Here is a 56,081-nt window from a genome sequence, read left to right as displayed (position 1 = left end):
GATTCTATACATTTACGTTATTATACATTTTTGTTGAAAAAGTATATTATATTATAGATCACCAATTATGCAAGGCAGTACAGAACAAATGCAATTGACGCTCATTTCGCAGCTTTGCGGCTCTATAACACCTGAAGTATGGCCTGGTGTTGAATCATTAGAAATGTTCAATAAGGTGGAGTTGGTTAAACATCAAAAAAGAAAAGTACGTTTTGTATGACAATTTGTCATTATAACTTATATGTTAAAAAAGTCATTATACATGTAATAAAGAATGTATGAGTAAATTATACAGTACATTATTAAAGAAATTAGACCGTAGAATGTAGCGTTGAGCGTGTGATAGGAGAAATGCCAACGTTACGTTCTATTATAATAACCATGTGATTTAAGGCATAATCTCGAGTATAACAATGAATTATAATTAATAAATAGAAACAATATATTTTGTGTTCATATTAATATAGGTAATCGAGCGACTGAAACCGTACATAAAGGATCCGTATGCGTGCGATCTGCTGGACAAATTACTGACTCTCGACCCTAGCAAGCGCATCGACTCCGACGCCGCCTTGAACCATGACTTTTTTTGGACCGATCCGATGCCTTGCGATCTAACCAAAATGCTTGCCCAACACAATCAGAGCATGTTTGAATTTCTGACGCCGCATCGGCGCTCCGGTCACGTTATGCGGCACTTCCAGCAGCAGCAGCAGCAGCAGCAACAGCAACAGCAACAGCAACAGCAGCAGCATCATCAGCAACAGCAGCCGCTACCCAGCCAGTCGGCGCACCAGGTGCCAAGACCAAGCGTCAGTAAACTTGTCGACAGCGAGTTCCACGAGCGAACTTACTAGATGCAGCAATGTCACGTGTCGGCCCAATTTACTGCCCCTTAGAGAATAGAATTGTGCATTTAGGTTTCGAAGTCCCAACACGCATTGAATAAAGTTTAGCTGGATTCAAGTGAATGTATCTTAAACGTACTGATATAGTTATACAATGAATTGTAGTATAGCTGTAAGATGAGTATAGAAAGTATTTTTTTTTTTCTATTTCTTCGCTGTACTATCACTATGACTGCTAAATTAAAATGACGTTAACTTAATTCTGCCATAAGAGATATTTACTTGATCTTACTAAATTATTTATTCCAGGGTGCCTTACTTAGTAGGTACGCGTGTAGTAAGTTGACTGTCGGTACTTTCTCATGGCTAGGTAATTTATACTTAATTACGATCGATCATTATAATTTGCGTAGCGAATAAATTTAGAACTGTACAAAGTTATTTATAAAATAGCTGATGATCTATTCGGATATGATTTGAGAAAGTAAAAGATTTTGGATAGTTTTTATTGAATTGCTTACAAAGTGCCGAATAAATAATAAATTTAAACTTTGTATATTATTAGATTAATCTTGTACCCATGATACGTAATTTTGGATTTTTCAAAAATAAAACCAATTTATTATTGAATAATTCACGATTTTATTAGTTTAAAAGTACTTATGAAAAATCAAGCTTAGAATCTCCTTTTCTGATCAAAATACGATGTATTTATTTTGTTCTATTTAAAGTGTTTTTATTAAATAAATCTAGTGGTAATTAATTAAGTTTTTCGATGTTGCACAAATTTATGAGTACAAAAAATCAAAATATTTTACTTTGATGTTCTTACTCTAGATTTACGTTGATAGTATTAATTTTATTGATTCTAGTATTTTTGTTAACTAGAATGTAATATTATCTATAAAATTTTAGCTTCTTGGAATATAATTCGTAAGAAAGATGATGAAAAATTATTTATTTTACAAGAATCTCTTTTTTTTTTTTTTTTTTATATATATATATATTTCTTGCTTTCTGACATCGTAATAATAATAATTATATAATGTTTAAAGAAAAATTTCTATTAATATTTTAAAGTAATATAATAACGACATTCTCCTAACTATATATCAATTAAAGTTATTAATAATTTAATTCGTTAAATTGAGCTGAATAGCAATTTTTGCATTAATTATGAATATGTATTGATAGTAATAACATTTTGATTCGATGGTTTTTACCTCTATTTTTCCTTTTTTTTTTTTTTTTTTTTTTTTTTTTTTTTTTTTTTTATCATATTACATATATCTTTTAATATGTTTGTGTAAATATCAATAATTAATGTCATATAATATTTACTATCCAACATCATATCCAGTAGACAATATAAATTTATTTAATATTATTATTCCCAACACTTTGTAATTAATTTAATTATTTCTCTAAATTTTTAAAAGCACTTTTCATTTTATTTCTACAATATATAAAAATAGTATTGTCTTATTCAAGGTAATAAAATACATTTACTCGCATAAAATGAAAAAAATAGTCAATGGTCCATGAATAAATATTTATTATTTAAAACAATCAATAATTAATAATTAACTATTATATTATTGTTATTACTTTTTTTTTTGTCGAATTATGAAATATTAATAACTATTAATATTTATATATTTAGTGTTTACAACAATAAATAAAAAAAACAATATCTTTTAAATCGATGTATTCATGCTAATTTACACATAACAGCGGACTTCTTTTAATAATTGCAAAACCAGTTGTATATTATCATATTATGTATATGCGACGAAAATTTGCATTTGTATATTTTATTATTAAAATAAAATTGAAGTTAATAATATGGAATTGTATCGTTATTATTCATGAATTTATTAAATCACATTAATCTAAAAAAGAAAAAAAAAAAAAAAAAATTAGAAAATTCATCCTTAAATATAAGTTAAAATTTTTTTGAATAATCGAATTATCTATAGAGTACATTTATCAAATGAATACAACTATATTCAACTTACCATTTCCACAATTTTAAATTAATTTCTACTCGCAAATTAATATAATTTAGTAAAAATATATTCTACACAATATGCTATATGTCATTCACAGTATAAAAAATTTATATAAAATATTATTGCAAATTTTGAATTACTTTCTAAAGGATGTGATTATTATCGAACGATCCTTAACAGTAAATGGCACAATTCCTGTCGCTATTGCTTACCCCCTTAATATTATAATTGCTATGTACTAGAATGAGATACGTAAATTGCATAAGTTTTGAAAAAACTATGGTTAAGCAATAATGAAATACATTTCATAATAAAACTCATTTTTATTGCAATGATTTGATAACTAATCAAGTGGCAAACTACTTCAAAAATATTGCTCACCTTATCATATACTGAGAAAAGAAACTTTTTATGTTTTGCATATTTTCAATGTTTTGTCGCGTGTAATAAACCAAAAAAAAAAAAAAAAAAAAAAACAAAGTTTCCATTAATTCAGGATAGGGTATATAAAAAAATTTGTTGAACTCTTACATCGAACGACTGTTAATTGTTATATCCGTTGTCCTTCGCGTAAGTATAAGTTATTTTATACTACGCAACTCCATCTAATGCAAGAAAATTTTTCGGACCAATCAAAGAATTACGGTATTTGCGTATCAGATCTTAGCGAAGAGTGGATGCACAAGTGATATAGTTGAGTGTTGTTTATTTGTTTGTAAAGGCATAAACGGCGACTGTACATTATATTTGATTAATATACACCAATTTTAGAACACAAATTAAGGAAGATGAAATTTTCGCATCTATTTTCATCAAAAGTTACTCTGTTGGTCATTTTATTTTATAATTTTCTGAAATGTTTGAACGGTATGTAATCAATCAGTGAAATAAAAATATTCAATAATTACTGTACGCATAGTGTATAAAAATTTATGTCATCATTATTTAATATTCATTAAATAAGAATGGATAAATGAATTAACTATTAATTTTATTCGAATTTTTGTGTTCAAAATATTATGTGTTATAATTAATTACTAAGAATTAAACATATTTACAAATATATTTTATTATGTTTCTATATTATTTGAATTTTAAATAGTAAATAGTAATTAAGAGGAGGATTTAAAAAAACTTTCACCGTGTTAAATTATATTTATTATTTATGGTACAATTATAATTGTCATTGTCGTTATGAATGTCAAATTTACAATTGATACCAAATAAAGGCACGAGAAAATTATTCATTAAATAATTTATTATCATAATTATTGTAAAGCATATTGATAGAGGGTGAGAAGATATATTACATTGATTAATCAATTAGCATTAATTAACTAATATCTTAATGTCTTAATATGAAATAATTTTGATGAGAAATTGTAAATGTAGCACGTTAAGCGTGTCATATTAATTATTAGCATTAACTATTGAAAATATTTTAACAATTATTTCCTTGCTTGTGATTGATTAAACGAATAAAAATTAAATATTGATTAGTAGACTGGATTAATAATTGCAATAGCTAAGAAATTATATATGATCTATCGTTTAGTCAAGTAAATGATTAATAAAGATATTCTTTACTTCAATTATTAGGCAAAAAGTAATGAAAGTAGCGGTAGTTTCCAACAGTTAATCTATATATAAAACAAACAAAAAACAAAAACAAATATATATATATATATATATATATATATATACATAGACATAGCATGGATGAGTAAACTTAATAATACTTTAATTCGTTAATGTAATAATAATGATAATAAAATATTTACAATTGAAGGTAAGTAGGTATACGTGAAATTCGAGCTTCACATAATAAATTGCTATAACGTATATGATTTTCACAATTAGGTCAAACAAATGAAGATAAGGAATCGGTAAACCGAATTGTCGGGGGCAGAGCAGCCCACGCAGGTGAATTTCCCCATCAAGTGTCCTTGCAAATTCGATCAAGGCACATTTGCGGTGGAGCTATTATTGGAAGGAAGTGGATTTTAACAGCTGCTCATTGCGCAATCGATAATAATATTGTGGTAAAAGCAGGAAAGTACAACATCAAGGAATCCGAAGTTACCGAGCAAACACGACGTGTAGAAAATATGTTTGTGCATGAATTTTATTCGGGGTAAAAGTTTCTCATGTCGTATATCTGTAATTTATAATTAATTAATGTTAATCGTGGCAAACCATATTGCTAATTTAAATACATTTTTTTTTTTTTTTTTTTTTGCAAAAGTTCTCGAGCTATTCGATAGATACAAAGCGCCATTATGGCATTTTTAAAGTTTCAACTACCATCAAACGATTAGGATAAGTTGAAATTAAAAAAAGGTAACAAGGATCGGTATCAATGGTACTTAGTTTTCAATAGTGTACCCTGTAAATATGATAGATCAGGGATTGTAGTTTCGAGCCAATATTAAGTAAGTAAAACTTTGGATAAATGCAATTTTGATTATTAAATTATATTGGAGTGCCGTATTATGGGAATAGGTTTTTCATTCTGAAATTCGAGCCACTTAAATGCAAATGTAAAATTAAATAGACCGACGAATTTTCAATTAACTCGAATTAACGATAGATCGATATTGACAAGATGTCGGGACGAAGAGATTATAAAGAAAATCCTCCATGACGCGTGTTTAGCAATGTACGCTTTCAAACTCATATCGCGAGCGCTTCGTATTCGTGAAATGCCAACCCCTTCTTACACATAGTCCAGTCAAACAATAAATAACTACGTGTCCCAGCCAACCCCCGTTTTCATAAAACATTTGACACAAAAGGCCCGAGAAGCTCGGCAAACTCCGAGGATAAAAGCGCATAATCGGCAAATTGCCAACAGGCCCGTGAAACCGTACGACATAGCCTTGCTGGAGCTCGCGAGTCCTTTGAGGTTCAACGAGTATGTACGTGAAATCGAGTTGCCATCCGAAGGCAGCGAGCCATCAGAAAGCGCCGTTCTGTCCGGCTGGGGCTCAATTTCCAGAACGAAGAAGCGGATCCTACCCAGTTACTTGCAGACCGCCCGGATGCCCCTGATCGACCTCCAGCAGTGTAGGAGGATGCTCACGGTCGTCGATCCGAACTCGCCGTTCGAGCTCAGCGCTGACAACATCTGCACGGGACCGGGACGCGGACTCCTGTCCTCCTGTAACGTAAGTCCCTCGCGTCGAATTGCGTCGCCGAGGGATTTAAGATTGGCACAATGGGATCGCGCGCTGATAATTGGGGCTTTTGGAGTCCGGGTACTGGTCTAGGCGTTGCACGTGACATGGAAATCCAAAGGGCTTTAGAAATTAATTACCATTGAGTAGAATCAACCGGATAAGTTCCAATGCTAACGGAAAATAGGACGTGGAGGAGGTACGCGTCGCAGCTGGCCTTAAGACTGTTGCGATTACCTTTCCGTTTGTGTATGCTTGGCATTTCAAAAGATTGCCTTTTTGTTGTTTTTTTTTATTTTTTTGTTTGTTACTTAGAGATAACTAGAGCGCTTAAACTTTTTCACGTATTTAATTATTGCTTGAAAGTATTGGATATTTTTTCATAGTGATATAGCTCTCTCTCTCTCTCTCACTCTCTCTCTCTCTCTCTCTCTCTCTCTCTTGATGCTGATCTCTTGAGCAATATATATATATATGTTAATTTATTTTAATTGAATTAATTTCAATTAAATGAGCTATTCAAAATTTATTTTTTGATAGGATACAGTTTTTATAAATTTTCATCTCGGATACATTGTGCTGTAGGGTAAATTATCATTTTCTATTACAATCTATCTTGTTATGAAATTTTACGAGCATCATTATTTCTTTGTAATTAACAATGTTGAAAGTTTTATTTTATTTTTGTACATATATGTATAAATGTATACAAAAAATATTTCTACCGAACTGTTAAAAATCTGTCTAATTTTACGAATTTTAAAAGACACGCGTACACACACATACAGCTAGCACATCCATTCATTTTGCATGTATACGGGCACGTGCGTAAAACATTAAAGATAGATATTGATTTTGATGCAATTACTGGCATAATATAAATTATTTGTTTGAAATAATTAGTTCTGAAACATTATTTTTCAGGGTGATTCCGGCGGACCATTAATAGCCAATAATCAAGTTATTGGAATAACTTCTTGGGGTACCGTTCCATGTTCCGGTTGTACTCCCTCGGTGTACACCAAAGTATCATCTTATATAAACTGGATAAAAGACATTATCAATAATAATTGAACATATGTTCTTACAAATAAATTTACAACCCTATCTATATAAGCTTTCCATATGCATTATTATACATTGAAATATGTAGAAAGAGACATAACATGGCGTATCACGATAGCCGGTGATTTTAATAAAACATTTCAAATTGTCGACATTTATCTTTAAACCTATGTACCTATTTTCATTGTAAATCTTGACGTAAAAAATGTAAATCTACCGGAAAATAAACTCACATTCATCGCACATTCAAGATTATATAATCGATAGTATAAGTAATAAATTTGATATAATCAGCAAATGTAGATTTCATATTTGAAAATCTTCTAGTATCTTTGAGAACATCAGTCTGAGATTTTCAAGTATATTCATAAAATGACAGGCCAGTCGAAATTTTCTTGTCAGTGGGCAATTTGCTTTAATTATATCGCGAAGAAAAGTAAAGAAAATACCTCATTGCGACGCATCATTATACGAGTAAATCCATAAATAATTGACTAATATGTATAAAAATATGTAGGCAACTAACATATGCCATAAATTAAATTTCTATTGATTAAATTCATCAATGTCCTGAAACTTTATTGACATTTGGTAAATCATCGAAAAATATTGGCTATAAATACAAAGATATGATGTATGTTTCAATTAAAATTGATTTCAAAAAAAAAAAAAAAAAAAAAAAAAAAAAAAAAAAAAAAAAAATACTTTATAAAATTGATTATAATTGAATTTGTTAAAATATGCTTCAATACATAATTAGTAACTTAGAATGTGTTTGGCATACTCCTTCCGGATTTCCGAAAACAAGATTTACAAATATTTTTCTTTTTAAAAATCAAACGCTAGATTCATTCGACTGCTTATGGTATTTTCTTGGCAATTGGTAATTCATGGAATTTCATTGTATTTCGAGAAATAGGTACCGGTATTGAAAAGATTAGGTCTTTAGGTCAAAAGAAAGGTCTTTTTGTATTAAAATAAAATTGGAATGAAAATTATATAGATTATCATAATATAAAAATATAAATAATTTAACCATTGCTTTGCTCTAATTAATACTTGTAAGTAATATTTTCTATTTTGACTTATTGAGTTTACTATTTAATCAATAACACATTAAATAACAAATTTCCCAAGCTTTCTTTACTTAACGAACAAATGACAATAACGCTTAACACAAAAGGATTTTATATTTTTATTTCTTATGAAAATTCCTCATCTCATCATATATAATTGACGTCTCATTAACAAACAAAAGATATAAAGAAAGATAGATAGATAGATAGATAGATAGATAGATAGATAGATAGATAGAGAGAGAGAGAGAGAGAGAGAGAATTTTTATGATGGTAACTCGGCAGGAATATGGAATAAGATCCATAATAATTTAATTGTTCGGAGAAATTTTTTCAAGGGACCTTAGAAATCATAGTACTATTTAAGTGGGAAAACTTAAAAAAGAAAAAAACAATATCATTATTATATTGTAAAGTGATTCATTGATTCCACAAAAAAAAAAAAAAAATTTTATACAACCATAAATTATTGAATATATTTAAAAACTTAAATGCTTAAACAGCCAATTAATATGTTCATTCGCAATTAGCAATTTAAAATATGATAATCATAAAATTCATTTATTTTATAAAATAACATTTACTATTACGGAAAATTTTTTCGATTCTCAAATCAATCATACATCAGCAATACGAGTAATCCGTTGAACTTTATCGATTCCGTATTATTACAATAACTAAAACTGTACTGAAAAAACAATCTTAGGTAAAGGCAAAAATTATAAACAATTTGAAGCTTACAATAAGGATTTTAACTTGATGCGCTACCTCACATTCGTAAATAACATGTACATGATTAACTCAATAATTAAAAGTTAAAACAAAAATCTTTGAAAGCGAGAAAATGTTTAAGCCATTAATATTCAGATGAGAGTAAAAGTTCATTCCCAATGTCAAAAACTTTATACTTGAACGTTTATAAAGGGGCAAAAAGTAACTATTTTCTCGAATAAAATTACAAAATACAAATGGCCGAATTAAACGACAAATAATAGAATAATATAAGACAAAAGTAAATTGTTTATTTATTGTACGTAACAATAAGGTAATAAATATCGTAGCTTTTCTTCTTTCTACAAGATATCTACAAGTTATTAGAAATGAAGTTCCAAGTTTTTTCCTACAATTGTTGTTAATCCTGTAAAAACATATAGAATGGATATAATATACATTAATGTTTTTAGTAATAATTCTTACTTCTATTTATAATGATTAAATAATGTTTAATATAAACGTTATATACGAATATATTGTCCATTTGTAATTAAGGCTTTTAGTGATTAATAAACTGTTATTAACTCATTAGGAATATACATTATTAAATGTTGAAGCTAATGATTTCTATAAGAATTTCTATGAAATATAGTGAAGAATTCAGTTTAATTTTATATTTACGATTTGATCGTTAATGTGCAGATTTTCTAATTACTACAATAATTTATATAGTCCAATGATTAAAAAAAATTTTATTATTTCACTTTATTTGTAGAAAGTAAATGAGACACTTGCGATTATATCGTAATGATATTGAAAAGAATATTTCAAAAACTATATTAATATATAATTATTAATATCTAATTAAATGAAGCAATCATTGTTTTTTCTACTTTTTTCACAATATCGTCATTATTGCAATTATGAGAAAAGATTTCGTAAAATTTAGCCTTCAATTATCTCGAAAATAGTACTATCAATTAAATTTAAAATAAAAAAAAAACTGAGTACTAACCGAGTTTCATTATTTCTTTATTCTTCTCTGATAATAAATAATCTTCGATTGTACTGAAATTTTATAAATAAATGAATAATTTATGTATAAGAAGCCCATAGACATATATTAATTTTGCCTTTCATTAAACTCAATATCATATTGTCAATTTTTTTTTTTTTTTTCTTGAATCACAACTTTATAATTTATTTAACCAAAGAATATTACTTATTCATACAAAATCTAATCACAAAAGACTTATTCTCGTTTCAATTGTTTCCAAATATTGTTCCCCATCGAATAAATGAAATTTATGATTAATAAATAATTTTTAAACTATGCAACTGTTTTTTATAAAATTATAATAGAATTATTATGAACGTGTTAGATTAAGAAAATAAATTATAACAATTAAATGTTTCGAATTTCTAATACAATGTTTATACATAATTAAAAATTGAAATACCCACGTATGCATGTGCATATATGAACATAATGAAATTAACTTTTATATTAATTCTACAGAATAAAAATGCATTATGAATATTAATTATCAGTTCCTTTGAAAGATCAATAGCATATACATAATGAATTACAGCAGCGAAGTTTAATAATATAAATTAGATATATAAGGGGATATCAACATTATTTTTGTCTAACTTTATTTAGAAAAATAGTGTGATATAATAAATCGTTTTACAAATATTTTTCTATAATCCTCATTATATAATCTTTATAATCCCTTTTAAATGGCCTAATTTCAATAGGCTTATCTAGTGCTCGAAAAAATGTCTGGTTTTAGATAAATAAAATTGTTTTATATAGAATTTTATTATCAACAATTTATTGTATAAAAATGTATTGTTCATACTATACACATAATTTAACTTAAATATTTTGACTATTGTAGTCTTTGTATAATGCACTGAATAGTTGTCCAGTAGACATAAAATAATTATTCATTGGAAAACTTATAAAATGGTAAACATTTTAATTACAAAAGTATATTTTATAAATAAAAAAATCGATTCACTTTATCGCACAGATAAATTAATTGAGTTTTAATCTTATTCGATTATTGTAGACACTCTTGAACGTAGTATGAGTTCGTTGGCTATTACAATGATTGTGCTAGAAAACTCGATCTTGATAACTAGTATCTGCCATACTAGAACTTGGCTTTGCTTGTCCACCAGGTACTTGATGATGAGGATGTCGCATGTGCCCTGGCCTTCTTGGTGGGGCTAAGTATTCAAACATACTTTGCGAATGTTGGGCTAACATTTTACTGAGATCACAGGGCATTGGATCGGTCCAAAAGAAATCATGATTCAATGCAGAGTCTGAATCAAACCTTTTGCTCGGATCAAGAATCAGTAACTTGTCTAACAAGTCACAAGCATATTGATCCTTAACATAAGGCCTAAGTCTGTCTTTCACCTAGAACACGTAGAAACGATTGCTATCGGATGTCGATGACAAAATGGCGGAGCAAAAATTGATATTGTCCCATACCTTTCGTTTTTGTCCTTGGATTAGTTCCATTTTATTAAATAGTTCTAGGGATTCTACGCCTGGCCAAACATCAGGGGTAAGAGAACCACACAGCTGCGATATTAATGTGAGTTGTTGCTGTTCCGTATTCCCTTGCATAATTGGGGACCTAGGCATTGCCATATTTTGTAATCACTGTTTGTTATAAAAGAAATTAATGTAAAGATGAAAATTACTTAATTTTACATACCTTGTCCACATTTCAGCCATAATACAGCCAGCACCCCATAAATCAACCGGCGGTCCATAATTTCTATCACCTAATAGTAACTCTGGCGGCCTGTACCATAGAGTTACTACTCGATTTGTGTAACGATTAGCTTGGCCATTTTTATTTGCACTAAATGCTCTTGCAAGACCAAAATCCGCAAGCTTTAATATACCATTTTTCGTTATCAGTACATTTGCTGCTTTCATATCCCTATGCAAAATCTAAAACATATACTAGACTATTAATCAGACAATTCATATTTAAACATAATATCATTAGTATACTGACCTTATTACTGTGAATATAATACAGTCCATTCAATAGTTGTTGCATTACTTTTTTGATTTCTCCTAAACTAAATTTTACATTCACATTTGACAATAGACCGGCAAGATCGTGCTCGCAAAAGTCAAATACCAAATAGAACGTCGAACGATACCTATTATATTGATTCGCTGTAAATAGAAAGGCAGAACGTTATCAATGACAATTTCCAGATATTAGACTAGATTAGCTATATCTAAACTCATGAAATACCCTTTGTTCTGCAGATCTCTATTAAATTAACAATATTTTCATTTTGTAAAAGTTGTAATATTCTAATTTCACGCAACGCTGTTATTGGAAACTGTAAAAATACAAACGCCATTAATTTATATTGAAATTAGCATTAGAACCGCTTTATAAATAAACACTTACACCTTCTTTCTCATTGTCCATGAGAACTTTTTTCATAGCTACGAACCTTTTGTTATTAGTTCTATCTCTGGCCTTGAATACTTCCCTAGATTAACCAATAATAAAATGCACTCACATGAATAAAAATAGAAACACTTTACACTGTGCCATAATAGAACTTTTAAAATATTTATATAAAGCTTACCCGAAGGTACCCTGTCCAATTTTTGCAACCTTTTCATACTTCGAAGACTCATCGCAATATGGAAAATCAAATTCTTCTATATATTTCTCCTTTTCCTTGATATTCATTCTATAACGTAGGAAATGTTGGTAACAAAGGTACCCCTTTCGGAGCACAATATTCAACGTACGTCAAACCCATAAACGTCAAACACACGCATAAAATAGTTATGCAACTACCTCAGCACCAAGCGTTAATGCAGGCCAATGGGACTAAGGCCGCGCTAAGGTTAACCCGACGAATTTTTTCAATTCTACACAGTAGAGTACAACGGTACTCTGCGCGTTCCTCTTACTTAATCCGTAAACACAGTGAAATCTGGTGACATAACCAAGTATATCAATCTATCACTAAACTAGAGCGTGATATTTTTTGTTTACAAATTAATCCTATATATCAACAAACACTATAATATACTACACGCATTTGTTATAATTTCCTTCAAATCTCATAAGATTCTATCAAAGAATACTACAATTTCCTAAACTCCAAACACCGTCTTGGAATTGCCTGGTTTAACAAAAGCTTCGTGCACTCAGGAACTAATTACTTTATATACTGTCATGGAGAATTTTCAAAATTAACTCGAACGTCATTCGTGCAATTTATCCGTATTAATCGATACTTTGCGATATCAACGGCAGATGGCTCCAAGCCGAATAACATTGCGGCCACGTAAATTACACGATGATTTCTAGCCTCAGTTTTCGCAGGTTATAATGGCCATCTGGTGGCAGCAATCGTACTAAGTTAACAATCCTTGAATCGAAGATGCCGTAAATTTGTGATTCCGAATGACTCATTCGTCCGGTTAATTAAGAGTAAAATTAATAAATTGCCGCTTATGGCCCGTCTATAATTTCATTATTAGCTTTGTTCATTTAATATTGACAATACTTTAAAATTGCAAAATAACAAATACTTATTTTGTAGTATTTACAATTTCTTAATTTCTTCTTATTATTACTACTACTACTAATAATTAGCGATTTTTAATTTTGATTGAAACTCTATATCTAAGTCGATAGGATAATGCCTAAAGATATTCTCCAACTTATGGTCTAACGAAACAACATTTAAGTAATTTCAATAGCAAAATAAAATTTTAGTAGAAGAGAAAAAATCAACAAAAAATATCTGCGAACCTGATGCATGGTGAAAAATAAAAAATTGTTAGGCTTGGTAGGATGCCGATAAAGGGTAATTTATGGAATATTATTAGAATGTCTTCGACATCCACCAGCCAATCATGTGTCACATCTCCTTATTACGATATTTCAATACTTAAATGTATTTTATCAGTATTGAAGAAAATAATATCATTAGGATGTAGCCTGAGCTTTATTTAGATTTTATAACGACGGAAGTTTCCATAAAGTTTATGCTATAAAAATAGATAACATACAATCTACTTGGTATTGATAGTAGCAATCTTTCATGTACTCAATTCGCTTTTACTTTTATGTACATTTAGTTTATTACTGGTGGCTCTACAGACATTCAAATACTTTATAATATCTATTTTATATCTACTCAAAGACTTCGGAATTTTTAAACAATTCGACGAGATTTAAAATTTTCGTCTACTTTTATATAATATTTCAGCTACCGAGGAATTATCTTCGCATACCTACCAAAGCTCAATATCCATGACATAACAAACACGAAAAGTTTTTTTGTTTTGAAATACCATTGATGGCTGCTTAAACTTTTTCCGCTTCTTAAATAGACACGCGTCCTTGTCTTTAATTCATATTACATCGCTTGATGTAGACAATAACATATGACGAGCTTATTATAGTCTATAACAAAATTTCTTAATACAGTCTGTAATATATTTTTATCGTACTACTGACTTTTCTATAAACTTCCATTTCATGTAAAGGCACAATCCCTCGACTATGTCCATATCATTGCATTTCAATTTCAATCTCTAATGATTTTTTAGCATTGCGATGTTGACGCGAACATATGGTCGTAAGTATGTGTTGGGATGAATAATCTCAGCCAAGTTAGATAAAAAGCAGAGTTATTAACGCTACGATTTAATATACGAGAGTAACTATAGGGTTTTTAAAAAATTGAAATTTATTAGATAATAGTTGCTTTCAATGTATATAAATGTTATAAGAATTTATATTAAAAAATTGTACTAAAGGCCCGGAAGTCCGTAGACTCGAGATATCGATTAAAATTGATTTGGTATTTATTAGAATAAAATAGATGCTTGATGAATGCCACTCTTTGAATTCAAAATCCAGCAGTACATATTTAAAAGGAATTTTGTTTAAGTATTATGTTAAACTATTTGATATTTAAGTTGCTATTCATAATTATATGTATAAATATGATTGACTTGTAAGGAATTAAAAATAATTACTACGACTATCTAAATCAAATGAATCGTAAAATTTATTGATTCTATTGAAAAATGCTCAACTACTAAACTATACGAACTTGTTATTATTAAAAAAAAAAAAAAAAAAAAATTCCCTTCAGGCGATAATTAATTTAAAATAAAAAAATTTTAAAATAAAACAGTATTGTGTACTATTTGAATGTTACATTACATAATTGAGTTGAAAATTCTAATCAGAAGAGTTACTCAATTCATGTACACTTCATGGAATAAACAAATTACGATTGTATGTGAAAAAAGTGTGAAAGTAAAGGGAATTATGAATTGTTAATGTAGGAACCTGAATAGAAAGCCCTTTTAATCGTATGCTCAGCACATTTAACGCTGATTTGTTTCAACATTACGTGCAATTTATAAAAATAATCGTCTAATATTCTATTAATGGAAAACTGAATTTCAAAATGTTAATGAAAAGAAAGGTTCGATAAATCGAAGATTGTTGATCTAATCAGACTTAATAGGGAGTGTGAGATACAATTATCTAAATTCAAAGTACTTTCGGTAAAATAGCCACTGTGCCACAAAAATTAAGGGGCGGATTCGAATCGATCGCACACGAGCAGTGATGAGAATTTTGTTTGCGGCAGTGCTGCAGTGTTTACCAGCTCATTCGCACGCCACTTTAATAGATGAGGATCGAAGCGGCGCGTTTCGCCGATTATAACGAAGAGATAAATCAGGACTCGCTCCTGCGCCGTCAACGCCTCATGCCTCGCCAACTCACTTCATTTCCGTATCGCGTTTCACACTTGAGAACAATAAAGCACAATTCTCACGTCCGTGTGCCGCGCTTACACGTCGCCAGGAACACGGGAAGTGGCGGACGGCCTCCTCGAGGCCTCGCCCACATACGTATGCACAAACGCGTGAGCGCGTGGGACGAAAGTCGCGTGGCCCTTAAAAATCAAGTGATACGGCGCGGCGTGGCGCGGAGAGGAGAGGAGAGGAGAGAATAAGGAGCGCTGAAGCATCAGCGAGACGAAGAGAAAGAAGGGAGGAGAATGAGGAGGGTAGGTGCCTTCAGTCTTTACTTCTTTAAACGCCGGTGATAGAGTGGTTGAAAGCTGAGGGCCACTCGAGCTGCCACCGGAAGACGGGAAGAATGAGACAGATGGAAAGGGGATAGAAAGTGGAAAAATGAAAAGATGAAGAATGTCGGAGTGAGTGGGAGAGAGAGAGAGGGGGGGGGATGTGCGTGCGCGCGCGCGCTCACTCGCATATACAAAAGACAGAGAGAGAGAGAGAGAGAGAGAGAGAGAGAGAGAGAGAGGGAGAGGGAGAAATGCTCTTTGTTTTGTTTATACCCGGAGAAATAATGAAGCCGCGCCTCTGCAGAGTCGCATCTTTATTTTCGCGTGTTTTACATTTTAAATAATTTCTCGCTCCTCGGTGACCTAAAGCGTATGCATGGCTAGGCTACAAAACCTAGGAATCTTTGACCTGGCTTGTTAATGTACTCTTCATCACTTTGCCGCTTCACCTGTCATAGCCAAATTACATTACAATTACACGGGCAAGACAATTTCCTTTGTGGAAACATCTTGCGGTCTGTGATTAGTGTTTAGCTCTTGAAAATTTTCAATGTTCTATATACTATCCATATTACGTCCGCAGCCTCACCGTAATTAGAGATTAAAATTTACGATAACGAAGATTTATACTTTACATATCGAGGGTCAAAAGTCTGTGACAAAAGGATTATAATAATAATGATTTTATGCTCAACCTAACCAGTTAACCCTATTTATTTCTCTGAATTTTATGAGAATTTTTAAAAGAATAGGAGTTTTCTTTGCGTTCGGTCAAACACCTAATGATCAACTTAAAAATGCCTTACAATGATTTTTAAACAAATTTAATGGCCTAACAGATTTAAAAAAAAAAAAAAATAACGATATAGTGTATCAAATTTATATTGATGATATGAAAATAGAATAACAAAAATATTGAAAACCTAATGTATATTTGAATAAACATAAACGCGGCTATAATGTAACTGGGAATGTATAAGATTATGTATCGAGTTTCTTAAACTTGGAATAAATTTTATATTTAAGTAAATGTTTTCTCGTGCTTCATCTTTGTAATATTGATATATTGCGCCGTATTTGTCGAAATTCATATTATTAAGAGAATTTAACATATTTACAATTGTATAATAATTTTAAGTTAATTAAATTTTAAAAATAATGTAACTATCCTAATGAAATACCATTAATACTTGTGAAGACTATTAATCTCTTAAAGTCTTATAGTAGAATCAGTAAAAAGTATTAATATATCTAATTTTTGCATACCTTAATATACTTTTTTATCATTAAATGCTTATAACAATTAAAGTTTTACTGCGTAGTTGTACTATAAATGTCAAGGGTGAGAAAGTTTTCCAGTGCAATTATCTCATGGAAAATTAGATACGTACACGTTACACATTAAATGTATACAAACTTTTTTACAAAACACACAGATTTACTGAGAAATAATAATACTAAAGATGCCGCAATAAAACAATAAATCAAGATAAACTGATATACATATTAATTTTGAAGGGCAAGTTACATTTTATATAATGTTTAAGACAATTTTTTCAAATTAAAATTCAAAATCAAAATTTAAGTCAATCAATGAAAAAGTTTATAAATAGTCGATACACACATACATGTATTACAATAATCTGTCATACCAATGTATAAATAGAAAATTATTTGAAAAACATTAATTATATGAAAATGATTAATTATTATTATTTTTACTTTCATGAAATATGAAACACTTGACAGGATTTCAAAGTTGAATATGTTCATGAAACACTTAAATATTAATGCAGAAATTTAAATGTAAAATTGACGATACAATAATATAGACACGGTAGGTTATTTGAAGCTAATTTGTTTCTCGTCGGGACAGGTAAATTATCTGAGCAAAAAGAAAGACGAAGAAAGTGAAAAAGGAAAATGGTACATGGCTAAGGAAAGCCTGGTGTGGGAGAAATGAGAAAAGAAGTGCTCGTGCTTTATATGGTGCAGCTGGCTGAGCGAACTATGAGGGCTTCCACTTAAAATCCATGCAAAGATGTGTACGTGAAGACTGTGTAAGAGCAGAAGTACCGAGAGAGAGAGAGAGAGAGAGAGAGAGAGAGAGAGAGAGAGAGAGAGAGAGCGGCGCCGAAGGTTGAGGCGGAGGAAAAGGTTCCGTGACTATCACCGAATCTTCCACTGTAATTATTTTTAAACACGTCGTGGAGATATGAATCTTGTGCCCGCATTTGCACCCCCAGCCATCATTTCGTCAACATCATCAGCCCGTAAACGCGTTCACAAACTCCTTTCTTGCACTTTCCTCTCCTATATCTGCACTTCTAAATACAACTTAATGCCGTTTCTTCAGGTTTCATATCAATAAGTCATAATACGCATTCAATGCATTGCAACAAAAAATACTTTACTTATAATGATATTTAATATTTTAATACTACTGTTGAATAAATAGCAACAATTTGAATCTATAGTACTGATCATTTCGACAAAGATATAATGAAAGTTCATAAATGTCAAAATCATATTACAATCCTAATGAAAAACGTTGCAAGGCATACGAATGTTATAGCAATAAGCCTAATTCATATAAATAAAATATCCTGCCAACATATAGCAAATCTCAAATGCCTTCATTATGTTTAATATCAAACAATCATTGGATATTTTATTTTAATTTCAATTTCATTAATTATCTAACTACCATTAATATAAAATAATGTTATTTCTTTTATAAGATAATTTATTGGTAATATTGATGACGAAAGTGAAATTACGGTACCATATAATCATTTAAACATCTGGAAATACTCTAATAAAGTTTTAATATCTATTTTATATATAGAATGCTGGAATTCTGTATAATAGTTTATTAGTTTATAAATTATTCAGCCATTAATAAAACTAACAATCTATTTATGATTATGTAAGAACGATTTATGCATTTGTACATCGACAATACTGCGCCGCCCAATCAACTTTATTAGTAATGCAATATCCATATGCATTTACTATTCCCAATTGTTCAAAGAGTACAGATTTTCCTTACTTTTACCATAATATAACTTAAGGTTTAAAAGATATCTAATGGAAGAGGTTTTGAAAAAAACAAATGGCAAATTATTTCACATCAAACTTGTATTGCATAAAATGCCACATTAATATAAATCAGCATTTATTAATTCAATGCAAATCGCATGGTTATTTTTCAAATCTTATTTGCTAATTTCGACTTCGCAAATGAATCCAACGGCTGAGTTGCAATTCAAATTATTGAATCCATTCGTGCGCATTGAACCACAACGTTCTGCATTGGGTAAGTCTGGATTACCTGGGCTCCAGCTGTAAAACGGTACCGGTTTGTCCAGCACTGTGACCCAATCACCAATAGTGAACAAATCGTGAAACCCGACCCATGTATCCACTGCTGTTCCAATCAATTTTTCGAGAATTTTCATTTCTTCCTCAGAATCAGCGATTGCCAAATGAGCTGAAATAGAAAATTCGTTCGATTATATGAGCAATCAAATTCAGTTTATTCGACAAATTTAGTGTAAATCAAGCGTTTGAACAACCTCCTTCATGTTCGCAGAATTTTCTAGCATCGTTCCACACCTTCAGGTCACTATAGTATTTATGGGCCCCCACATTGGGTGTGAGGTTGTAACCTTCGGGCAGCTTCGTAGTTTTCACTTTGGTGTCCTTGTTTTGCTCGCAGCACTGAGCACCGTAGAAGTTATTGATCACCTCCACCTTCAAGTTATCACCATTTCCTTTGGATTCTGTAAGAAGCAAACTGATATTAGCAACTTCCATCGCATAACTTCTAATTAATTGCAAACAATCTTATAGCGTAACGAAAGAAATTATTTGCCAGGTAATTTCAATAAGGAGAAACTTATTCATACCAATTTGCTCATGATGCTTCGTGTCCTTGGATTTTCCATCATTTTTGGCAGTTGTAACTACGTCTAAGAAGAAAATTTATTCACTAGCTTTGATTTATATTGTAGATTTATCTTTATTTAGCAACTAGTATTCGACATTTTTATGGCATACAAAAAAATTTCAAAAAATTCAAAAATATAGGTTTAACCGTATATATATATATATTTTTTGCGGATAATTAATTAATTAAACTAATTAATTGGAAACAGTCTTATAGTACACGGAAAGAAATTATTTGCCACGAAATTTTAATAGAGAGAAACTTATTCATACCAATTTGCTCATGATGCTTCGTGTCCTTGGATTTTCCATCATTTTTGGCAGTTGTAACTACGTCTAAGAAGAAAATTTATTCACTAGCTTTGATTTATATTGTAGATTTATCTTTATTTAGCAACTAGTATTCGACATTTTTATGGCATACAAAAAAATTTCAAAAAATTCAAAAATATAGGTTTAACCGTATATATATATATATTTTGCGGATAATTAATTAATTAAACTAATTAATTGGAAACAGTCTTATAGTACACGGAAAGAAATTATTTGCCACGAAATTTTAATAGAGAGAAACTTATTCATACCAATTTGCTCATGATGCTTCGTGTCCTTGGATTTTCCATCATTTTTGGCAGTTGTAACTACGTCTAAGAAGAAAATTTATTCACTAGCTTTGATTTATATTGTAGATTTATCTTTATTTAGCAACTAGTATTCGACATTTTTATGGCATACAAAAAAATTTCAAAAAATTCAAAAATATAGGTTTAACCGTATATATATATATATTTTGCGGATAATTAATTAATTAAACTAATTAATTGGAAACAGTCTTATAGTACACGGAAAGAAATTATTTGCCACGAAATTTTAATAGAGAGAAACTTATTCATACCAATTTGCTCATGATGCTTCGTGTCCTTGGATTTTCCATCATTTTTGGCAGTTGTAACTACGTCTAAGAAGAAAATTTATTCACTAGCTTTGATTTATATTGTAGATTTATCTTTATTTAGCAACTAGTATTCGACATTTTTATGGCATACAAAAAAATTTCAAAAAATTCAAAAATATAGGTTTAACCGTATATATATATATATTTTGCGGATAATTAATTAATTAAACTAATTAATTGGAAACAGTCTTATAGTACACGGAAAGAAATTATTTGCCACGAAATTTTAATAGAGAGAAACTTATTCATACCAATTTGCTCATGATGCTTCGTGTCCTTGGATTTTCCATCATTTTTGGCAGTTGTAACTACGTCTAAGAAGAAAATTTATTCACTAGCTTTGATTTATATTGTAGATTTATCTTTATTTAGCAACTAGTATTCGACATTTTTATGGCATACAAAAAAATTTCAAAAAATTCAAAAATATAGGTTTAACCGTATATATATATATATTTTGCGGATAATTAATTAATTAAACTAATTAATTGGAAACAGTCTTATAGTACACGGAAAGAAATTATTTGCCACGAAATTTTAATAGAGAGAAACTTATTCATACCAATTTGCTCATGATGCTTCGTGTCCTTGGATTTTCCATCATTTTTGGCAGTTGTAACTACGTCTAAGAAGAAAATTTATTCACTAGCTTTGATTTATATTGTAGATTTATCTTTATTTAGCAACTAGTATTCGACATTTTTATGGCATACAAAAAAATTTCAAAAAATTCAAAAATATAGGTTTAACCGTATATATATATATATTTTGCGGATAATTAATTAATTAAACTAATTAATTGGAAACAGTCTTATAGTACACGGAAAGAAATTATTTGCCACGAAATTTTAATAGAGAGAAACTTATTCATACCAATTTGCTCATGATGCTTCGTGTCCTTGGATTTTCCATCATTTTTGGCAGTTGTAACTACGTCTAAGAAGAAAATTTTTTTTTTTTTTTTTTTTTTTTTTTATTCATTCGATACTGCGACACTAATGCCTCACGCAGCTTAATAATGCTAATTTTAGCTCGTCATTGTCATGCTCCATGGTACTTAGTCTAAGTTTGGTGCAAATAATTGGCAATGATGATTGTTAGAGCTGCTGAACACCTCGAAGAAATCTAATGTCGCCGACTTCATAAATTTGAACAAGAGCGTGTTACATCATTTGTTATGTTACATCATCGCTACTTACAACAATCCTTTAAACTGATGACTCTTAGCCAATTTAAACACTTTCGCCAATATAAAAACTATTTGATTAAAGTGTTTTTTATTCTTGATCTGCATAGATTATTCAGGAGGATAATGTTGGAAGTAACGCAGAACTTATGATCTATAAATTGCCACGTAATTGATGACTCCGTTTTATTGACCCTTTCGTATAACTTAGTGAGAATGTTAATTACAAGCGCGATTCTGCTTTGTTTGTGTGTGCTGTTGGAAGAGTCTTGGCCATTGTTTTCTCAGCCCTTTTAAGTTTCCTTTATTTATCGGCGCTACGGCTGCCCCTTGTACTGCGTGCTATGTATATGTTGATATAATATCTGTAATCCGTCCAGTATTTTACGCAGCATCAGCATATTATAGAATTTATATTGAATACTCGATCGCTTTGAAAAATCTATGCCCTTTATTAAATTATTATTTTCCGAAAAGATCCATTTATTCCTTAAAAGCATTTACCGTCTTATTGTGATTTGGGTGATTGAATGAAATGACTATGAATCGAGATTAAAGGAGTAATTGTGTTATTGACCCGTAACGTATAATTTTGTTTGCTCAAAATAATTAAGTGCGTAAAAGCAGCGTAAGCGATCGTTATAGTACATCCTATAATTCCATTATTCTAGAACGAAGTCTGTCGATGCCACTGAATAATTAACAAAATAATACAAAATAAAAATGTAGATCGTCGAAACACGTATGTGATGATTGATCACCATCGATCGACTAATGTTATTCTCGCTCTTTAATCTGCCCCGCGATGAGAAGTGGATTCGGAAAGCGATCGGGCGAGTCTGTGTGTGCTTGCGCGCGTGTGTGAGCGAGATAGAATGATCCATCCATCGTACGGCTGCACATTTTCAACTAATTGTCCTTCCGAATGGAAACAATAACGAAATAAGATAAACAGAAGGGGCATTAGGCGTCGCTTTATACGTGGCTTGGGCTTGGGGGTGGTCGCGCGTGCCGAGAGCAATGGTTACAGCTCCGAGGGTCAGATAGGGAAAGGGACAAGGAGCGAACTCTGTGAAGTTAAATAGTTGGCAAAAGAGGCGCCACGCGAATCCGCCCGCCGCCCGTTAGAGCCTAACAAGCTGTCAAGACGTCGACGCGTGTCACGCAGCGTCTCAACTCCCCCAACCACCCAACAATCCAACCCCCCTTCCTCCGTCCTTTCCTCATACCACTCTTAATACGTAAATACCACGCGGTAAAGCCGTGTTGTTGCCTTTTTCCCGGGGGGTGTGGGGGGTGGGGGGGGTGGGGGGGGGGGGTCGTGTTCGCAGATTCGGCGACGTGGTAACTAATGAGTCGACGAGTGACTCGTGCGCTCGAGCTTTATGTAGTGCGGAGATGCGTTAATTGAAGATCGGCGGGTATTAATCGGCTAGATTTAAGACAGGGGTTGGCGAATTTTTGACGATTTGACGACGCAGCGAGAGGTTGTGGTTTACGGTCTCGGGTTACGGCTGCGATGATTAGCGATTTGATTTATCCGCTCTCTAGCTATTTTGGCTCCTCCTCATCCTCGACCGGCCCCGTCTGCTCGTAGCTTTTCACATTGCGTTTTGATTTTGACAATTATCGAGATAGATATTTGATAATCAATGGGGGATTCGGCCAAATTGAATATAATAGGTATTTTTCAAGAGTTTTCAAGAGTTTCAACGAATACGCAATGGCAAGGCGAATTTCTGTTTTTATTTCAAGCGATGCACAAGCCCAATGAATAAAAAGTCATAGTTTTGGAGGGATACTCGAAGATGGATCTTTTTTAAAATGGATCTTTTGCACGATCGATACAGCGTATGAAAATCGAATACTTATAGAGCTTAATGTCATTTTATTTATTTATTATTTTTTTTTTTTTTTTTTTTTTTTTTTTTTTTTTTTAAATGCTTGCATAAATCATTAAGATGGATAATTGATTGATCTAAAGTTGACATTCTTAACCAAATTAGACGAGCTAACCGTCGATATTTAATAATCGGTTGTTTAGTTTGACTTAAGGACATGAAAATTACTCGATCAATTTTCAATTAGATCGATAAAAGTTTTGTTCGTCACTTTCTTTCTGTAATATTATATATAAGGACATTATAGATGACAACAATGTCACATGCAGTCGTCTTATTTTCCTTGGCAATTTCATTAAATACACGCGGAGTTCTAATAAACGTAGCGGAGGTCGTTGATTTGAATGTGAAAGCCCATAGACTAGAGCAATGGGGCAACGGGAAGAACCGACGTCGCTAATAAAATCCCCCGCATTTAGGAGCGTGCGAACCGTCCATGGTAAATAATGCTCGACATTGAAATATTATCGTAAAAAGGAACTTCGTTACGCGGTCAATCAGAGATCGTCAAAGGAAGAATGCCTTATTCGGGATTACCGATACAAGCGGCCGACTGATTCGCGCGAGGTCCTCCTCCGTATAAGCTGTATTAACGAGGTAGGGTTCCTCGCAACCGGGCACCACATTCGCGAAACAAAGTTCCTTCATAATACATCCTAGGCGACGAATCGAATAAAGCAATTAGAGTCCGAGCGCGTAGATGGTATCGGGTGCTGAGAATTGGGAGCCGATTAATCTCGCGACGAGGCTGGGACACGGCCACGTGCCATTTAACTTGATCACCGAGCAATTTGGCCTCGTTTCAACTTTGGCCGCGCTTGCGTCGACGCTCCGACTAACAAATAACATTGTCGGCTGCGTTGTACGTGTGGCCGGAGCCCTGACTGATTAGATTTGTGACTGGAGCTTCGCCAACTCGGGTCGCTAAAAAATCTAAAGGTATCGAGGACGCCCGGAGACGCTGATGAGGCATCTTTTTACGATGATCGCAAGTGTTCGTACTCCGCGATCATCGCTTACCTTATCATCGAATTTCCATCCTGTTATCATCGACATGCCGTACGTATACGTTGGATGAAGGCGGCGGGGTCGTCGAGGGGAGGCTGATCTCGTCGTGGCGAGCCTCTTCTTCTTCTTTATGCTAATGCAGCGAATGCAGAAAATAAGTACGTCGAGCGTCGCGTGTGCAAAAATATTGGACTATATTAGTGGGGAACAAACATGTTTGATTGCCCGCACTGTAATACGTACGCGTACACCAATACTGCGAGCCAACAACATTACCGTGCGAATTTTGGTCGGATAGTCGACCACTTTCTCCTAGATTACAAGTTCTCACATTCTTACAATGCCTTTATTACGCATCATTATAAGCTCACAAATTCCTAAGACGCTTTGTTTTGTTATGTCGAAGCTCACTTTTAGTTGAATAAGATTAAGAATGAACGTCGTAAGTTTAGAATTATTATCAACGACAAGACTTGGACTTCAATTTTGCATTCTTGCATTAATTTACATTTACTCAAACGGTGTATTTATATTTCGTTTTCAAATACATAAAAGTTTAGTTTTTATTGACGCGTGCGAAAAATTAGCGATTGCTTTTAAAAGACTTTGTATGTCGTGAAAGTTTAATTATTTGTTTCTAAAATTCCATGATACTTCATTTTAACGTTTATTCGGTAGTAAAAGACTTTATAGAACAAAAAAAGTTCTTAAAAATTAATCCTTTACCGGACAGAACTTTCATTACCCCTTATAATAATAATAATAATCATAATCACAATCATTATAATAATAATTATTATTATAACAATACGAATAATAATAAGAATGACAATAATAGCAACGACAATAATAAAAATAATAAAAACAAAAACAAAAATAATAATAATAATAATAATAATAATAATAATAATAATGATGATGATGATAAGTAGTATGACATTAACTAATGAATATACACAAAAATTAAATTACATTAGATGTCTTAAATTAAAGTCATTGATCTTCATCCCAGAAATTGAGTAATTATAAATTGAAATACGCTTAGAAATAATTTTATATACTTTTCAATGCATCAATTCTAATTCACAATTTATTAAAAAAAAAATCAAAGCACTGTTACACGTACGTAATTTCAAAATTTCACATTAAATTAATGTAGAAGATAAATTGTAATGCAAAAAAAACCTGTAAAACGTAAATATTCCATTAAAACACTTTTTCATTAAACTCGGTGAAAAGCCAAAAAACTTGACAAAATTTGAAGATAAAATTTAAATTGAAAATTTTGAAATGATCTATTAAAAATATGAATGATATAATAAAATTGAAAATTTTATGAATATATTAATAATAATGAGCGAACGTTATAATTTTCAATATAATAACGAAAGAGTCGGCAGGAAATATTTTTTTGCTTAAATCATCAGTTATATTTAATGATTAGTCTCTTTATAAATTAATGCATTTTGTCATTTGATTTTATTCAATTTTATTATCCAATTAATAAACAACAGAATTATATAAATTATTATAACAAAAAAAAAAGAGAGAAATATTTTGTGAAAGCAAGTGTGTGCGTAGAGTTGGGAACAAAATCATTTGAGATTATAGAAAAAGATTTTCGATTGAATTCCCGATTGAAAATTTTTAATTTTTTACAACGTGAGCATTACCCCGTTCACTCTAAACTCGTTTGGTTTTTTCTAATTTTTTTATACGAACGTTATTGAATTCAAGTAGTAATCTCAGCAATGAAGAACGCTTTGGCTTACAAATCCTCGATGCATAAGGGATAAATAGCCGAAAACGAGATGCAAAAGAACACAACTACGCGGGCGCGTAGATTGAGAGATTGAGAGAGAGAGAGAGAGAGAGAGAGAGAGAGAGAGAGAGAGAGAGAGATTATGACATCGCCCCGTAACTACAGCCCTTTTCGCGTAAATCCGAAAATAAAGCCCTTTTAACCCTGTGAAACGTCGAGATTACGGTGTAGGGGTGAAAGGCGTGGAAGCAGGTTCTGCCAGCGGGGGAGGAACGACAACAAGCTCGGCACGTCGCATACTTATTGTCCTTAACTCTATTCGGAATGCCCTTAATACGTTTACGGAGGCTGCAAGGTCCTATTCTATCCATCCGCGTATATCCTAGCCGTTTAAATACAACACTTCGCTCCTGATAAGTGGGAATGGAAATCCCGCTCTTCTTTTTTGCTGAAAAATTGCTGCAATTAAATCGATTCAGCTGTAACTGAGGGGAGTACAATGCAATTACGTGATCGTAATGCATTATGCAGCCTGGAATACTGCTTTATGTACATGGAACAATGTTACAGTGAAGGGACACCTTCGCTTAAACTACTTATTTCACAAGCTCCAAGTTCTTTGATCGTGCAAATAATCTTTTGTTCTTAAACACCGCTCTAAAGTACCCAAGATAAGTCTAATTTTGGCAACTTTTTAATGGAAAATTAAGAGAAAAATTATATGTCTCCAAACTAACCCTTACTTCATATAAATTTGGATAAAGTAATTTTTTTTAATAGATTTCATCGGAACACTGTAGCTGCAATTACATTTAATCAGTAAGATTTCTCATACTATTTTTTACCTATGAGTTTTAAAAGCACTTGGAATAATTTTAGAGATCACAATCTTTTAAGAAATAATATCATTGAAAATATTGGTAGTTTTTATAAACGAGCTTGTATTTATAACAAACATAAATTATTAATATAATACGATCATTCATGGTATTTTTATATATACTTTTTATGTTTGCAGCAGATTGGAAAGGAATGGTGAAATTAATAAGTTGAAAAAGAAAAAAACAATTTTATCCACTCATAATTGATATTTAAGCACATTTTACAGCCACTTACCTATCTAGAAATTCTGTTTACCTAGAACAAAACAGCTATCTTTTATTGTCATATACAGTCATATCATACATTGTCATATCATATACAGAACAGATTTGAATTTGCAAATAGAGAAATTTATTGTAGTAATGATATTTGTTTTATTATCGAATATAATAAAAATTATAAGATTTTCATAATTAAAATTAAAGCATCCCCACATAACAATTTTTCTTTAACTCTATAATTATTTATTGAATTAAGATACGCGTTCATTGATATTTCAAGCATTTATGTTTTTATCTTTTTCGAATTACAATAATAATTTCTACATACATACACGCGCGCGCGCACACACACACACACACACACACACACACACACACGCACACACATATTTATTAATATATAATATTTACAAAACAGTATTTTACAAAACCATCTCGATATGTGTCGTATATATTTTGTGCATAATAAATATACGAATACTTTTTTCAATACAAAAATATCTTTTAGCTCAACAAGTTATCGTAATTTTTGTCAGCCTCTTAATAGGCAATGAAAATTGGCTTTAAATAGCCGTTAAAGTAACTAGTTTTAAAGTATGAGATCATTTTGGCTAGTGAAATTTAAAGAATAAACGCAACATTGAGGAAGAAAAAGGCGATCGTGTCCTTGAAAGTATTTAAAAACTTTGGTAAACGAGGCCGTATAAAGCGTAATAGAACCTCGTACGTACGCGTGCCTAACAAATTATTGTGAAAACTTGCGGACGAAAATCGAAGGCGTTGTAGCATTTAATTAATTTCAAGCTCATTTTTTCCATCAAGATGAGCATTTGTAGAAATAAAAAGTAGTTTAATAAACTGTGGAATATTGAGATTGAGAGATGAAAAGATTGGAGCGTATCATCGGTCGCGCGACCTGAACTAACCGTGGGGTTAGCGAGGTCGGAGGGTTCGGCGGGGCTCGGCTTATACAAGGCGCAACGATACACGAACCCGAGAGCGATAGACGTTTTATCAGAGAGAGAGAGAGAGAGAGAGAGAGAGAGAGATAGAGAGAGAGAGAGAGAGTGAGAGAGAGAAGGGATGAGAGAAGGGTTGGTCGGGTAGAGGAGGATGAAGTGGAGGCAGTGGGGCGGTGGCGCTGGTAGCGGCGCGACGCGCGATGGGGTCCAGAGCGCGGTGTGGGGGGTGGCAGGGCGCGATAGACGGGCGGCGGGGGAGGGGGCGGCCGGCTCGGAAACAGATCTGCCGACTGGGTTGTACTACGTCGAGGCGGAATGCGGCGAAAATAATGAAATAAGGGACAATGAAAGTGGTAGGTATGGAGCTGGTGCGATCCACGCGCACATACGTACGTAGGTACAATGGGGCCGATATAGAAGGGCCGCGCCGGCTAAATGCAGTGGGCGTGTTCCATTACTTTCATTACTTTCCACGCGCTGCCTAGGGGACCTCGCGCACCCTGACCCATGCCACGCCGGCGACTTGTAATCAATGATTACCAAGTGCGTGCACTTGCGGAAGGGAATAAGTGCGCGCGCGGCTTTCTTTACTAGGCATCGCGATTACTCTCAAGCGGTTATTGCACCTTCGCCCGCAATGGACTTGCGGCCAATGGGAAGCTGATTCGTTTCTTCGACGGATCTTCTTATTGGGGAGCGGAATCCCTGCGAGCTCTTAAGAAAAAGCTCAAGCTCGAGTTTATTCTACAATGGGAATTTTTGCGATTGCCACTTTAAGCATTAGTTTACCTTGAAAATTTAAATACCTTGACATTTTTATCTCGAGCGAGACCGTATTAAGCGTAATATGCGTGGAAAAATTTGTTTCAAAGACTTTTAACACATCATAGGCCGCTTACCGATTTTCCCTTTTGTTTTTAATTAAATTTTTTAATTACATTTCGACTGGGTGATTTTTCCTTTATATCTTTCCTAGTTCTTTTAATTTGCTTACATCGACGGGTCGTGGCAATGTGATAACAACAGGTGAAATAATAAAAGTCCCGAGCTCTTAATTAATCCTTCTCGTCCTTTCATCTGCTCTCTTTTATTCCTGCCGTCTACAGATATCTTAATAAAATCTAATAAACGTTATAAGCGACCATGCTGTCTTAATAGGCATGACCTTCTGTACTGTTTAGTGTTTTTTTTTTTTTCGTCGCCTTGCATTTTATTCATCTTCTTCACTGACTTTTTTCATAACGTTTGCTCAATGCCGGCGAATAATGAATAAATGGAAAAATGTATGCATGTGTTGTGTTAAAGCAACGTGTACACTATGCCTGCGATCGTTTATCTACATGAATCAATTACATTTATTTTTATTTCAATATAAAAGAATATTATTTTGATTTCGTGGATTGTAATTAGCTGCAAATTTGCTGCCAGTAACATTCAAGTTTTTTGATGATTTTTCATATGTTATTCATAACGTTCACGTTTCATACGCTACTCAAACACACGCACACACGCACACACACGCGCGCGCAACAAAAAGCTTTTCATAATAATAAGTATGTATTATTTTCTAATTTCCTTGGTAAAGATAAATTATAAAAATTTGTTTCAAATGATATTCTTACAAGCTGACGCATTACATTATCATTTATCAAATGGAATTATTACTTTACACTGATCTGCTTAAACTTCATAATTCTAATCAAATCCATTAATGTTAACAAATTATATTGTTTTCTAATCTATTCTATTCTATCTTCGCAGTCATTAAATTACTCTACTAGTTTAATTAGTCTACTTTTCATTCTCAATTATCAATATTCAAATAATTTGTTGAAAAATACTCGTGATATACATTATCTTCGACCTTTACATATTAAATTTTATTAAACCAATTTGCTAATATTTGCTCAATTATAGTAAGAAAGTAATATTAAACGAGATCTTCATAATATCTGCATGATTCATATATAAATGTTTATACATATATTATAAATTATTTAAAATTCTTTCGATTTTTATTTTAGATCTTCATTATAGTCTAATAATTCCGTTCATCATTCCATTACAAGAAATTCATTTTGCATACAATATTCTCGCGTAATAAAGAGGAATAATAATAACAATAATTATAATAATTTAGAAGACAGTATTTTGCATCAAGCTTAATTTGACGTAGGAAAATTTACTCAAAGTTTCTTTAAAAAAACTGCCTGTCCTTTTATAAGTCTCTCGTTAGCTCCGATACATAAAGAATATCGTATTACAAAAACATTGAAGCCTGAATAAATGCGCGAGATTGATGCGGGCAATCGATAATCATGGACAATCAAATCAGCAAAGCAAACAAGCAACCATACTTCTGTGCGTTTGTGAAGGTGAAAAAATTTTAAAAAAAAAAAAAAAAAAAAAAAAAAAATAAATAATATAAAAAAGAAAATTGCTAGGCTTTTATTCACAAAAGAAGCTGTAAGTGTTGCGCTTGTCCAGGGCCATCGAATTTGTATTCCATGAGCTCAGCCTCACTCACGTACGTGCACCCACATGCACGTTACGCGATATCTCGTGATTTCACATCGATAACGCAATTATCTCGGAGTTCCCTCCTCTCGCCGCTTTACAACGTTGCGTTGCGCCTGTGCTCGTACGGCTGTAAGCACGGGACTCCGGGAGTCGAGATTTCTACTTTTTTTCCCCATCGCCGAGATATAAAATCAAATTCACCTGAAGTGTAAAAAATCGGCGACACCTGACTAGCACCAATCAGCCAATTGATATAGCCTCGGCTATAAATTCAATGCTTTTTGCAGCGACAACACGACAATTCAAACTCTCCCTTCAATCTTTTCAATACAAGTCGGATAAGCTAATGCACAGAAAGTAGCGACTAGACTTCCTTATTTCGTTATTCCTGCTTTCGATGTAGAAAATGAGTATCTTATAATAGCAATACGTTTTGTAATTTTATTCGTATATGTTATCCGGATTAAGCTTGTATTTTAAACAAAAATGCTTAGGAGTTAATAAAACTCAGAGCATTACTGTAAAATGCAGATATACAAATTACATGGATTTGTTGAACAGATCTATATATCTGGGATAAATCTATAATTATAATTAAATTAATAAGAGATATTAATGAAACATTATTATTTATGGATAAAAGTAAGTGGACGACGAACTCCTTATCAATGATCATTCGTACATTCAATTTCAAATATTTTTTGCCCTAATTAAGAAAATACAAAATATAATTCCTTACATTAAAATAAATACACGTACATTTTACATATATATATATATATATATATATATATATATATATATATATATCAACAAGTATGTAACCTGAATTTTAGAAAAACATCTTGTGCGGCTTTTCAAATATAGAAAAATTGGATTAGAATTATTCAAAATAGTAAAAATTAGAATTTGATTAATTTTTCTATGCTTTACTATATTTTCCTTAAATATCCCACAAATAAACACGAGAAAAAATTCCATATATATATATATATATATATATATATATATATATAACTACTTCTATATTTGTACACATTAATTTTAATGATAAAATTGACATTCAAGTTATATAATTAATCAAACTATAAGAAAATAGTAAAGTAAAGTCATTTTGAAAACAGTAAAAGTGTTTAAACTTCATTACATTACCTTCGCTTAAACAAAAAATTTAATACAATATATTATATTAATATCGTTTATATATTACTAAACAATGACAGATTTACATATATAAAATAACATATAAATTACATTTTTTATAATCTAAATAGAAATTTGTTTTCACTAAATTTTTTTGCCACTTTCAAACATAATAATTAAAATATTAATATTATAAATTAAATAATGTAAGAACATGATATTTGAACGATAATATTAATGTTTTCTATGCAAAAGCAAATTAGCAATTCAATTCAAACAATGCATAGATACATTTCAATTTTTATTAGAAATTAGTATTGGCTAAAACAATTAGGTAATCCCACTTTTTTCAAAACAAAAGGATTCGAGATTATAAGATATATGGAAGAGGTTTTGAAAAAAACAAATGGCAAATTATTTCACATCAAACTTGTATTGCATAAAATGCCACATTAATATAAATCAGCATTTATTAATTCAATGCAAATCGCATGGTTATTTTTCAAATCTTATTTGCTAATTTCGACTTCGCAAATGAATCCAACGGCTGAGTTGCAATTCAAATTATTGAATCCATTCGTGCGCATTGAACCACAACGTTCTGCATTGGGTAAGTCTGGATTACCTGGGCTCCAGCTGTAAAACGGTACCGGTTTGTCCAGCACTGTGACCCAATCACCAATAGTGAACAAATCGTGAAACCCGACCCATGTATCCACTGCTGTTCCAATCAATTTTTCGAGAATTTTCATTTCTTCCTCAGAATCAGCGATTGCCAAATGAGCTGAAATAGAAAATTCGTTCGATTATATGAGCAATCAAATTCAGTTTATTCGACAAATTTAGTGTAAATCAAGCGTTTGAACAACCTCCTTCATGTTCGCAGAATTTTCTAGCATCGTTCCACACCTTCAGGTCACTATAGTATTTATGGGCCCCCACATTGGGTGTGAGGTTGTAACCTTCGGGCAGCTTCGTAGTTTTCACTTTGGTGTCCTTGTTTTGCTCGCAGCACTGAGCACCGTAGAAGTTATTGATCACCTCCACCTTCAAGTTATCACCATTTCCTTTGGATTCTGTAAGAAGCAAACTGATATTAGCAACTTCCATCGCATAACTTCTAATTAATTGCAAACAATCTTATAGCGTAACGAAAGAAATTATTTGCCAGGTAATTTCAATAAGGAGAAACTTATTCATACCAATTTGCTCATGATGCTTCGTGTCCTTGGATTTTCCATCATTTTTGGCAGTTGTAACTACGTCTAAGAAGAAAATTTATTCACTAGCTTTGATTTATATTGTAGATTTATCTTTATTTAGCAACTAGTATTCGACATTTTTATGGCATACAAAAAAATTTCAAAAAATTCAAAAATATAGGTTTAACCGTATATATATATATATTTTTTGCGGATAATTAATTAATTAAACTAATTAATTGGAAACAGTCTTATAGTACACGGAAAGAAATTATTTGCCACGAAATTTTAATAGAGAGAAACTTATTCATACCAATTTGCTCATGATGCTTCGTGTCCTTGGATTTTCCATCATTTTTGGCAGTTGTAACTACGTCTAAGAAGAAAATTTATTCACTAGCTTTGATTTATATTGTAGATTTATCTTTATTTAGCAACTAGTATTCGACATTTTTATGGCATACAAAAAAATTTCAAAAAATTCAAAAATATAGGTTTAACCGTATATATATATATATTTTGCGGATAATTAATTAATTAAACTAATTAATTGGAAACAGTCTTATAGTACACGGAAAGAAATTATTTGCCACGAAATTTTAATAGAGAGAAACTTATTCATACCAATTTGCTCATGATGCTTCGTGTCCTTGGATTTTCCATCATTTTTGGCAGTTGTAACTACGTCTAAGAAGAAAATTTATTCACTAGCTTTGATTTATATTGTAGATTTATCTTTATTTAGCAACTAGTATTCGACATTTTTATGGCATACAAAAAAATTTCAAAAAATTCAAAAATATAGGTTTAACCGTATATATATATATATTTTGCGGATAATTAATTAATTAAACTAATTAATTGGAAACAGTCTTATAGTACACGGAAAGAAATTATTTGCCACGAAATTTTAATAGAGAGAAACTTATTCATACCAATTTGCTCATGATGCTTCGTGTCCTTGGATTTTCCATCATTTTTGGCAGTTGTAACTACGTCTAAGAAGAAAATTTATTCACTAGCTTTGATTTATATTGTAGATTTATCTTTATTTAGCAACTAGTATTCGACATTTTTATGGCATACAAAAAAATTTCAAAAAATTCAAAAATATAGGTTTAACCGTATATATATATATATTTTGCGGATAATTAATTAATTAAACTAATTAATTGGAAACAGTCTTATAGTACACGGAAAGAAATTATTTGCCACGAAATTTTAATAGAGAGAAACTTATTCATACCAATTTGCTCATGATGCTTCGTGTCCTTGGATTTTCCATCATTTTTGGCAGTTGTAACTACGTCTAAGAAGAAAATTTATTCACTAGCTTTGATTTATATTGTAGATTTATCTTTATTTAGCAACTCCCGTGTATGCGACAAAATTCAAAAACACTTGCGCGACTCTGGAAAATTTGTCACCTTCGCTATCTTGGATGGATATTACTATGATTTTTCTTTTCAATTATTTTTTCCACTGACGTTGGAGGAAACTCTGCATGCTAAGTGTAAGGTATTCATCAAATAGACTGATAGCATTGAAATTAAAAAAAAAAAAATAAAAAAGATAATCGCAGCAGGTAAATTAATGTTGGATTAAACACATTTGGATGTAACACATTTTGTATTTTTATTGATTATCGTTTTATGGAAATTGTAAAACCTAATCATTGTATGCTGGTAAGGTGAGAAATTATATATTATAATCCAATAATTTTCCCAGCATTTTTTTTTTATTTTTGCTTGGCAGCTTGTTGGATGTTTGAACGGTATTTCGTCATTTTCATCGTTTCTCTTTATCCTTTTTTTTTTTTTTTTTTTTTTTTTTATTCATTCGATACTGCGACACTAATGCCTCACGCAGCTTAATAATGCTAATTTTAGCTCGTCATTGTCATGCTCCATGGTACTTAGTCTAAGTTTGGTGCAAATAATTGGCAATGATGATTGTTAGAGCTGCTGAACACCTCGAAGAAATCTAATGTCGCCGACTTCATAAATTTGAACAAGAGCGTGTTACATCATTTGTTATGTTACATCATCGCTACTTACAACAATCCTTTAACCCAACTATAGTTGTGAAGATAAGCATTCAATAATAATAGTTGAATAATAAGCCTACCAATTGTTTGTTTTACAGTTGATATTATCGTTATTGAATTGGAAATTAAAAAAGAAACATAATTGGTTATGGAAGCTAAAGCCAATAACGATAGCATTGAAGAGCATAAGTAGGAAAATGTTGTATTTGTTGAATAAGTATGTTGGTGATAAGGTAATTTATTGTTTTTCTTTTTGCTTACATACTTTTGGTTAACGTTTAGTTATATACATTATTTTTGTATTAAATATGGATGTAATGCAGATTAATTACTAACGGACTCAAGAGTTTCGCATAACTGTTGACTTTATAAGTGATTATGCTCTGAAATGTTTTGGCTAATTGTCATATTTTGTTATAGAAATCATTTTATTATGTATAGTACCTTTTGTACTTGATCATACATTTTTTACTTATTTGTGATATATGCTTATACATATACTTATACTTATACAGAAAGAATATTTTTATATGTTTTTAATATCGAATCATTCGGATTTGAAAATTTATTATGTATAATTTTTAGGTATGTTCTAGTATATTAATCGCACATAAATTATAATGTAAATTTATTTATGAATATGAATAACTTTAGATATTTGATTAATTTATGTGCCAACACGATATAGATAATGTGACAAGTTTATATTAGAAATATTTCCATTTGTAGCACTGTACTTACAAATATTCAAGATTTTTCTTTCTTTAACTATTGCATTCATCATACGTATGTGAAAAATAATTCTACTAGTCTATTTTATATTTATCTATTAATAAACATATCACTTACTTAAATGGTTATTTGTGCATTTGCAAAGCTAGAAACTCTAGATTACCAGATGATATTTGTAATAATTGAATTAATTGTAAGCTCAGTTGATTTATAGAACATGAAATTTAATAATTGAATAATGTCAGGTTCCAGATATATATGAATCATAATTTTACTGTTATACATATATCCTGCAGATTTTGTATGGATTTCTAATATCCTTCTGTAGTGAAAATAATATATGTTTGATAAAAATGAATATACCTAATACATTTTGTAAATTAAGTATCCAAAATCCAAGTATAATTGTCATACTGTAGAAATTTTTTTTTAAAACCTACTACTTAATCAAATACACTTGAATTTTTCTTCATTTTACTTTATAAAATTAGTAAAATGATATAATAAAAACTATTATTCTTGTTATTGAAAAAAATAACTTCCCTTCTAGATTGTAAATGTTTCAACATTGGTGCTGTTATGTTATTCAATATACTTCTTACTATTACATTTGGTTATGTTGAAAGCAAAATATTTGCAAATTAATTTTCCATAATTTGGAAATAAAATTACAAAAAGGTATTTTAGGATAAGTTCAATTGAGATAAGCACATGCGAATAATATATCATTAATATATAATGTTTGTCTGCTCTAACGTTATTAAAAAAATTTGTTAATCTTCATTTATAAGTCTGTTAATTTTTATCAAAATATATATATATTCATTCTTAGTAATTTCACAACATACAATTTTATAATGCGATTATGATACGAAACAACAAATTATGAAGTCCGTTGGCAGTTCAGTTATGAATTAATATTCGAACAATCTAAATTCGATTTAAAATAAATAATTTATTTAGAAACAATTAGGATACCCAAGTACTTTTGTATGATAAAATGTGTAAAGTAAAGTTATTATATCTCAAACAAAAAATACAATAATTACAAATTATTCAGATAGATTCAAAGATGTGGAATATTGTATTTACAAATACAATAATCTTAAGCGATTCGTAAGCTTATGAAAGCTTGAAATATGAATGAAAAAAAGTCGACTTAAATAACACATAGAGTTAATATATGTTCCTAAATGAAACATACAGTGCATAAAAAGGAATGGAAAATTGTTCGGAATTGAAGAATTACAATGAGCTTTAAAAATATAGCATTGTAATAATTTATATAAATTAGTAACAATGAAAAGAAAATAAGTAAAGAATGAATAACAAAAAATGTAGGATAGTAACATCCCTAACTCAAAACATTGAATTAGCTCCTCTATTTACGTATTCTAGACATAAAACTGAGTATCCAAGCAAACTGAAATTAATGTCCATAGATTCTCACTCGCAATATCATCATAAACGCAGCCACTTATAATTGTATTACTCGCTGTGCGATTTCCACACGTCTACGCATTACTACTAACTTCCAACCCTATATTATTTCATCAATTAATTCCTCTTTCAAAAGTATTCCCTCTGTCAACTCTCTCTCTCTCTCTCCCTCTCTCTCTCTCTCACTCTGGCCTCTCTCAATGCCCACCACCACCCTCCACCTCGCTATTTCCACGCATCTCTCTCGATTTAGTATGCCAGCCGAGCTCCGCCTCAATCGTGAAAAGACAATCTGTACCAGCATACGGGTCTGCGAGTGCACGCGTTCAAACTCTCGCGCATGCGTGTTACAACTGCCTTGGATATATCACCAATACGTTTCGCGGATTTGTTTGATATATGTAGCTAGGTCGCGTAAGTATGATGGAGGAACAAGCCGCGAATCAATTTTCAGTCATGTGTTGCTCGGCAATGCTTTCCCTAATACTGCATGCAAACTCGCAATTTTTCGAATATATTCCAGCTACAATCATCCGATTCAAATACACCAGAGATAATGAAATCTAAGCAAATCTCTAAATTTTATTGATGTTCAAACGGCGTTGAAGAGGATGAGGCAGAAACGGCTACAGATTGAAGAAGTTATATTGGCATGAAGAAATCACCTTAACGAAAGAAATAAAGTGAGATTCTTTGATCGAATTAACAACGAAATTATCAAAGAAGTATTTAACTAAAATGTAAATCAATTTCTTGATTTTGGATATTTACGATAAATTAGGGAATTAGTACGCGAATAGAAAGAGAATTATGTTTAATAAATAAGCGCATAATGAAAATGTTACTATTACAACGTTTCTTCTTAATTTACATTTTATACTTTAAATTAGCTAACTCTCTAGTAATCTCGTTACTTCATCTAAATTACTTATACCTTAAAGATGTAAGTTTGAATAATTTACAAGATTATGTATTTTATGCTTGACTTATACTAAAGATAATTGTTGCTAAAAAATATTTAATAATTTATATCGTACTTGAAGCAATTATTCTTCACACTGTTTTTAAAATGTATGTAAATAACCGTTAATATGTTCATTGAAACGAATTGTGTATTTATTATTTTACTTACAAAGAGTCGGATTATATTTTTGTATATTATATATTTGAAATTAAATAATGGAATTTGCAAGTTAAAAATCAAATAAAATATTAGATATTCTGTATTGATATTTTTTATCATATTTTTCATTATTTAATAATGTATATGATTTTATAGTACTGTAGTGTGCAATTAATGGACAGCTAAATAATTGATGTAATAATATAATTTATGTAATAATATATGGGTAGGTAAAAATAATAGAGCCAGCGTATACATATTTATACATATGTATATATATATATATATATATATATATATATATATTGGTTACTACTCATGTATATAATATAACGTATACAATTTATTATAAATCTATATAATTACACAAAAATAACAAATAAAAGCTAAATAGTGGCTAGATTTAATTATAAATAATAAAATTACGTAAAATATTTCTAATAAAATTCGAAATAATAGATTAAAATTAAAATTAATTCTCAAACTAGACTGATATATAGATAAAATTAAATTAAAGAATATTCATTCTAACTAGCATCAAATGCGCATTGCAATAACAAAAAATATTAAAATTTTACAACCTTGAATATTAATAATAGTACTAGATCATTATATATTACTATAATCACATTGATATATGATTTAATATCTTTGTATATTACCTTACATATTGACTTTGTACTTTACGTAATCTCAGAATATCCGATGTGTAGGTCATACATTGGTAAACAATGCAATTAGCATAGCAATTACTGTTAAAGTGAAGCGTCTGTAATCATTAGACTACTCCTTATTTATTTTGTGCTGCTAGTTATGAGGATAAGCCGTAGGTATTATTGAAAGTCGCGATGCGAGTGAAAGAAAGTATTATTGAAAGTCGGTAGCTACAGGCTTCCAAGTATCCAGGCATATACGTTTCACGACTTGACATTCTTCCCTCGATGTACGACTGCTCTGATCCACCGCAGTCGAGCTTCGCTTCCGTTGCTTCGATCCCTCGCAATTACCTTCCATTATCCGAGTATTACGAGCCTTCCCAAGTAGACGAGAATTACCCGAGGGAGAAGCGAGGCGATGGCTCGCATTGCCAGACTCTGCGATTCTTTCGGAGTAAGCTTTTTTCTTTTTCACCCAACCCTTCGGGCCGGGATTTTTTGAGTATATTTATATATATATATATATGTGTGTGTGTGTGTGTGTGTGTGTGTGCGCGCGCGCGCGCGAGTGTGCGTGTGTGTGTGTGTGTATTTCATTGGTATTTTCTAAAGGGACAAAATTTCACAAATGTTCATATAGAATAAAAGTGTCTTTTAAGAATTCAAGTTTTCGTCATATAATAACTGCCGTATACATTTTATTGCCAACAGACGAACACGATTACTTCAAGTAAAACACTATCCAAGCTCTTTAAGAGTACAAAAATTGATAATCCGTCAATAACGAATAGAGAAATAATTGAAATACCAATTTAATTATTGAAAATATTTTATGATTTTATTGTAAAAATATATCTAATGCAATTTAATATATACAACTTACAATATAATTTAATATGATAATGTATCGAATAATTCATTCAAATTAATATAATACCAATTTATAAATATCCATGGTACTGACATCACATTAAAATAATAATATAACTTTTTAATAAATATGAAATGAGATAATTCTAGCTTTTTCTTACTTACTTTGGAAAACCCAACAACTTCAATACTTGCCTGTTTTTTCATACATTAGAGTCTTTTATAACGACCGCTATTACAAACATATAATTATCATTTCTTATATAATTGTGTAAACACACACTGAGATGTATTATTAATAGTTAATAGTTGCCTTTAAAATAAATGAAGAGTAAGAAGAGTATTAGACAATACGCTGAAATTATGAGATCCAGTAGCGTCTCGCTTAAGAAATAAAAGTCGATGCCTGAATAAATGTATAGAATTCCAATGCGCAAAAGGATAGATTTGTAGCTGCGCATAAAAATGGAGTAAAGCTGAAACGCAGAGGAGAGCGTTGGAGCTTTGGATTGCGTAACAGCTAACAACTCGTTATGTCATGGTAGAGAAAAATGGCCGACGCGACTAAAACATGTTCATTAGAGTCTTGCCAATGATTGGAAAATAATAACATAAAAATTGTATATGAAAAAAATAAAATAAATGAAAATACATATTTTTGCCCGTCGTAACTTCACGCTGTCATTTTTCATTCGTAAGGAAAAATGGCCAACAATGGATTTCTTTCGAGCCGCTTTATTCATCAATATTTTAACGGTGAACGATATTACTAGGAAATATCTGCATATTTGTCAACACTGTAAAAAATTAAAGTATAACAGTAAATTTATTGTAATATTAAGCTTCAGATGTATATAAATCAATCGATAAATAAAAAAAAAAAAATATATATATGTGAGTGAATAAATAAGACTATATGATTTTCATTTATATTTTGAATTATTATTTATAATTACTTTATGGCTTTACATAATTCTTGCTTTCTTAGCGAGAATAAAAACGATATTTACAATGTTGTTTTAATCGTACATTACGAATGTTTCTATTGTTGTTGTTTTTTTTTATTTTTTATTTCTTTTTTTTTTTTTTTTTTTGAGTAATTTTACATGATTTCATAAGTATTTGATGATTTATGCTTTTTCTATATTCATTTGAAGTTATCAATCCTTTCAAAATTTTATACATGATATATGCATATCTCGGCTGCTGAAAACTTAAACAGTATTTTTAACACTAAAGTGGTTGCATTTTCTATCAATCAAATTATAATTAATTATTTTTATAATACATTTGTACTTTAAAAAATTGTAGACTAAACAATATTGTATTATATAATTTATATATTTATTGACTATACATTTCAACTGAACATGAAATTAAAAATGAAAATAATCTATTATTATATCATTCGCATTTTAAACACTTTGAGATTGAATGAAATTTCGTTCAAAAGCAAAGTGTACGTAAATAAAAAGTGTTTAGTCATTATTATCACTTAATGTAATGTATTTACATGTAGAATTTTGTATCTTTCAGCATTACAAAGTTTTAATCATCATAGTAGCATAATTAGTGGCACAAATAACTGTGTTAAAATAACACATTAAAAAGAATATAAAATCCGTCATACAAAATTATAAGTCTAAGTGTGTTATTTTAGCACACATAGATTTACAATTACTATAAAATAAATAATCCAATAGTTGTAATAATTTCTGGAAATGAAATTTTACTAACTATCACTATTATATGAAATTTAGTGTATTCTAATAAGACTTAAGTAATATGGTGGACCTAATTAGATGAAGAAATGAATGTTTTTTTAAACAAAATATTGCACCGATTCTTACACGAATAAAAACTAATTATTTAAATGCTTCAATTATATTATTAAAATAAAATGTTAATGAAATTTAATATAACAATTAGCTTATAAGAATTGTCAAAAGAAATTTATGAAACGCATTCGTTTTCAATATTTTCAGACAAATTTTTCTAAATAATTGCAATTTGTGTGTCGAATTTTCTTATTAAACATAAGAATTAAAGTTGTAATCGAATCTGAAAGCTCCGCGTACATTATTTATTTATAAAGTTAAAATAACGGAGTTTCAGTGTTGAAAGAAAATGGATATAATGTAAATTGAAGACGTCGTTATTTGGTTCAAAGTTGAAAAATTCGTTTTCTTACGGTACGATTTAAAACCTCATACCTACCGAATATAACTCGGACTTTCTTCCTACTACGTTCTTCAACAGCACTATAAAATTCTAATATTTCTTTAGTAAATAATACACATACAAACACGCGCGCTCACGCATATATACAACACACTCGACTTAATATGAAAGATAAGGTTGCCGATACAAGCAACGAAGTTGCTGTATCGTTCATCACTTTGACTCTCATCATCTTTTCCCCGTTGAAATTTCGCAATTTTCATCGCGAACTTTTCACGATCTAATCGAATATTAAATTACGAATAACTCGCTCTCCAAATTGAAATAACGAATTACTCAATTGGCATCTGAAAAAGTCGTACTCTTGAAAAATATTATATCACCGCAAACCTCGTTTCATCACTTCTAATAAAGATTAGAAAATTTTAAGCTCGACAATTGGCCATTTTTAACAGTGAGCCTAAGGTACGTCGATTTTATGAGACATTTCCATTCAACCAAGAGCGAAAGACATAACCGCACCGAGTTTACACAGCCGAGTCCCTTCTCCCTCCGTTCTCTTGCCACGTATATGAATTGGACTGCTGACACCACGATTCCACCACCACCACCACCACCACCTCCACCTCCACTCATTCGATCCCTGGTTAAGGCTCCGATGTGCCTGCTCCAATAAGCCAATGAATCCATGGATGACTTGGCCAGGAAAGGGCGGTTGTAGCGTTAACCGGAGCCACTCGAGTTCGCACTCTACTCGGCCGTCTCAGCGATGATGGCGCTGGTGGTGTGCGAGGCCAACGACCTGCTGGTGCATCGAGTGATGATGGAGTGGCTGTTCCTTCGCAACCGTCGGCGGCGAGCCCGGACTCTCGTCCCCGAGCACGTCGATCTCGTCTTCGTCGGAGTCGGCAATGGCGTCGCTCGATCCTCGACTCTCGCGACTGCCGCTTCCCAGGGAGAAGTCCACTGGCCGCTCTAGCGTTTCGATCGTTGCAGGACATAAAGCAAGACTAGGGTCAGCTGCAGGAAGCGACTACGACGGGGGACTCAAATTCCCGTCGACTTGTGAAAAAGTTGTGGACATTGCGCTTATGGAACATGGTTCGGTTATATTACGATGAGATATATATTTTGCGACCCGGAAGGATGCGCCCAAATTGAAATCTTTTGTTTTTTTTTTTCATCTCACTTTTCAATAGGATTTTCTTTGTTGGTTGGTCGGTGGTGATTATTAAGGCGGGAGATTCTTTAAGGTAAACGAGAATAAATATTAAAAAGGTTCAAAATAATGGAGTTGCAAATAATCGAAAAATAGTCGAAGTAATTATCAAAAGACATTCGTTTAAAGGTGTTTAAAATTAAATTGGTAAATATGGCTCGCGTTAGCGCACGTGCAACTACAACTTTTTCACAATTCCCTATATTTATGAATGATTATATCTTATTTTTTTTTTTTTAAAAAAAAAAAAAAAAAAAAAAAAAAAACACATTTAATCCATGACTACATATTATGTAATGTTACGATGAAAATATAACTTATACCATAATTGATATTTATGACGTTACAGTTATGTTACTATGAATTTTAATTTAAAATAACAATATTTAATATTATTAAATAATTTAATAATAATTTATAAATAGTTTTTGATAAATATGAAATATTTGTTATAAAAATTACGGCATATTATTATATTATATGGAGCATTATTTATTGGTAAATCGATTTTCATAATTGAGTTAGGCAAATTAAAGATATATATATATACATGCACAGCTATGATGATATGAAAAGCTTTGAACAAACCAAGAACATTAGCTATTGGAAATTTTTGAAGTAGAAATAGCTATAGTGGAGATTATAGAAATATCATTTTCAAAATATATCACAAGTTTTCAATGTAAATATACAACTACAATTTGTACGCACAAGTTGTTTATGCAGTAGAAATACGGAGTCGCCGAAAGAAAATGAAAATGCTATTTTTGAATTATGCATTACATAATGAACATTTAAAGCTGCTTAAAACGTCCAAGTCGATTATGCGCAAAGCCAGATCTTTTATGTGCGCGACTTTTGTGTGTGTGTGTGTGTGTGTGACTTATTACACTTACTATCGTAAAATAAAAATATCAGTCTGGAAATTCACGAAATGAATTGAAGTAAGGCATCAAGGAGAAATAGTACATAAGCCTCGACCGCTAAGCTTTGGGGCACGCGCAGAGCAATTTAGCCTTTTCTGCATCGTTCACTGACATTGGCGGGAGAACAATCGCGGCGAGTCAAGTCCGAGCACTTAGGAACGATGATCTAATTGATTAATTTTCTCGAAGACCCGGGACGGAGCTCTAAGACGACGAGGAGGTCCTTCTCGTTTTCGATGTCTCGTGCGCGTCAGAACGGGCCGAGAGAGCATTTCCTTGGCGGAGTTTGTCGATGAAAACTGAAAACGGAACGGGAGCGATGGTGACGCGGAGTACAAACGGGTGTAGAGACGGGGGAGGGACGGGGGTGGCGAAGACGTCAAAGTCTAACCTTGTTAGTGCCAAGGAACGGAGCCATCTTGGCTTCGACAAGTGTCTGCTATGTAGGGGCGAGCGCCGCGACTTTACCAGAAACGAGGCAAGAGAGCATTAAAGTGTGGACGGGGAAAAGGGAAGTGGGGGGGGGGAGTAACGGATACGTATATGGGTGAAAAATTGAAGCCGAATCCAAAATATTTTAACTTTCTTGTATTATATATATATATATATGTATAATTTGATAATAAAGGGTACAGCCCTGCTGATGCTTGTTACATCTACTCGTGCAAGTTTTTTTTTCTTTTTCTTTCTGGTGAATCGATGCCTCGAGGTTGTAAGGATACGCTTTAAAAAAAAGTAAAGCCGCTAACAGTTTTATAATTTCAATATTATTCACTCGGTTATTATAAAGATATCGTTTTATACCATTCAAGCCAGGTGGTTGAAAAATTATCGGGAAAATGATTTTACGAAATATTATATTAAAAATTACTATATATTTTTTCAATAGTAATGGTAGGATGAAATTATTCTATAGCAACATAATGCTTAATAGTCGATTAATTCTTATTCTCAATATTCACCAATCGGCGAAAAATGAGCTCCCGAAGACGTAAGGATTTCTCAAGAAATACTAGAAAATGTTGTCTTTCCGGCAAGATCATGCTAAAGAAAAAAAAAAAGAAGGAATGAGCACTCGCATAAAAGACAAATATAACGGGGATAAGAAATGAGATGATTTTTCGCGAGCGTGGCTGGGCAGGATGAAAAGAGAGGGGCTTAGAGTGGCAAGGAAACGTCATTGTAGCGAGCATTTTAGTATTACAGGTATTACAATGCGACGTAGTTAACTTCGATTACCTCTTCTACTTGCGCCGCTGAGTAAAGCTCGCGACCAACGCCCCGCCTAATTCCGGAATTAACTTCACACCATTTTTGCGTGTATGAGTTAATGTACGCATGGATAGTTTACATTTCCACGTAAAATATATTTTTAATCAAACGGTATTATACATTCTGCGTCTGCGCCTGCGTCACTCGAATTATATTTCCGTGTTTTATATGTGCTGTTGTCGCTCTGCCTTGCATCCCTAATTTTACTTCATCAAAACGCACGTGCGCACACGCCCGCAAATCTTCTCGTTTCTCGTGTGACGACGACTCGTGACTTATATTTTACCCTGCTTTTATCCACCTACGATTATATCACTGTCTCACTCAAGAAGCTACTCATGACTCAGTACACGTGAAGAAATGTTTCCTTACTTGCTAAAGCGCGACATTACGTTTCTATGTGTGTGTTCTTTTTTAATTTATCGATTATGAGATTTAAGGGGCTATTAATAATTACTCGATAATTCGAAATGACATTGATTAATTAATTTATTATAATATTAGTTGCTCGATGCTCTATACGATTGAAATTATAATTCGCATGGAGATGTAAGGGAATAACGACGTTAAGATATTGTTAAATACATTATTAAAACGCTCGATTTCACTTTTATTAATCATTTCATAAGTTTTTATTTATCCTCTAATAAATAGTTCAATTATAATTTTAATAAAAGAAATTATAAAGGAGAAACGACATGGTAAAATAAAATTATTTTCATTACGACAAGAACATTGAGAGTACTTGATATAGGAAAAAGTATAATTTTAAACATTTTTCTCATTCTTGTATCACCAATGTAAAAATAAGTAGTAAAAGCAAAAATTCCAAAATATAATGAAAAAATTAGTACAAGGGATTTATGATTATCAACATTATTAAACCGTGCATCCTTTACTTAACTTGTTATTAAAAAACATTTCTTACTTTTTATTTTATTTTATATTATATTATATTTATAAATTACATTTCATTTCTTCCGCTAATAATATTAATGAGCTACTTAATTGAATTTAAAGGCACAATTATCAAGTATTACCATTCATTAATAATATTTAACATGCTTATTTATTCTTTTTAAATAATATTAAAACCAGATATAAAATAGAAAAATCATTATTGTATAAACTAATTTATTCTACTATTGAATTGTAAAATTGTGCATAATGTAGTATTGTTTATAATGTACATTTTCATTGGAATTAATTGTTACAAACAAGCTATTTATGGGCTGTATAAATCATTGAAATAGAGAATTTGTGAATTATCAAATCGTCAATTTTCCTTATGTCATCGAGCAATTAATTTGCTAGAAAATTTCGTCAAATTCATTTCAACAAATATACAGCTTATTAATGAATTGATAAATAATTATGAAAAATTATAACTATAAAATTGGAATTCAAAATATGGAATTTTCAATTAGAATAAAAATTTTAATGATTCGCTATAAAAATTTGTAACCAATATTTACCTCGAAAATTTTACTTAACCGTTTAACCTAACAATGTTAGAGAGATATAAATTTTACATAATCTCAGTTATATATCATGTTAAGGTACAATTGTGATGAAAAAAAAGAAGATTTTTTAAATATATAGATAATATCGAAATTTTGAAATATTATAGAATTTATAAGCTTCCCATTTTTCATTGCCAAATAAGTAATTGTTTAAACATTTAATGTCTCGATAACGGTATTACATATGGGATACATTAAACGATTTAGCACTCGACCAATTTTTTACAAAAAAATTTTCCACACGGTGCAATATTATATTTCCCGAAATAAGAATTACATTTTAAAGAAATTTTAAATTTGTAAGATTGGAGCAAAGTAGGTGCAATTAATTGAAATTTATCGCAATGCAAATCCTAATATTAGATTTCAAAATTCAAATGAAATTTTTTAAAACGACGAAGGAAGCTGAATTTATTGTATTACTTAATGTGAACATCAAAGCACGCGAATACAATGAAATTAAACTAATGATGCACACGGGGTTAAATGCGATTACACGCTACGAACAGGAAAATATCTCTGTAATTAGAAACTCGTGAAGCATTAAATTGAAAATTTGAACGATTTCGAGAAGCATTACAGTCGATATCGATGAAATTCTCTGTTACGGCCAGCTTTGCGTGTGGACGGCTAGACTTTAACTGATTTATTGTTGGCAAAATTTTGCGACTATACAACGGCCATCATCATGAACCGCAACTGCTACCGAACTATTTAACGAGTGGATTAAATTTTAGATGGTTAATTTTTGGTTCCTCTGACGTAAAGCCGTCAAAATTTATTCTACAATTTAGTTATTTATAAATTTTCACGATACTCGATTAGTCTTGTCGTATGAATTGTCTTCTTCTTTTTTTTTTTTTTTTTTTTTTTTTTTTTTTTTTTTTATAGTTTTATCTAACGCGAATGCGATATTTTAAATATATGTAAATCCATAAGAGCAGCATAAATCAAGAACACATAATATTTTTCTTCAGTAAAAATAATGATATAATAATTAAGAATGAAAAGTTAGATGATTAATTTTTTTTAATTTTCTTGAAGTATGCTAAGGGGCCACAATACAATGGCCACTAATGGTAAAACTAAGTAAAGCATCTCGTGAATTATGAGATTAGAGTGTAACGAACACAGCTTGAGGAACTCTATTTTATACGATATTTTTATTTTAATTTTGAAACACGTCAAAATTTTATTAGAAACGTATTACATTTGAATTCGGATGATTAACCGGAGTCTCGTCAACGAGTTTGCGTGCTTGCGAAAACAGGTAAAGCTCATCTACATAAAATTTGGATGCCTCATTACTTCAAATATTCATTTATTTCTAATACGTATTTTTATCAAATAAATACGCTTGATATAAATATACGTGCATTTCTATTATAATTGATACTGTTTGGCAATATAATATTATTACTCTCTAGCAACGAATTAACACTTGTCACACATGGACGCGTAATTATTTCATATCGCTTATCATATAAAATACAAACATCTTTCATTACACTTTAATTTATGTGGTATTAATATTGATTGGCGTTAATCAAATTATTAATGGAAAATCTACAATTTTCACTACACTAGTAATATTACAAAAATCAAATTAAATAGCCGATAATTTGACCATGGACCAAGTAATTGCGCTATATGCAATTTATTATTGGCACGCGAAACAAAATAATTACTAATAAAATCGATTGATATTCGCTTACATTGTGCCAAATCAATAATAAAAGTCTTGTAATATCAGAATGCCGAATGATACATTCGGGCCAATACCACTGACATTCTAATCACTTCCATATCCTAAACAAACTCAACATTCGCTTCTGTTAAATATTATAATTTTATTAACCGTAGGAATAAATTATGGCCAATGCCTAAATGGCACCTAATAGAATAAAAAGCACAATTGACGAATCGAGCAAATATTTATAACGACGTAATAGAAAATTCGCCAATTAATTGAAGGAAGCTTAAACCGATGGCGCGCAGCATGAAAGTTCAAGGCTTCAATCTAATTATAATTAGAAAATCATCCTCTCCTGCGAAACTTGAGTCAAGAGGAATTCTCATTAAAGACTTTACCAGAAGCTGTTTCTTTAATTACCCACGAATCGTCAAATATTACCAACGAGAAACCTACCGTCGACCATCAGAAAAAGGAGCGTGGAACGGTGATGGAACATATTAACCAGTGATACGAGCATATTTACCGGCAGGCGAGGTGGCCGAGATCGACTGTCCCGTGGTGCCTTGCGGCTGTCCGCTAGACTGACCGGAGGAGCTCGCGCTGCCGAGCTTCCGCAGCTGCTTCTTGTGCTTCATCCGCCGGTTCTGGAACCACGTCTTCACCTGCGTCTCGGAGAGATGGAGAGCCGCGGCGAGCTCGACTCGCTCCGGAGTGCTGAGGTAGCGCTGGGCCTCGAATCTCGCCTCCAGGCCCGCCAGCTGCTGGTCGCTGAACACCTGCCGAACGATACACTCTCGGTAAAGCTACCCTTGTCCCGTACTAGGTAGAGTAGGAAGGCCGAGGGTGCCCAACGTAAGCCCCCAAAAGCCCTGACGACGATTGTGCGCGTTGGAAGGAGCCTCCTCGACGCGACGTCGTAAGTCCTTCCGTGCATTTGCGAAAGGGATGACGGCGTTCGAGATGCGCGATCCTCCCTCTTGTCAATATTTAATAGGCGCGGCCTCGCGGACACTAAGTAAGTAAGGTGTGACACTCACGGTTCTGGCTTTCCGTCGTCGGCAGTGCTTGAGTGCGGCGAGCTCGCCGACGCCGGGCACGACGCCGACGCCCATTCCGGCGCCGCCGAACAGCGGTCCGAGGAAGAAGGCCGCGGCCGCGGGTGGCGCCGTCGGATAGCCCGGCAGGAGGCTGCTGATGGCGAACTGCTGGTACTGCTGTCGAGAACAAGAAACGGAGGCACGGGTGCCTTATCAGTCCGGTCGCGCCACTTTTCCCCGGCCTTCCCTCATCCGACACTCAAGGACACTCCTTCAGCCAGTTCGGATCTTCGACTCTGAGCAAGTGTGCATTGAAGCTTTCGCCGCTATTGTCGTCTTAAGGACCACCAGATAGAATTATCGCGGTCAATTTAGGATGTCGGGCATTATTAAGTATTTTCTGTCAGCCACTCAATTCGATATGATGCATAGGCGGAGGCGAGGATGCCGTGACTTTGGTACGAGAGCCTTGATGCGTCATCGACCGTTAATTCATTATGTCGAGATAAATGTTAACTTTTTTCATTGTATATCGCATGGTTTACACTTTGGAAGTCATTTATTTGTTTAATGATTAAATGGACTGAAACAAGCAATGATTTCGGCCTGTTTTCCAACCAAATTCCAAATATTCTAAAGAGTTTTTTTTTTTTCTTCTTAATATTACATTCAGGCGTCGGATCAATTCGAATAGATAAATTAAACGATAAATTTTACAGAGTAACGCTTATCATTATGAGGAATTATAATGGAAATTCTTATTAGCTCATATCATAATTTGACATTAATCGTTAATTAAGAAGAAGCGTTAGCATTCAGGAGTTAATTTTACAATTCCAAGAAATGTGAAAAATTTGCAGAGATTTTGTTTTTAATAGACTTATTTTAATTTATTTATCTAGCAAACAATTCATTTTAAATATTTTATTCCAACGATCCTTGGCATTTTCGGCAGATTTATAATTTTCTTTCCAAATATAAATTTCTTAGTAACATTGTCGGGAGGTAGGCACAAACTAACCACTCTAATTACCTTAATACTAATATTAATTATTATGAATAATTGGTACAATTTTTTTATTATGAATCTCATTTGGAATGAGAAGAGTAAAAATTCTTATTTATGCATCATCCATGTATTTTAATTAACACCTTTACAATAACGTAATATGGCCGATTGAACTTTCAAGTTATTTTAATCAATTTAATTCAGGATAAAGTATTTACTTGTTTAATGAGAGACAACAATAGTCAATCGTAATGAATGCGTTGATTTCTATTTGAAAATTGAACGCGCGGATGAACGGGAAATATTATAGCGCGTTACTCTTAGAAATTTGTTATCAAATAGATTTCGTATAGGCTCGTAAATTCAGCTGCACGCGATTATTTATTGCTTCGAAATTCATTGACCGAGACATCTCAATAGGTGTATTATAAAACAATCGAAAAAAATCTATTCCTTGGAAATGTTAAATGAAGGAAATAAGACTTTTTCCGAATAGAATTGAAGAGTTATTTATTAATGAAATGAGAATCGAGATGAAATTGAATTGAAAGGTCCATGGAGCAACCGTAAGGCAACGAAGCATCGATGGTAATAAATTCGCCTAGCCAAGTGAAATTTTACCGTATGCTGTTGTTGTTGCTGTTGCTGTTGTTGCTGACTCGTTTGTTGCTGCTGCTGACTCGCCTGCTGCTGTTGATGATGATGATGATGTTGTTGTTGCTGCTGCTGTTGTTGTTGCTGCTGTTGCTGTTGCTGGCTCGCCTGCTGCTGCTGCTGCTGCTGCTGCTGCTGCTGCTGCTGCTGCTGCTGCTGCTGCTGCTGCTGCTGCTGCTGCTGCTGCTGCTGCTGCTGCTGCTGCTGCTGCTGCTGCTGCTGCTGCTGCTGCTGCTGCTGCTGCTGCTGCGGCTGTTGATGGTGATGGTGGTGGTGGTGATGCTGTTGCTGATGCTGGTGTTGCTGATGTCCCTGGGAATTGACGAGAGCATGATGATGGTTCGAGTGGTGATGGTGAAGCGAGTGGCTGTTGTGCTGGGAGTGGACGGCTGTGGCCGCAGCGGCGGCGGCGGCGGCGGCGGCTACGCTGCCCCTGCTCAGGATATCCTCGATAAGGAATGACGTGCGGCTGGCGGAGCTCGCGTTCTGTTGTTGCTGCTGCTGGGCCTGCTGTTGCTGGCACGTCGACTGCATGTCATCCGCTTCGAGGCACGAGAGTTGACGCAGCCGTTGGGCTGGGATTAATGACCGAGCGGCTGTCCGAAGCCTCGAGCCTCCTTTACGGAATTTTTAGTCGAATTCTCGACGCCTTTCTATCCCGTTATACGAGCTTTTCATGGCCCAGCCATGAGCTTAATTTTCACAGGAAGAGCTTACAGTCTTTAATGATCTTCTATCACTGTCGAGTAATCAGTCGATAGAATCCATCGTCACATTTTATCTTGATAGAAATAATTGGATAACTTTTTACTTTTACTTTTGGTAATCCGATGTAATGTTTCGCGAGAGGACGCGAATTTATAATAGTTATGAAAATTTATTAACGATATTAAGCTTCTCGCTTTGTCGAATGAATGGTTTTAAACGCGGATGTGAGAAGCACGAGTGAGACATCTTATTCGAAGATGTAGCTCATGTAATTAATCGTTCGTTTGTATTTAAAAATTTCTACTATTATTAAGTTATGGATTTCAGAAACGACAATAACCGTGTCCATTGATAATAATATTGGCTCAGGCAATAATAAACTTTAGAAAGCCTATGAAATTTATGAGGAAGAAGAATAAAACAACGGCCTTATAAAGCAACGGCAATGTTAAAATAAAAAAGTAAATTTATTAAAACTCGTTGCAAATAATATAGGAAAATGAAAATATTTCGATCCGTCTAAGAATTTAAATATGCGTATACAACAAATGCATCGAGCCTCTGACGATAGTTACACATAAACTTCTGGGCTTTTACGTAATTACCTATCATAAATGCCAATTGATTTATTCTTGAATATTATAACTATGAGACCTTACAAGCATCCGGCTTATAAGACGGACTTTCGCATCACTGAATTTACATATAAATTTAATCCATTTGACTTAGGATTGTCGCACTGTTCTCAAGTGGCCGCCTCCACCGCATAACGTTAAAGTAAAAATGCACGACATAACCTGAAAACGTACGCGAAAGCTCTTGCCCAGCAATTTACCAAATTTAAAGCCAATGATCGAACGTCGTGCAACATCATCGTTCATTCACGTGGCAAATCACCTTGTGCAATCGCGTACTCGCGTCGACGATCCAGCAGCACTCCGTGATGAAACTGTCGTCGTTGAGCGACGTGTCTGCGCGGTCCCCGTCACAAAACTTCATGCCGACGAACTTTGCTAGACTCGCACCAGCCTCGCATCCATCAATTCAACACCGCAATTCAAAACCTCAATTCACCGCGCAAACGGACCGCGTAGGTGCACCGGAGCCAAAGCCACGACGACGTCGACACTCGCCCGCGCCATATCCATCCCTTACGAGCGCGCGCCACCAAATGACGCAAGAGCCGTGTGACGAGCCCGATCCCGGTCCATGCATCCCCTTCTCAGGTCGGTCTCGTCAGCCTCCCCGGACGTAAACGCCCATCCGTTCGGGTAAAGTCGAGGGCCTTGGGGCGCCTCGGGGTCTTGGGCCGCGCGTCCGCCCGGAGCTCACGTGCGTTCTACCCGCGGCGGCCTCTTGTCCGTGAACTCGGACGGGGTGGTGAAGCCCGACGCCGATTGGCCCGTGGGGAGATGCCGGGGGCGGCGCCGGCCCCGATCGCCGGGGGCGGAGCGTCCGCCCGTCGCCATGGGCACGCGCTTAGCGTTGACGTGGCAGCGCCAACGAGAGGTTAAGTCAGGTGGACCGATAAACGCGCCCGGGTGCGCGACTGTGACTGAGGGAGTGAGCGAGCGCGAGTGTGAGCGGAGGGTAGGTAATGCGGCCGATTCGGGGAAAACTGTTTTCCTGGCGGTTCTTGATTAAGGTTAGTTGGTTGCTTTGGACGGTAACTGGGCGGGAGGACGAGAGCCTTTCGTGCTGACATTTTTTTCAGAGACGCGGGATAATTTTAAAGTCGTCCATCCATCGATGCCATCTTCGTCCGACCGGTGGCCACATTTTCATGGCCCTCGCTACTCTCTTAATGACCGCCAATGCTGTATTTTTATCACTCCCGGCAACTTTTGCCGGCTGCTTTTTATTATCGCATACGCTAAGTGACACCATTATCCTGACTTTAAAACGAGGCAAAATTGAGATTCTCTTACCGACGCGATTTTATAATACGAATACATTGCGGCAGAAATTCTGTAAAAATCAAAAGGCTTTCACCGCCCGCGCCAGTGACATTTGCATTTTACTTATTATCTAAATCTATCGTTTTTCAAACTTTGGATAAAAAACAGCAATATGCATAACACGAACAATTTATTAGTTAATATTGCGCGCATTCAAAATGCTCTATATTAATGAAAATAATTAAAATATTAAGGACAATAAAGTCCACTATTTATTTTTATCCATTGCTAATTGACTCTGAATTATATAATACAGAAATTTCGGCTGTAATTTTCAATATGAAAAAAGTCTCGTAATTATTTTCATCGTAACGTTTAAAGGAATGTTAATATAATAACGTGTAAATAGAAAAAATTATTTGTGAAATACCAGAAAAATATGTGCCCTGGATAATTCATTAAAACTCTAGCTTGAATTTATATTTCATTCCAGTAATAAAAGCGCGATTAAAATGATGTGTATTTTAATTAAATTTTATAATATTTATAACAATAATTATTATTATAACAATGATAATAATGATAATAATGATAATAATGATAATGATAAATTGACTTGAAAACGCGAAGTTGCGATAAAATACACGTTGATTATAATAAAATTTCTTTAAATGAAAGTATTGCATTCGTATTGATAAATTCTTTTAAGCATTCGTTAACAGAGGGACGTTGAAAAACTGTATTAAAAAAAAAAAAAAAAAAAAAATAATAAAATTCCTATTCGAAGAGTGATTGACCGAATATTTTAATCCAATATTGTACGTCTATAAATAAGTATAAAAAATATATTGAACTATCGGCCAATTATTCTTGCTACGTTTTATTCCGCTAATAAATGAAATGTTTTGTCAATATATTTGAGGTAACATATATTTAATGAAAGTTTATTTAACTTTATTTCATAATTGTCGACATCCGTTCTTATAATAAAATACACTTAACTATTTCTCGTTTTAATCACACATTTTTTCGATATGCTGTAAAATTCGGGATAGCATTAAATTTATGCAGAAAATATAAAATAATAACGAATCAATCAATGTTCTGCAATTTATTTTCTATATAAATTGTATTTAAACAATTTTTTAATCCTACAACTCCATATGATTAATGAAAAATATCTTTAATTATCTACTATCTTTTTGTCATACTTTACAATAGCATTGATACAAATATTCGGAAAAATTGTTATTTCACTTAACACAATGTAAAGTCACGATAAATAATTGTGTATTTAAATTAATGAATGTTACAATAAAATTATTGTAGAAAAATTATGCAAATCTGTGTGCGTTTACATATTATACGGATATAT

The 56,081-nt window shown here is 32.4% G+C and overlaps 4 protein-coding genes across 4 annotated transcripts in view; 2 read left to right on the top strand and 2 right to left on the bottom strand.

Annotated features, from left to right (window-relative positions):
- Positions 1 to 1,414, top strand: part of LOC105363621 (cyclin-dependent kinase 9-like) — a 4,660-nt gene extending 3,246 nt beyond the window's left edge. Inside the window, exons 7-8 of the mRNA XM_011501365.1 lie at positions 58 to 205; positions 468 to 1,414. Coding sequence (XP_011499667.1) covers positions 58 to 205; positions 468 to 857 — 538 coding nt within the window. The 3' untranslated portion in view covers positions 858 to 1,414. The remainder of the gene's footprint in view (positions 1 to 57; positions 206 to 467) is intronic.
- A 3,208-nt stretch (positions 1,415 to 4,622) lies between these two features.
- LOC105363698 (trypsin-like) lies at positions 4,623 to 7,133 on the top strand. Its single transcript, XM_011501449.1, has 4 exons — positions 4,623 to 4,653; positions 4,721 to 4,994; positions 5,715 to 6,027; positions 6,961 to 7,133. The coding sequence occupies exons 1-4, from the start codon at positions 4,623 to 4,625 to the stop codon at positions 7,108 to 7,110; spliced, it is 768 nt and encodes a 255-aa protein (XP_011499751.1). The 3' UTR covers positions 7,111 to 7,133.
- Positions 7,134 to 10,801: 3,668 nt separating this feature from the next.
- Positions 10,802 to 13,128, bottom strand: Cdk9 (Cyclin-dependent kinase 9). The gene is made up of 7 exons (XM_011501364.1): positions 12,534 to 13,128; positions 12,350 to 12,434; positions 12,188 to 12,278; positions 11,939 to 12,105; positions 11,630 to 11,871; positions 11,401 to 11,548; positions 10,802 to 11,325 (listed from the first exon to the last, which is right to left on the bottom strand). The coding sequence occupies exons 1-7, from the start codon at positions 12,638 to 12,640 to the stop codon at positions 11,017 to 11,019; spliced, it is 1,149 nt and encodes a 382-aa protein (XP_011499666.1). The 5' UTR covers positions 12,641 to 13,128; the 3' UTR covers positions 10,802 to 11,016.
- A 30,399-nt stretch (positions 13,129 to 43,527) lies between these two features.
- On the bottom strand, positions 43,528 to 52,655 carry bsh (brain-specific homeobox). Its single transcript, XM_011501448.1, has 4 exons — positions 52,362 to 52,655; positions 50,438 to 50,614; positions 49,924 to 50,176; positions 43,528 to 43,739 (listed from the first exon to the last, which is right to left on the bottom strand). The coding sequence occupies exons 1-4, from the start codon at positions 52,632 to 52,634 to the stop codon at positions 43,528 to 43,530; spliced, it is 915 nt and encodes a 304-aa protein (XP_011499750.1). The 5' UTR covers positions 52,635 to 52,655.
- Between the last annotated feature and the right edge of the window lie 3,426 nt (positions 52,656 to 56,081).

The sequence above is a fragment of the Ceratosolen solmsi genome, unplaced genomic scaffold, assembly GCF_000503995.2.
Source record: "Ceratosolen solmsi marchali unplaced genomic scaffold, CerSol_1.0 scaffold3, whole genome shotgun sequence".
Classification (NCBI taxonomy): domain Eukaryota; kingdom Metazoa; phylum Arthropoda; class Insecta; order Hymenoptera; family Agaonidae; genus Ceratosolen; species Ceratosolen solmsi.
Note: the sequence above shows the minus strand (reverse complement) of the source record. Positions and strands in the feature narration are given on the sequence as shown.

What these genes read in the sequence shown, in the direction of transcription:
- LOC105363698 (XM_011501449.1), top strand. Translation starts at nt 4,623, where the DNA reads ATGATAATAAAATATTTACAATTGAAGGTAA. An exon ending in GTGCATGAATTTTATTCGGG is followed by an intron (nt 4,995 to 5,714) that starts GTAAAAGTTTCT and finishes AATTGCCAACAG; the next exon opens with GCCCGTGAAACCGTACGACA. An exon ending in GACTCCTGTCCTCCTGTAAC is followed by an intron (nt 6,028 to 6,960) that starts GTAAGTCCCTCG and finishes ATTATTTTTCAG; the next exon opens with GGTGATTCCGGCGGACCATT.
- Cdk9 (XM_011501364.1), bottom strand. Translation starts at nt 12,640, where the DNA reads ATGAATATCAAGGAAAAGGAGAAATATATAGAAGAATTTGATTTTCCA. An exon ending in ATGGCTGAAATGTGGACAAG is followed by an intron (nt 11,549 to 11,629) that starts GTATGTAAAATT and finishes GGCAATGCCTAG; the next exon opens with GTCCCCAATTATGCAAGGGA. An exon ending in TCCAAGGACAAAAACGAAAG is followed by an intron (nt 11,326 to 11,400) that starts GTATGGGACAAT and finishes TACGTGTTCTAG; the next exon opens with GTGAAAGACAGACTTAGGCC.
- bsh (XM_011501448.1), bottom strand. Translation starts at nt 52,634, where the DNA reads ATGCAGTCGACGTGCCAGCAACAGCAGGCCCAGCAGCAGCAACAACAG. An exon ending in ATCACCACCACCACCATCAC is followed by an intron (nt 50,615 to 52,361) that starts CATCAACAGCCG and finishes TGTTCTCGACAG; the next exon opens with CAGTACCAGCAGTTCGCCAT. An exon ending in GACGACGGAAAGCCAGAACC is followed by an intron (nt 50,177 to 50,437) that starts GTGAGTGTCACA and finishes ATCGTTCGGCAG; the next exon opens with GTGTTCAGCGACCAGCAGCT.